General features: G+C 39.4%; 3 protein-coding genes and 1 pseudogene across 4 annotated transcripts; all 4 read right to left on the bottom strand.

Moving 5' to 3' along the window:
- Window positions 1–1,990: 1,990 nt before the first annotated feature.
- Window positions 1,991–24,216, bottom strand: LOC139748595 (uncharacterized). Of its 2 annotated transcripts, none has more exons than XM_071661706.1 (5): window positions 22,359–24,216; window positions 14,914–15,035; window positions 13,228–13,408; window positions 8,236–8,359; window positions 1,991–5,080 (listed from the first exon to the last, which is right to left on the bottom strand). In XM_071661706.1, exons 2-5 carry the CDS (start codon window positions 15,031–15,033, stop codon window positions 3,964–3,966), a joined length of 1,542 nt encoding a protein of 513 aa, XP_071517807.1. In that variant the 5' UTR covers window positions 15,034–15,035; window positions 22,359–24,216; the 3' UTR covers window positions 1,991–3,963. The 2 variants fall into 2 exon arrangements, with proteins under 2 accessions (XP_071517807.1, XP_071517806.1); XM_071661705.1 differs by having other exon boundaries at window positions 22,917–24,216.
- A 2,139-nt stretch (window positions 24,217–26,355) lies between these two features.
- On the bottom strand, window positions 26,356–27,624 carry LOC139748598 (rhodopsin-like). Its single transcript, XM_071661709.1, has one exon. The coding sequence runs from the start codon at window positions 27,607–27,609 to the stop codon at window positions 26,473–26,475; it is 1,137 nt and encodes a 378-aa protein (XP_071517810.1). The 5' UTR covers window positions 27,610–27,624; the 3' UTR covers window positions 26,356–26,472.
- Window positions 27,625–34,436: 6,812 nt separating this feature from the next.
- LOC139748593 (rhodopsin-like) lies at window positions 34,437–35,690 on the bottom strand (annotated as a pseudogene).
- A 13,279-nt stretch (window positions 35,691–48,969) lies between these two features.
- LOC139748592 (rhodopsin-like) lies at window positions 48,970–54,229 on the bottom strand. Its single transcript, XM_071661703.1, has 2 exons — window positions 54,093–54,229; window positions 48,970–50,533 (listed from the first exon to the last, which is right to left on the bottom strand). Exon 2 carries the CDS (start codon window positions 50,531–50,533, stop codon window positions 49,412–49,414), a length of 1,122 nt encoding a protein of 373 aa, XP_071517804.1. The 5' UTR covers window positions 54,093–54,229; the 3' UTR covers window positions 48,970–49,411.
- Window positions 54,230–59,737: the final 5,508 nt, after the last annotated feature.

Below are 59,737 nucleotides of genomic sequence, written 5' to 3'. Positions count from 1 at the left end.
GAATAAGAGCAAGGTTATTAGGTACAGTAGGGTTGAGGGTCAAGTCAATTGGGAGGTGAGTTTGAATGGAGAAAAACTGGAGGAAGTGAAGTGTTTTAGATATCTGGGAGTGGATCTGTCAGCGGATGGAACCATGGAAGCGGAAGTGGATCATAGGGTGGGGGAGGGGGCGAAAATTTTGGGAGCCTTGAAAAATGTGTGGAAGTCGAGAACATTATCTCGGAAAGCAAAAATGGGTATGTTTGAAGGAATAGTGGTTCCAACAATGTTGTATGGTTGCGAGGCGTGGGCTATGGATAGAGTTGTGCGCAGGAGGATGGATGTGCTGGAAATGAGATGTTTGAGGACAATGTGTGGTGTGAGGTGGTTTGATCGAGTAAGTAACGTAAGGGTAAGAGAGATGTGTGGAAATAAAAAGAGCGTGGTTGAGAGAGCAGAAGAGGGTGTTTTGAAATGGTTTGGGCACATGGAGAGAATGAGTGAGGAAAGATTGACCAAGAGGATATATGTGTCGGAGGTGGAGGGAACGAGGAGAAGAGGGAGACCAAATTGGAGGTGGAAAGATGGAGTGAAAAAGATTTTGTGTGATCGGGGCCTGAACATGCAGGAGGGTGAAAGGAGGGCAAGGAATAGAGTGAATTGGAGCGATGTGGTATACAGGGGTTGACGTGCTGTCAGTGGATTGAATCAAGGCATGTGAAGCGTCTGGGGTAAACCATGGAAAGCTGTGTAGGTATGTATATTTGCGTGTGTGGACGTGTGTATGGGGGTTGGGCCATTTCTTTCGTCTGTTTCCTCGCGCTACCTCGCAAACGCGGGAGACAGCGACAAAGTATAAAAAAAAAAAAAAAAAAAAAAAAAAAAAAATATATATATATATATATATATATATATATATATATATATATATATATATATATATATATACACACACACACACAGTGGTGCATGTGATCAAGCACGTGCCAACAACCACGATGAAAACGAAACAAATTCTCAAGTGCACCCCCTTGTAATGGTCACATCATCAGGGGAGACACAAGAATGAGATAGAAGTAGAATAATCAGCTGATATACAGGAGAAATAGCTAAGATGCCATTTGTAAACATCTCTTCCTTGTATATCAACTGATTCCCCTACATCCTCCATCTCATCCCCGTATCCTCCCCGACGACGTGACCATGACACAAAAGTGCACTTTGGAACTTATCATGTTTCACTTTCCCCAAGGTTACCAGCACATACCAGATCACATGCACCACTATATATATATATATATATATATATATATATATATATATATATATATATATATATATATATATATATATACACACACACACACACACACACACACATATATATATATATATATATATATATATATATATATATATATATATATATATATATATATATAATCGGTTTCCCGCGTCAATGAGGAAGCGCCAGGAAACAGACGAAGAATGGCTCATCCAATCACATATACATAAACGCCAATATACATATCAACATATACACAGATATATACATATATACACACATGTACATATTCATACTTGCTTGCCTTCATCCATTCCTGTCGCCACACCGCCCCACAGGAAACATCAACGCTACCCCTTGCTTCACCGAGGTAGTGCCAGGAAAAGACACTCAGTCTCAAGCTATCATGTGTAATGCACCGAAACCACAGCTCCCTAAACACATCCAGGCCCCACAGACCCCAATGGGGGAGTATCCAAAGCTGGGAGGTGACGCCATCCCCCCCCCCACCCCCTTTAAGCTAAACAGGGTTAGGTCATTCGTTTGTTCAGACTTTTAAAAACTGAAATATAACGGGAGTGTTCAGTCCTCTGTTCCTGTCCCCAATGAGTGGTCATCTATCACACATTGGGGATAAATGGGTAATATTCTTTCTCCCTTATCCTCAGGGATATGAAACAATAACTATGTAAATTAAGTGTAGAGGTTTAAAACACACAAGACTACTACTAATTTCTAAATACTGTATTGTTAACATCATTATCAAGTATTTGTAACATTACAAATATCATTATAACTAAAAGTAAAATGAAAAACGGAGATGTAAAATTACAAAATAAATTATAGTTTAGAAAGTTCTGGAGGACTACAATGACAAAAAAAAAAAGTTCAAAATATGATACAGTACAAGTTAAACAGAAAGAGCTCCACATAAACAAGAACTGAAAATATCTTTAAAATCCTAGTTTTACGAAATTCTTCCACAAATAGAGATTCTATTCAATACCAAATTGCTTCCCTAGATTTAGTGATGTAGTGGAAGGCACAAATAAACAATGGCTACAATTTCCTGAAACAATCTTCAGCACACTCCTTAAACCAATTCTTATGCCTTGGATCAGCCCACAAACACATCAAACCTATCAAACACAATGATCCAATTATGTCCATCCCATGTATGCTTCTCGCCCTCCTGAATGTTCAGGCTCTTAAAGCCTCCACTCCATCCCTCCATCTCTACCTAAGACTTCCCTTCCCCTATGTTCTCTTTACTTCTAACAAAAAACCTCATTATCAATTGTTCCTTGCTCATTCTTTCTGTCTTAAACATTTTCACACATCTTAGTCAAGCCTTTCATTCAGAATGCACTCAATACAGTACCACACCTTACTCTGTAATTCTCTAGTCAGTCGTTCCATTTCCAATATCTCCATACTTTTCCTTTCCTTTTAGTGAAAGACCCATGACTCGCATTCATAGAACGCTGTTGGGACTACTATACCTTCCAACATACCTTTCTTTGCTGATTTCTCTTTCGAAAACCTCCTTAAGCCCCTCTCCTAACCAACTAATGATTCATGTCTACTTCCAAGGACTGACACCACTCCATTTCCTTTATATGTTTCCCATTCAAAATTACACTTTAACCATCCTGTTTCATATGCTCTTCTGCATATCAATTTTTTTCCACGTTTCTAAAATGTAACCAGCATCTACTTTCTTTCTAGAGTGTGCCATCAGATTTGTCATATGTATAAGGAACTGATTCACCTCCCATGCATTCCCAACTCTGGTGTACTATAGATAAGTTACTTACTCTAAGACTTGCATTCATCTCCCTTGTCACCCATCAATAAACAGATATAATCATGGTGACATCACACATCCTTGATAGAGAACCATCAACAAGAACCACTCATCCTCATCCCTTCATATTCACACACACAACCCCTATCATACACTTTCTCCTGATTCATTTATGCCACATTTCTGAGTATTTCTTACCCAAAGTCTCCAACACACTATCTCTTCAAAAGAAACACTGAGAACCTTCCCAACTTGACGTTCTGTGCATGCTACTAAACTTTCAGTTATCACTGCCATACCCCTTACCAGATTTTCTCAACACAACGCTATATAATTTGAGCATTCACTTTTGTTTCCCTTGCCAGTATATAAAGGCATTATAAATGCTTTTACCAGTCCTAAGGCAACTCTCCTTGGGCCACACAAATATCAAACAGCTTGATAAACCAATCCACAACAATATCACCATTCTTTATAATTTCAACTACAATACATCCATTCCTGCAGCTTTGCCAAACTTGATTTTACACAAGGATTTCAGTATTTCCTCTCGTTTCACCATGACTCTCTCACTCTGCATGTTACCTCATCCTAAACAAACCACATACCTTTCCCAATAATCTATCTCATTGAAAAGTCCAAAATACTCTTTCTGTGTCTTTCTGACCTGATAAGAAATGTATATACCCATTCCTATAATAATATATAAAAATCAGATTTTAGCATTCTTGTTTGACAAGTAACTTTTTAATCATAAACATGAAAAAATTAAGAGTGCATCAGAGAAAAAAATACATATTCCAATTAGAAACCATTAAGGGTAGTCTCTGGTGCAGCATCCATATTCTAAATGACAAAGGGAAATTTTGTAAAAAAAAAAATTGCCAGAATACTACAGAGTGAAAAAGGTCATATCCTCTAGCTCTTCTGCTGCTTCATACTTGCTGTATGTTGCAGAAGGATTAAACTTCCCCTGTAAACTGCTCTTCCCATGAAACACAATATCATTCAAGCCAAAAGGCTCTCGTGATAAAAATGAGCTGGAATCATTAGTGTTTTGAGTTTTGTTTAATGATGAAAGTTTGTTAGTCTTCATTACATCAGTCAAAGCATTTCCTAATTTTGATGCTTCCCTAGCGTTTCCAGATAGTATGGATGATTTTTCTTTTACAATGGATGGTGTAGTAACAACTCTAGGAATATTTTCTGTCATCTTTTTAGTCAGTAAATAGCTCGTTTCATCCACAAGATTTTGCTCTGTAGTTAATAAATTATCTTGAAAAGTTGTCTTATTTACGGTGGCTGAGGGCTTACCCTTTTGAAATTCAAAAGAGGTTTGTTGAGTACAGTAGCCTGCTGAAGAGCTTACTTTTGAAATTCTATCTTGAGTTTTTCTATGCTTAATAGAAATGCTTGGAGATTCACATGTAAAACTAGAAACTAGATTTTCTGATAAGTTAGAGTCAAATGTACAAGGATACTTTCTTTTACTACTGTATTCAGGGTCCTTACAATTGCTCCTATTACTGTTGCAAAAAATTGCTAAGCTGCTTTGTTTATCTTTAGTCGGCCTCCTGTTACTTATATCTTTTGTGTTAATGGGTAAATCATCTGTAACCTGAAACTGCCTTTCTTTATGTAGCTGTGACTCAGAAGAACAATTGGGTGTTATTCTAGACGTAAGATTGTTTTTTTCATTCAAGCATTGCTTATCTCCATCTGACTTCTTGGACTTATTCTCTAAACATCCCAATTTACCAAATTCTCTTTCATTTAAAGATGACCTTTTAGATTTGTCAACAGTTGATTTCCCTCCTGTCACACCAATTATGCTTCTTGGATAAGGATCAGAACACCAGTTACTTTGTGTTAAAAGTTCTCTCTTTCCTGCATGACTCCTCATGGTCCCTTCAGGTAAATTTCTCTGTCGCTGATCTCTTTTCTGGATGACCTGTGGTGATTCATGGTCAAGACTATCATCTACAACTTCATTTATGACATGGTTAACTCTGAAAAAGTACAATACACAGAATATTCAACAGCTCAATCAATGTTTTTGGCATGCAATTATTACAAGATCATTAATCATCAGTAATGATTACTAGTGAGGGATGTAGAAGTAATCTTAAGGGTAATAATGTTTTATATCAAATGCACAAAAATTAATGTATCATTTATTTCATACTTAATTACTTTTCCCACCTTTGTGAAGTAGTGTAAGGGAAAAAAGAACAATGGTCTCATTTGTACACATCCACTATACCTGTTATGTACAATATACTGAAGGCAGCTCCTATGATGTACAGCCAACCCTATACATGGTTCCATGGTTTACTATGACAACTTCATGTGCCCTGGTTCAGACCACTGACAGCACATTACCCTGGATACATTGCAAAGATCCAATTCATTCTATCCCATGCATGTCTCTCACCTTCCTCAATGTTTAGAATGATACCACAAAGCCTTCACTCCATCCCTGTACTTCCTTTTTAGTTTCCTTCTTCCCTTTGCTCCCTTCATTTCTGACAAAAAGATACTCTTCGTCAGTTATTCTTCAGTCATCCTCTCCAAATGTTCAAACGATTTAAGCACACCCTTGAAAGCTAACTCAATTATGAATGCACCTACTACTACATCTCTCTTATGTAATTCCTTACATGATCAACATTCTTCAAATCACATGTGTTCTTCAAGCATTTTGTTTCCACAATGTCCACCCTCTTCCTTTCTAATGCAAGACCCTTGAAAAATACTATAAATACAGATTTGATTGAAGAACTGCAGAAACTGGTTTCTAAATTTGGGAGTGTATGTGAAAGTAGAAAGTTGAGAGCAAATGTGAATAACAGCAACGTTTGACACTGAAAAGACAGAGGTTATGTGGACTGTGGATTTGAATGGAGAGAAACTGTAGGAAGTGGAGTTTTAAATACCTGATACAGGATACAGCAGTGAATGGAACCATGGGGCCTCAAATGGGTCATAAGGAGGGTAAGGGGAAAAAGGTCTTGGGTTCATTAAGGAATGAGTAGAAAGAGTGGTCACAGTCTTGAAAGGCAAAGCTGGGTATGTTTGATGATGTAGTATTACCACTGGTGTTATATGGATGTAGACAAAAATGTAAGGGTTAGGGTAAATATATTGCAAACGAAATATCTGAGGGCAGTGAAAATGAAATACCTGAGGCCATGCTACCAGTGAGCTAAGCCAGGACATCTGAAGGAAGTGGGTGGGTGGGGTGGAACCAGAGAAAGCTCTTGGGGCTTAATTGTGGATAGGGGGCTCTGATTTTGGTGCATTACATGTGACAACTAAAGAATGGATATGAGTGAATGAGGTTATTTCTTTATTTGTTCCTGGCTCTACCTCCTTGACACGGAGAAAAAAATATGTGAATAAATTAAGGTTTCAGGAAAGGTACAAATAAGTTGCGCTGATGAAAACTAGAGGTGTTCTAAGGACTACTTGTGTAACCTGCATTGCAACATAGTTATTTGGCATGAAATAAGAATATGTGGATTTTTTTTTTGAAAATATATTAAAACATTCACATAAAGTTCCAAAGCCAAAAATGGAATTTTCTTCATGTTATGATCCCGATTAAGTTCCAGGTTAAATCTTACCATGAGGCATAATTCATGCAAAATTCAACCTAGAGCTATGGACTAATGCCATTCAATTCGGTACTAGGAAACAACTGTATAAAATATAAAGTCTGAAATGGTTTGATCATGTGGAGACAATGAGTGGGAAAGATTGACCAAGAGGATGTGTGTGTCAGAGGTGGAGGGAACGAGGAGGGGTGGGAGACCAAGTTGGAGGTGGAAAGATGGAGTGGAGGGGATTTTGAGTGGTCAGGGCCTGAAAATGCAGGAGGGTGAAAGGCGTGCAAGGAATGGAGTGAATTGGAACGATGTGGTATACCGGGGTTGACGTGCTGTCAATGGATTGAACCAGGGCATGTGAAGCGTCTGGGGCCTGGATGTGGAAAGGGAGCTGTGGTTTCGGTGCATTATTACATGACAGCTAGAGACTGAGTGTGAACGAATGGGGCCTTTGTTGTCTTTTCCTAGTGCTACCTCGCACACATGAGGGGGGAGTTATTTTATGTGTGGCAGGGTGGCGATGGGAATAAATAAAGGCAGACAGTATGAATTATGTACATGGGTATATATGTATATATCTGTGTGTATAAATATATGTATACATTGAGATGTATAGGTATGAATATTTGCGTGTGTGGACGTGTATGTGGGTGGGTCGGGCCATTCTTTCGTCTGTTTCCTCGCGCTACCTCGCTAACACGGGAGACAGCGACAAAGCAAAATAAATAAATAAATGAATAAATAAATAAAGTCTGAAGTACTTGACCTGACCCCTTCTGGATCAGGTCAAATGCATCTCCTCTAAACTAGAGTGTGATTCATTATGGCAGATAAAGGGATGATCAGCAAATGGAATGATAACAAAATCAATAGCTGAAACTATTCCTAAACGTCTGCCAGGATATGCAGACCACAAAAAAAGTGGTGCACATCATTTCATATGACATATATCAATGCATTCTAGAAAGCAGTAAATTTTTTTTTTACAATGTTAAATCCACTATAAGTAAAATGAGTAAAGAAAGAATGTAACTAAGGTCTGCAACATCTCAAGATAAATCAAATGTCTTCATATACATTAGCCTTTTATATATATATATATATATATATATATATATATATATATATATATATATATATATATATATATACCTGATCTGTTTGCTTAATTGTTCATTTCATAATGCCGTACACCTTAACAGTATCAGCATTTATACATGATCCTCTTTTCCAATACCATAATTCTGTCTGTGGAAAATATGCTAAATCAGTCATGGCAGAGAAGTGCTGATTAACTACGGGCAGAAAGGATCAAATATTCAGGAACAAAAGGGTAGCTTTAGAACCCCAAGAACAAGAATGGCTATGCAAAGCTGACCTGATTGTCAAACCAAACTCATTCAAAAACCCTAAAACTTTACTGTTTGGGTTGAAGAGATATCAAGAAAGGAAGATTTTGAAAGTTCAGTCCCATGGTGCCACAACACCACTGATTGAATGTAATGCATTAAACAAAGTGCAAACAAATACACACCAGCAAAAGAGTTACTCCATACCTGAGAGAAGTATTGGATGTTGGTCTTATAATATTTTCATCTGAGTCATCAGCTTCACTAGTCAAATATGTAGACCATTTACTTCCTGAGTTACAACCACTGTTGAAAGCCACACTTACACTGCCTGTTTAAACATTTCATTTTACATTAGAGCCAAATATAACTGAAAAAATTATGATCTACTGTCTCTGGAATTGTTATACAATGAGTACCCATTTCTATAAGATGTATGCAAAGTTACATAAGTCAATTACAAAGATAACTTCTAAATCATTCTCTCATAACGATTTGGTTAATGCAAGTGCTTTTAAAATTGCCTGGGGACAAACTACCTCTTGCTACTGAGAATCAAGACATTCAATGACGTTTCGTGTGGCATAATCAGCAAGAGGGTATGAAATAACAAGATTTTCAAAATCAATGAGGGTGGTCATTTTCATGACAATGTTTAACGATCTCATTTTCGTGGTCATCCCTGTGTACTGTATGTCGATGCCAATAACCAAATCATTACGAGAGAATTGACACAACTCGAAAACATAAAAAAAAGTTGTTTATGACACACCCAGGTACCCAGGTCAACCCCCACCACCCGACCCCCCTTTAATCACTCTCCCTTACAAGGGTTACGACCACACAAGGTATACAGTGCTTGGCCTAGAAGATTGGTGTTGGACGGCGGGAACCGAGTGTGATGCTGGGATTTATATATTTTTTTTACACTGGCACCTGATGAGGTGGACTGTCTCCACGAAACATATCGTGCCACATGCATAGAAAAATTACGTGTTAAATAAAATTGTATGAACTACTGGTGCGATTTCACCTTCATACGATCATCACCGACGAATGAGGTCCCCTCTCTCTCTCTCTTCTTACTTCCGTAATGATTTTTATATTAGATTTAGAGGTAAATTACAAGAACCATACACTGATACAGTGGCTGACCGAGGCTGAACTCGTAAAAATGCGATATCTTCGATTATGCAACATTCTTTAGCTTGGCTTAGTTTCTTGGACTCAACAACTGCTTCATATATTATTCTGTTATATTTCAAAGTAAATTACACACACCGTAAACGTAAAGTCAAAATGAATGTATTCATAAACGATTCATTAAACCGTTGAACTAGTCGTAATGAGTGATTTCTTTCATTAAAATATTAACATTCTATTTTTGTTTAGTTTCTTTGATTTTATAATCATTTTGATTAATGCTTTACTAATTTTTGCAGTAAATCATATGAACCATGCGTATCACGTTAGCATGAATATACATATACATACAAAAACGACCCTAGTGTGTGGCCATGTAGTTTGACCCATGGCCCATAGCAGCAGAGATAGGTAAGCAGCAATCTCTATTTTCATTATATAATTATATCTTCTATCTTTGCTTAGTTTCTTCATCTCAGTATTGGATTTCTTTATAGCTGTATTACGTTTTACTGTAAATAACATGAAAAACGAGATAAGTGTACGTATGTGTAAAACTGTATAGGTACCAGTAACCTTGCTCAGTAGCTGACCATGGAGTACCCAAACGACCACAGCAACAGACGGCAGTGGCAAGGTTCCGAACATGAGAAATTTTGCCAAACTTTATTTCCTTTCCGAACAATTTAAGTTTTCCGAATTACAGAGCACCGGAGCAGCTGAATGAGTGTGTTAGTGGTTTTGATGCACGAGACCAGGTTATAGTGATGGGTGATTTGAATGCAAAGGTGAGTAATGTGGCAGTTGAGGGAATAATTGGTATACATCGGGTGTTCAGTGTTGTAAATGGAAATGGTGAAGAGCTTGTAGATGTATGTGCTGAAAAAGGACTGGTGATTGGGAATACCTGGTTTAAAAAGCGAGATATACATAAGTATACGTATGTAAGTAGGAGTAATGGCCAGAGAGCGTTACTGGATTACGTGTTAATTGACAGGCGCGCGAAAGGGAGACTTTTGGATGTTAATGTGCTGAGAGGTGCAACTGGAGGGATGTCTGATCATTATCTTGTGGAGGCTAAGGTGAAGATTTGTATGGGTTTTCAGAAAAGAAGAGTGAATGTTGGGGTGAAGAGGGTGGTGAGAGTAAGTGAGCTTGGGAAGGAGACTTGTGTGAGGAAGTACCAGGAGAGACTGAGTACAGAATGGAAAAAGGTGATAATAATGGAAGTAAGGGGAGTGGGGGAGGAATGGGATGTATTTAGGGAATCAGTGATGGATTGCGCAAAAGATGCTTGTGGCATGAGAAGAGTGGGAGGTGGGTTGATTAGAAAGGGTAGTGAGTGGTGGGATGAAGAAGTAAGATTATTAGTGAAAGAGAAGAGAGGCATTTGGACGATTTTTGCAAGGAAAAAATGCAATTGAGTGGGAGATGTATAAAAGAAAGAGACAGGAGGTCAAGAGAAAGGTGCAAGAGGTGAAAAAGAGGGCAAATGAGAGTTGGGGTGAGAGAGTATCATTAAATTTTAGGGAGAATAAAAAGATGTTCTGGAAGGAGGTAAATAAAGTGCGTAAGACAAGGGAGCAAATGGGAACTTCAGTGAAGGGCGCAAATGGGGGGGTGATAACAAGTAGTGGGGATGTGAGGAGATGGAGTGAGTATTTTGAAGGTTTGTTGAATGTGTTTGATGATAGAGTGGCAGATATAGGGTGTCTTGGTCGAGGTGGTGTGCAAAGTGAGAGGGTTAGGGAAAATGATTTGGTAAACAGAGAAGAGGTAGTAAAAGCTTTGCGGAAGATGAAAGCCGGCAAGGCAGCAGGTTTGGATGGTATTGCAGTGGAATTTATTAAAAAAGGGGGTGACTGTATTATTGACTGGTTGGTAAGGTTATTTAATGTATGTATGACTCATGGTGAGGTGCCTGAGGATTGGCGGAATGCGTGCACAGTGCCATTGTACAAAGGCAAAGGGGATAAGAGTGAGTGCTCAAATTACAGAGGTATAAGTTTGTTGAGTATTCCTGGTAAATTATATGGGAGGGTATTGATTGAGAGGGTGAAGGCATGTAGAGAGCATCAGATTGGGGAAGAGCAGTGTGGTTTCAGAAGTGGTAGAGGATGTGTGGATCAGGTGTTTGCTTTGAAGAATGTATGTGAGAAATACTTAGAAAAGCAAATGGATCTGTATGTAGCATTTATGGATCTGGAGAAGGCATATGATAGAGTTGATAGAGATGCTCTGTGGAAGGTATTAAGAATATATGGTGTGGGAGGCAAGTTGTTAGAAGCAGTGAAAAGTTTTTATCGAGGATGTATGGCATGTGTACGTGTAGGAAGAGAGGAAAGTGATTGGTTCTCAGTGAATGTAGGTTTGCGGCAGGGGTGTGTGATGTCTCCATGGTTGTTTAATTTGTTTATGGATGGGGTTGTTAGGGAGGTAAATGCAAGTTTTGGAAAGAGGGGCAAGTATGAAGTCTGTTGGGGATGAGAGAGCTTGGGAAGTGAGTCAGTTGTTGTTCGCTGATGATACAGCGCTGGTGGCTGATTCATGTGAGAAACTGCAGAAGCTGGTGACTGAGTTTGGTAAAGTGTGTGAAAGAAGAAAGTTAAGAGTAAATGTGAATAAGAGCAAGGTTATTAGGTATAGTAGGGTTGAGGGTCAAGTCAATTGGGAGGTAAGTTTGAACGGAGAAAAACTGGAGGAAGTAAAGTGTTTTAGATATCTGGGAGTGGATCTGGCAGCGGATGGAACCATGGAAGCGGAAGTGGATCATAGGGTGGGGGAGGGGGCGAAAATCCTGGGAGCCTTGAAGAATGTGTGGAAGTCGAGAACATTATCTCGGAAAGCAAAAATGGGTATGTTTGAAGGAATAGTGGTCCCAACAATGTATGGTTGCGAGGCGTGGGCTATGGATAGAGTTGTGCGCAGGAGGATGGATGTGCTGGAAATAAGATGTTTGAGGACAATGTGTGGTGTGAGGTGGTTTGATCGAGTAAGTAACGTAAGGGTAAGAGAGATGTGTGGAAATAAAAAGAGCGTGGTTGAGAGAGCAGAAGAGGGTGTTTTGAAATGGTTTGGGCACATGGAGAGAATGAGTGAGGAAAGATTGACCAAGAGGATATATGTGTCGGAGGTGGAGGGAACGAGGAGAAGTGGGAGACCAAATTGGAGGTGGAAAGATGGAGTGAAAAAGATTTTGTGTGATCGGGGCCTGAACATGCAGGAGGGTGAAAGGAGGGCATGGAATAGTGTGAATTGGATCGATGTGGTATACCGGGGTTGACGTGCTGTCAGTGGATTGAATCAGGGCATGTGAAGCGTTTGGGGTAAACCATGGAAAGCTGTGTATGTATGTATATTTGCGTGTGTGGACGTATGTATATACATGTGTATGGGGGTGGGTTGGGCCATTTCTTTCGTCTGATTCCTTGCGCTACCTCGCAAACGCGGGAGACAGCGACAAAAAAAAATATACATATACATATATATATATATATATATATATATATATATATATATACACACACACACACACACACACGAACAAAGTGCGTATGAACGCACACCTTCATAGAACATACAAACCTCCTGGCTGTTGGAGGTTTGTATATATATATATATATATATATATATATATATATATATATATATATATATAAAGAAGGAACAGAGAAGGGGGCCAGGTGAGGATATTCCCTCAAAGGCCCAGTCCTTTGTTCTTAACGCTACCTCGCTGACGCGGGAAATGGCGAATAGTATAAAAGAAAAAGTATATATATATATATATATATATATATATATATATATATATATATATATATATATATATATATTATATATGTGTGTGTGTGTGTGTGTGTGTTTTAATCGATTGTGTGGGAGGATAAAGGTATTGCAGTACCACCACAACTCAGCCCAAATCTATCCTACATCGGAGACACCAAAAAATAAACAAATGGAAAGCAGTCATTCTTATTGATGGAGCAAACCTAACATAGTTTATTACTAAGTATGAGTTAATTGACTAAGTTCTAACAAAGAACTCATTTTACTCACCTGAAGCACTGTAAATGCCATTGCTGCATGACGGAACTTCTGAGAATGACTCTGCACCCGTCTCGCATCCTAGAAGCTTAGCCTCGAGTCTTTTCTCCTGATCTAACTCAAGATTTCCTCTTAAAGTGTTGAGTTTCTGCACATGCACTCGACAGTCTTTGCCTGTTCCCCTGCCATAATCCTGTGGAAGTGGACTTTATAATGTAAATATTTTCTACAATGAGGAAAGCCAACAAAAAATGTTTCTAAAACAATCATGCCCCTCACATAAACTTCTATATCGCCATTATGAATGCGCATTGTAATCTTGAGCTTTGATTTTTAAAACCCAAAACTAAACCAGAAGTAACTTTCTGTGCAGTGTCTTGAGGCAAAGGTTTGGTCTATGTTCATCTACTAAAAATTCATGTATTTCGTGACCAAGCACGGCCTGGATCTTAACATCTCTAAATATCATTCATATGCAGAAATTTGCATGTTGTATGTGCTATACGTATAAATGGTTTGGTTGACATCAACTCAGTCATGAATGTTATGTACACAAGTATTTCTTAAGTAATTTAGTAAACTTTATCAGATGTGTCATTTTAAAGTGATTTCTTTTGAATGTCTCTGTATAAACACTCAAAGTGTGTTTCTTAAATTTCCTGGTACTGCATTAAATAGCCATTCAAATTTTCTTGCTGGCATCCATATATTTTTGACATATCTTTTTTGTATGTTTTGTTACTAATTCATTATCAAAGAGAAAGAAAACGGACCTGCAACGAAATTTAGTCAGAATTGCAAGGCTAGTGTGAAGCACTCACACACTTCTTGTTTGAAGAATATTACAATTCTTCTTAGCTACCATCTGCATTACAAAATTTTCAATCATACCACTCATAACTTGATTTATATTGCCATCTTCTCAGCAAAATCTCAACTCTAGTTTCTCATTTATGATGGCATCCAAATCTTTTACATGTGACCTACATTTTTATCTATTTCCTTGTCGGACCTGTATATATGTCACTACCACTTATCTTTCCTTGACCCATAACTTATTTACTCATTCTTCCATATCTGGTTGCCTTTTCTGGCATCAGCGAGGTAGTGTCAGGGACAGACAAAGACAGACCACATCCATTCTCTGGCTAGTTTCTAATGCATCGAAACCACAGCTCCCTATCCACAACCAGGCCTCACAGACCTTTCTATATCTTCATTAAGTTCCATTAGGTTCCCTTCTGCCCATTTGCAAATTGAGTGTAAGCCTTTTGCATCCTTATGTGATCAGTTTCTGATCCAATCATTTGCTTACTCTGGTGTAAATAGCAAAGTTCCTTAATATGCCTTCCTTTACGTCACTGTTGATCTCTGATGTCAGTATTAAGAAGAGTATTTAGACTAACATTGTGCCCTGTGGTAACCCTATAGGACATAATTGTGGGTGCATAATTTTTCCTGGTAAAAGTCCACATTGGCCTTCAATACGTACTTGGTCACATGTTCTACAGAGTGTTCTTTTATCAGTCTTTAAAATGTTTCACTGAATGCAAACCAATTGGTCTGTAATGATAAACTATTAGCTTAACTCCTCCTTTAAGTATTGGTGTTACATATGTGAGAGAGAGAGAGAGAGAGAGAGAGAGAGAGAGAGAGAGAGAGAGAGAGAGAGAGAGAGAGAGAGAGGTTCATATTTACCTTCTTAACGGACTGCTTTGCTCCACACAGTTTGCAAGCAAATTTTCTGTCTTTCCGTACTTGTTGTGACTGAAAATTCAAACACGAAAAGCATCGCACAACATGAAACTCTTGACCCATTGCTGGTACATGAAAAGAAAATGTAGATTTCATTACAAAAAAGGTTGGTTTTGAGACTTGAAAAACCTTTTCTCTCCAAGGCAGTTTTCCAAGTCCTTGAGACATTCCCTGGGAATAATCTTGTCATAACTCGTCTGTGCCTCAATATTTTGGTGAAGAAACACCAATGTACACTACCCTTTGCGAACAGCTTTAAGGTATCCACAGCAACTGTTCATAATTGGGCTCACCACCAGGCAATCAGCAACCACAAAAAGGTTTATTATTAGACCTGGCTCCCACTGAGACATTGGAGCTCACATTTTTGCAGGTCATAAGCACCAACCCAAAGTGGTCACAACATTAAATTAAAGGCTTTACAGAAAGGGGAAAGCCGGGCAGAGGAAAGAGAAGCAGAAATTTCTTTACAGGACACCACCTGAGAGAGAAAGGGGTTTTCAACTTTCAAAACCCACCTTTCTCTCTAAAGTAGTCTGTTCCATGAACATAAAAACATATCCTCATGAAGAAAGAAGGTTAAGGAAAGCACTTGTGGAAGACTAACCCCAGGGCACTAAAAACTTCTAAGATGAATGGAAGAATCCTGGAGAATCAGTTCTACTGGAGGAATCTGAGGGCCTCAGGGTAACTACATAATTTCTACACTAAGGTACCATTGGTGCTATGTTAGGGTTCCTCTAACAAATGGGTCTTAAAGAAGGTTAAGATAGGCTCAGTTTGCAGTGCAGTACATTTCAGTGGTAATACTAATTGCTGTATCACATATGAGAGTAAACTACTCTCACTATTAAGTGACTTAGTCAACCCAGAATGATTATTCCTTACTGTACCAAGATTTGCCCCAAAATGGTAATTTTGTTGAAAGAGGAAGTTCATACAACAACTTCTTTCATCTTCCATGGTTAGACTTTTATGCTCTCAAGTCCCATCTAGTTTGTCAGATGACTGCTTTGAGGCAAGGACACACAGAGCAAGCTCACACAAACACTGTCAAAATAATAGCTGGAGAAAAGAGAGTGCAACAATGCTGCAGCATATGAAAGATGGTTGAAGAGAGAAAATGTAAGAAGAATTAATGAGACAGAGGGTTTTGATTCTACTCTAATGGAAGAGTGTGGGAAGAACCAAACTAAATATGCAAGGAGCAAATAAAACCCTTGTATATAAGAAACAATTTCTCACACAGAATGATTATGGCACCTGTAAAACACTCAGGCTTTTGAAAGGAAGGCAGTCTTTGTGATGATGATTAGGTGGAGTTTCCAGAATACAGTGGAGGATTTGGTTATGCTTAACATGTTGATGTTAATTAAAGGTTGTACTGTGGTAATCTGATATTGAACAAAAGGAAACAAAAGTCTCAGAGAGAGAGAGAGAGAGAGAGAGCACTTTATAGCTATTAGATTTGACTAGGTTACTGCTTCCGCATTCAAAGATGATACAAAGAATACAAAGGCATTAAAACAGCAACAGACCATTGTGTTCTTTTGAGGCTGTAAGTGATAAGTGATAATGAAAGATGTCAGAAACTCACAGAATAGTGCGGTGAAAAGTAGAAGGCATACAGATAAGTCAGAGAATAACCTGCAACTTGTTATTTTCACTGTGGAAGTGCAAGTTTTTCTAAGCTAAACAGATTCAAGTCATTTAATCTTAGCTCATAGGATTTGTTACTCAGTCTGGGAATCGTCTTAGTACACTGTACTCCTTCCATTCTGCCTGTCTTATTCTATTTTTTTTTTAGATAGGGTGAACAAAACTGAACGCAATATTCAAGATGTAGATGAACCAATAAATTGTAAAGAGTAAGGATGATTTCTCTGGACTTAAATTTGAAGGCTCTACCCATGGAACCAAGAATTTAATTCACTCTTTTCACTGCATCTGTGCATTGCTTGGTTTTAGGTCACCAGAGATTATTATGCAAGTCTTTTTCCCCATTTACCTTTTGTAGTTCAATTGGATTCATATTGTAGCTTGCCTTTTCTTTTTTTACTACCAGTAAAACTTACTACTACACTTATCTGTTAAAATTCATTTGCCACCTATGAGCCCAGTTCATCAGTGTGTCTATGTCATTTTGAAGCTGTACACATTCAAGTTCATTTGTAGATTTATTTTCCAGCTTTTTATCATCAATGAATTTTGATAATATCTTGCAATGTAGCCCATTATCAATATCATAGATATGTATGAGGAAGAGAACTGGTCCCAAGACTAATCCTTGGAAACTTGTTACAGCTAACCATTCTGAGGCTTGACATTAATCACTACTCGTTGTTTATGGCCAGTTGACCAATTTCCTGTCCACTGAAGTACAACTCCATTAATGCCATGTAACAATTTTTGCTAGAAATCTTTGATGTGGAACCTTATCATAGACTTTTTGAAAGTCTAAATAGATAACATCAACTGCTTTACTTTTGTCTCAGATGTTGGTTGTACCATAAAAGAAATCAAACAAATTTGACAGAGTGATTTCTTCAAATACCAGGCTGAGAATTGTTTAAGTGGTGGTCCTCTAAATGGTTTACAATTCTATTTTGAAAGATGGTTTACATAAGTTCACTAACTACATATGTGAATAGGACAATGATTTTCAGGTAGTGACTTATCTCTCTTGAATACTGGTGTTACAATGCAGACTTCCATTCATTTGGAACTTTTCCTGGGGTAAGTGACCCACTGAAAAGGGCAGTCAAGATCTTAACTATCTCATTCTTCACTTCTTTCATTGTTCTCAGATAAATATATCAGGGCCTCCTGTTTTACTATTTTCATTCCATTTATTACTGAAAGTATGTCTTTGGCTTTTATGTCTGTTTGAAGAACATTCCCTCTGCTATCAGTTAAACTGGATTTGAGACATGAGTTATGTCTTCAATTGTTGTCTTGAGCCAAGTCAACATTCTACCTAATCAATGGACCTATTGACTGAGTAATGGCTCTCTAACATAGCTTTTAACACAGCTGTAAAGTCCAACAGATTTATTTTGCTATTTTCAGTAGTGCACTCTTCATATTTACACATTTACTATGTTGTATTATTTTCTTACTTTCTCTTTGCATATTTACATACATTGCTCTATCATGTTGGTTATTGGAGTCTCTGAGTTTCCTATGAGCGACTTTCTTGGACAGCAGACACTTTTTTATTCCATCTTTCCATCAACTTGGTTTTGCTTTTGAGACCGACTGTCATCATTCATTGGTTTTTGTTTCCTCTGCTGCATTGAAGGTTTTACTAAAGCTTTTTCAAGCTATGTTCTTGTCATTTTCATTGACTCTGTCATCCTGGGTTTGCATGTTAGGAGCAATGTGACAATTAAAATCTGCATGTTTAAAGTTGGGTATCTTTTGTGACTGTCATAATGACCATCATTACATGCAGTGTTGAAAGTAACCTCAAAAGAAATTTGTAGGTGATCCCTTGTACCAAACTTTTCTCCAACCTCAACATTATTAGCAAGATTCTCATTTGATTCAGTCACTGTCAAGCAAATTTAGGTAGAGTCCATGCCCAGAGAGTACTGGAAAGGGATTCACCCCATTTAGATACCTGTATGTTTAAAATCTCCACCTATGATAGTATCTTGTTCATTACAAATTTCTATTGACTGATCATATAGTCTTTCATCTACCTCTGGTGTCAGTGCAGGTGGCCTGTAAACTAGTCCTACTATTATTTTCATATGTTGTTTACCTTTAATTTCTACAAAAATGAAGTCAAAATTTTTCAGTACATATAAGGCAACTAAAGAGGCTGGAAGAGGGGGATGGAACCCACCTTCTTATATTTCAATTTCTAAAAGAGGGAACAGAAGAATCCAAGCAGAGTGCACATGTTCCCAAAGGCTCAGGCAGGGGTGTCTAAATGTGTGTGGATGTAACCAACATGAAAAAATAAGGAGAAATAGGTAGTATGACTGAGAAAATAAACCTGGATGTTCTGGCTCTGAGTGAAACAAAGCTCAAGGGTAATGGGGAAGAATGCTAAGGAAGAAGTAGGACTACTGAAACAGTTGTGGGAGTGTATGATAGAGTGTGAGGAAATACATTCTAGATTGATGTGGGTAAAACTGAAAGTGAATGATGAGAAATGGGTGCTTATGCCCCTGATGATCCATGAAAAGAAAGACCATGAGATGCAAGTGTTTAGGGAGCAGCTGAGTAAGAGTGTCATCAGTTTGGGTGTAAGAGATCTGGTATTAGTGATGCAGTTGAGGGTATAATTGAGGTGCATGGGATATTCAATGTTATGAAAAGAAATAGTGAATAGCAGGAGGTCGAGAGGAAGGTGCAGGGGTTGAAAAAGAGGGCAAATGAGAGGGGGGGGGGGGTTTAGCAAGTATCAAAAAACTTTTGGGAGGATAAGATGTTTCAGAAGGAGTTAAATGATGTGCAAAAGACAAGAGAACAAATGAGAACATTGGTAAAGGCAGAAAACTGGGAAGAGTTACCAGGTAGTGATGAAGTGAGGAGGAAATGGAGTGAGTACTTTGAGGGATTGTTAAATATGTTTGATGATGTATTGGCAGATGTATGAAGTTTTGGTTGGGGTGATATGCGAAGTGAGCATAGAGAGTTTTTTGATGAGGAGACATGTGGTAAAAGCATTGCATAAGATGAACAGCAGGAAGGCAGCTTGAGTGGATGGTTTCACAGTTGAATTTAAGAATGAGGATGGCTGTGTTGTTGACTGGTTGATAAGGATTTTCAGTGTATGTATGGATCATGGTGAGATGCCTTAGAATTGGGGGAATGCATGTATAATGCTACTGTATACAAGCATGGGGTACAAATGTATGTTCAAAGTACAGATTTATTAGTTTATTGAGTATACCTGGTAAGTTGCATGGGAGGGTACTGATTGAGAGGGGTGAAGGCCTGTACAGAGCATTAGACTGGGGAGGAGCAGTGTGGTTTCAGAAGTTGTAGAGGATCCGGTTTCAGAAGTGGTAGAGGATCCATGGATAAGGTGTTTGCATTAAAGAATGTGTGTGAAATACATACAAAAATGGATGGATCAGATGAATATGATATGGGAGAAAAGCTGCTAGAAGCAGTGATAAATGTTTATCAAGGGTGTAAAGCATGTGTATGAGTAGGAAGGGAGGAGAGTGAATGGTTTCAAGTGAAGGTTGGTCTGTGGCAGGGGTGTGTGATGTCACCATGGTTGTTCAATTTGTTTATGGATGGAATGGTGAGCGAAGTAAATGCAAGAGTCTTGGAGAGAGAGAGAAAGGCTAGTATGAAGTGTGTGGGGGATGAGAGGGCCTGGTAAGTGAGTCAGCTGTTGTTTGCTGGTGATACAGCACTGGTGGCAAAATCGTGAGAAACTCCAGAAGTTGGTGACTGAGTTTGGAAGAGTGTGTGAAAGGAGAAAGTTGACAGTAAATATGAATGAAAGCAAGGTTATTAGATTTAGCAGAATTGAGGGACAGGTTAGTTGGGGTGTGAATCTGAATGGAGAAAAATTGGAGGAAGTGAAGTATTTTAGATATCTGGGAGTGGACATGGCAGTGAATGGAACCACGGAAACAGAAGTGAGTCATAGGAATGGTGAAAAAACATATATACACAAATGAAAAAAAAAAAATTCAGTCAGCTGACATCAGCAGCACAATGCATGACCTTACATGAGCATCTACCAAGAAAAATGTGAGGTCTAAGTTATCAGTAGGAGGTAGATTTAAGATGTCAACCCTGTGGTGGTTGCTGATTGGCTGACTGTTGGCCCTTAACAAACAGCTGCGGTGGATGCCCTAAGGTTATTCACAGAGGGTGTAAGTAATAGACTGGTGTCTCCTCACCACAATACTGAGAGCACACATGGATATTTCCATGAACTATCTTGTGCTTGCACAAAATAGTAACACAAGTTAGAATAAGAAGCACAGAGCTAAAAACAAAAGTAATTATCTTTTAGATACAAGATATCTTACACAATTACGATTGGCTCTTAGGGAAATGATGATATATATATCTTCTTACCAGAAAATGCACACCCCATGACAGGTGAATGTTAATATTTTATATCTCTTTATCTCTCATGCCTGCTCCCCTCAGGAAATCCCATCAAGGGGGTGGTCATTGTAAAAGAGTTTCCACTTATTCCAGTCCTTAAATGCCTCCCTTGCATACACTATTCCACATGATGTTTCACCATTTCTCTCCCCCTCTGTTTCCCCATGTCACAGGTGGTCTTCCTCTTACACCAAATCCTTTAACTGTACTATCTCACACTCTCCTTGTAAACTCCTTGTCCTGCATTCTTTCCATATGCCTAAACCACCTAAAGGTATTAAGTTTCACCCATTCTATCACTCTACAAACCATTCCCTCCCATAACAAATTTCTCATACATCCCCTCATTTCTTTCTTCATCTTGTCATACCACATGCTCCTCTTAAGCAGCTCATTATCACAGGTGCAAAAATACCTTATCTAGGATTCAAACTTATAAACTAAAGCCAGATAAATATACAAATATTGGTATACCATATTTTCCAAGTCATTTGAGTTTCCAGTTACAGGATACAAAGTAATGCAAAGAACATCTTTTTATGCTAGAATACCCAGTTCATTTCCTCAGCAGTTAAGCCCTAAATTGCAGCATACATCTGAAATGACACTAATCAACTGCAAATTTTTTCCGCACATCATATCTGTATCATATATTACTGAAGAAAATACCCCCAAAAAGTAGTACACCTCTCTATATTGGCATGAGAGGGTCCTGAGTTGGTAGGGAGAGTCTTGGCTGGTCCTTATTCATATAAGCACATGATCTTTTTGTCTGGTAAGATTTGTTTGTACAAATACCTAGACACATTATATGCTTTGTGGCTTTGCAGATTCATGCAGATGTCCTCAAGTGAGCCTTACATGTTCAGCAGATAATACTTAAAAATATTGTAATGTGTAATGAAAGGAACTAGACAACATGCCCATGAATATAGCTTTCTCATAAGAGTTTACTCATGAATATAGCTTACTTATAAGAGTTAACATCAGGGCCAGAATACAGAAAGAAAAACAAATGAAAATACTGAAATAATATGTTTATGAAAGAACAGAATGAAAAGAGAATCTTTAGACTTCCCTCTAATTTAATGTCCTGCCTACATTACGTGAACTTAAAACTTATAGAGTACGAGACACTATATCTAAAAATCCCAAAATTATATCACCTTTAGACAGTGAATAAATCCCAATATTTCATAAACATCTATGAAAGGGGGCACCTGAGAGCATGAACAATTATTACTCACATCCATAAACATTTAAATGGTGCCCCTTAACTGTTACTCATAGATACTCACAGACCCTCTTCTGACTGTAGGCCTCCTGTGGGGTCCTCTTCTGTCAGCTCCTCGTCTAAACTTAAATTTTTAATGTCACTTCAGGTTTCCTTACTTATTGATATTTTCATACTAATATTTCAATTCCTTTTGTATCAAATTTTACTTGACCATTAGATCCATTACATCACTTCACCAGGGAAGAAAATATATATCAAATCATATCCCCCCCCCTCTAATATTGTGGTCATCCATATCCATGTTACTTTTGTGGCGAGCCTTAACTGTAACTTTATCAACTTTATGAATCCCGCTGGATTCTAGGTGTTTCACTACTTCATCTTCAAATCTCTGGATCATAGCCCTTCCTTGTATCACTGTTTATTGAGACAAGATAAATGGTAACTGACCGGTTCAGCTCCCCCAAAAATAATTCTCCATACCACCCTCTCTCTGGCTTTTGCATAACTTTATATTATTTGGTGCTCAATGACCGACCAGAAGAATTATGCCTTGCTTATAGATTGCTGGAATCAAAGTTTTGTCAGTTATGCTTTTCTTTACAAAAAGTCTACATACCTGCGCCAGTCCGCTTTAGTTCAAGCAACCGCCTTTTTCAACCAAGTATGATCAAGCCAGCGAACGTTCAAACGCAACGCATGAAAGTAGTTGGACATACATTCACCAGCGAACACTTCATTGCACTCTGGTAGCTAAGGCTGATCCTATGGAACTATTGTTTCATATTTAGGGAGAAAGGAAACTTTCCGTTTATTGGCTTGCCGAGTATAAAGTGAATACCCATACTTCCAAGAGGGATGAAGAATTCTAAATCTGAACAGTACTGACATGGAAGAGACTTTCTATTTCTCTTTCCATTTCCCCTTATGATTCTGGTAGGTTGAAGGTGGTTATTGTTTTTGCATCATTTTGATTTTTCACCTATTTCTTCCATACCCCTTATATCATTTCAACAAACAGTTTTTGGCTTATACCATTTTTGAGTATGTCCTTTACTTCATGGACAATTTACCATTGTTAAGTGGTTTTGGCTCATATCTATGAATTAAAGGACATAATACAAACTACTAAACATTTTCATATAAATGCAAGTTTGTTTTATGTAGATATTATCATTTATCTTACAGCTGAAGAAAATAACATGACTGAAATAAAGGAATGCATAAGTCCAACTGCATCCGGATACATTGGTTTCCAGCGTCTCCCGCTCTAGTTTTAACCAGGAAATATGTCTGAAAGTGTCTGTTGTGTTCCGCTGCCAAAAAAGTGCATTTTGTGAATATATATTACCAGAATTTACGCAGCAAGTTTATTGCTCAGTATAGTACAAAGTGTAAAGTGAACCGTAGCTTAACGAACAAATGATGTACAGCCTTGTAGTAGGCTTATTATGGTGCACCTGGTGGATTAATGGAGAATCGTGATCATTGAGCGAGACGAGGAGCTGAAGATAAGTGTGATATGAGATTTTTTTTCATCTGTTAATAATTTGAATTTAAGTCGCGCCATAGTCTTTGATTTACATAGAGCGAATGAGGTGGAGTCATAAACATTTTGCTGCTAATGGTCTGCATAACAAGTCCCAACCACGCAAAGTGGCAGTTAGTCGGGTGATATGTGTTGATCATTGTTTTTGTAGATAAGAATTAAAATGAAGGAAGAATATATATAGCACTGCAACATAAGGTAACTAGTGCTTAGGTTACATGATGGCATGCATTTGAAATTTTGAGAAGTTATGAAATAGGTTACAACAACCCTTCAAGATCAAATGTCATTGGTGTATTCTAGTTGGTGACTTTAACGGAGACTAAGATTTTATTATGACAGTTATGCATTCATCTTTATATATATATATATATATATATATATATATATATATATATATATATATATATATATATGTAACATACAGACCTTCAACAGCTAGGATCGAACCCGGAACCCCTGTGCAACAGGCGGGAATGCTAGCCTAGCCTAGCGATAGATTCCCGCCTGTTCCACAGGGGTCCCGGGTTCGATCTTGGGTGTTGGAGGTTTGTATGTTCTATGAAGGTGCGCGTTCCTATGCACTTTGTTCGTATATATTCTTTTTTTCTTTCACACTATTCGCCATTTCCCGCGATAGCGAGGTAGCGTTAAGAACAGAGGACTGGGCCTTTGAGGGAATATCCTCACCTGGCCCCCTTCTCTGTTCCTTCTTTTGGAAAATTGAAAAAAAAAAACAAAACGAGAGGGGAGGATTTCCAGCCCCCCGCCCCCTTCCCTTTTAGTCGCCTTCTACGACACGCAGGGATACGTGGGAAGTATTCTTTCTCCCCTATCCCCTGGGATATATATATATATATATATATATATATATATATATATATATATATATATATATATATATATATGGATCGGGTGGCTGGAAATCCTCCCCTCTCGCTTTTTTTTTAATTTTCCAAAAGAGGGAACAGAGAAGGGGGCCAGGTGAGGATATTCCCTCAAAGGCCCAGTCCTCTGTTCTCAACGCTACCTCGCTAATGCGGGAAATGGCGAATAGTATGAATATATATATATATATATATATATATATATATATATATATATATATATATATATATATATATATATATATGATTTTCACGTCCATGACACCCGAAACTTAGTCTAGAATCTAGCTTAGAAGTAGTTTTATATTTCTTTTTCTTGCCAAGAGGAAAATTATGCTTTACTGTACCTCTCTATGCATGGACTTTGAAAGCTGACGTGTGCGAATCTCATAATGCTGATAATGAACCCGGTCAGCAGGTGATCATCTTTAGGGAACTCGACTTGGTTAACTCGTGCGTCTTAGATTTGGTTAATTTCATGGCACCAAGTAAAAGTTAGCCAACGGTAAATCGCCGCTTCGAGGAATTTCGGATACTTCGTAGCCTCAGGGTAACTTGTGCAGTTTGACTTGCACTTTTTTCATGGCACTAAACAGAAGTTAGCCAAAGATGTTTCGCCATGTACTTTTTTTTTTTTAGCTTTAAAAGATGGTGCATACTGTAGCATTACTTTTGCTTATGATGTTTCGGGGAGCGTTTTTTTTTTTTAGCTGGTTTACATTGAGGTACGTAAAACTGGTTGGGGTTGAATGGGGGGGGATGGATCTCCCTTGTGAGAGGTCAGATAGAATTGGTCATTGTGACAACACACTCCCCAAACTTCAAAGCTCTTAATTCTTGGTCATTTTCCCTTTTTGAAAACAAAGATAATCTTGTCAACGAGATTTTTTTCGCTTTATATATGTATATATATTCTATATTGGACAGAGTGGTAATGATCTTTATTAGATTTATGCAACATAAATATAGCATAGGATCAGGACAAGATTCAAATGTTTTGTTTAACCATCTTAAAGAGTATGATCATCGTATTGATTGAGTGGTCCTAGGTCAATTAGAACCTGTAGCTCCTAAGCCAAGAGAAATATTATTTAATCATAATACATACACAAAGAATTGTAACATGAATATTGGTAAAGGTCAAAATAAAATGGATAGCTTCGTCTTAGGCAAGATTAGTAAATAGCGTCCAGTCTTGTCCACAATAGAATTTTAAGACAGGCACGGAGCCAAACCCGAAAGCCACAAACCATAAGCACTTTTGTAATAACGGCGTCTTAACTTTGCATGTCTTTTACGTATGAACTGACTCTTCTAAGTCTTGCATCTCCCCTGATGGTGTAGTTATATACGAAAGTGCACTCTGGCTTATCGTGTTTCGTTTTCCTCGTGGTTTTCAACAAATACTAGATCAGGGGCAACATGTTGATTAGGTCTCTTTTTTATATTATGAGATCACGTGGTAGTTACTGATTATGTTCGCAACACAGTCATTTTCGTTTCATAATGAACATCTTAAATTTTTCTTTTGTCAATTTTTTATCAGAGTCTACAGATATCTTCACGTTACTCTGTAAGCGTGAGCGCTTACGGTCTAATCTGGAGTTAAGGAAGGAAAACAGTTTTATATTGCAAGGTTTAATGTGACCAAGGCTTGACAGAGGGAAGAGGGAGAGACATGAGTTACCTACAAAGACTCTACTCTTATTTGCATAGCCAACCAATATCTTCTGTTGTCTTTATGCGCCTTCGGGCTTCTCAGCAACTTGGGAAGTACCAGCAGTATTGCTGGATTCCGTGTCATCTCTGGGTTCACCTTGGCAGGCCAGGCAAGGCAGCTTCTTCTCGAGAGCGGCGCGGTACTTAGGGTGGCTGATGGCGTACACGATGGGGTTGTACACAGCGTTGGCCTTGGCAAACACGGAGCCCCAGATAGAGAAGAGGGGATTCACAGTGGACTTGTCGAGCATGCCGGCGTAGTTGATGACCAGGTATGGGGTCCAGGCAATGAACCACAGGGATACTGTCATCATGGCAACCTTGGCCAGACGACATTCAGCAGAGGTCTTTTGGGCTTCTTCATTCCTTAGGGACTTAACTCCCATCTTCTTGGCTTGGTCGCGCATAGCTTTCTCATGGGCACCAACAGCCTTTACGATGAAGGTGTATAAATAGATGCTGGAGAATAGAGGGAAAAAGTAAACAAAGACTGAGTACACGTACAGATAGCTGTGGGAGAACACGTCATCGGTAAGGTAATCTGTACCGCAAGCGGTCATGTTTCCCTCTGGCACATATCGGTTCCAACCGAAGAATGGGGGCAGACACCAGGCGAGAGAGAGTGTCCAGACTCCTCCAATTCTCATCATTGCACCGCCAGATTTTAGAGGTTGAGCGGACATACCCTTGACAATGACATTGTATCGATCAAGGGTGATGAAGACCATGGTCCAGATTGACACGCAGCCGAATAGGGAGCCGAGGAAGCCATAGATCTCGCAGAATAAAGCGCCAAGTGTCCATGTCTGCCAGTAGCATGAGACCATCATGGGTGGAAACATGGTTAGCATCATCAGGAAGTCTGAGAATGCCAAGTTAACAACCAGGAGGTTAGCTGGAGATCGAAGGGCTTTGGTGTTCATGAACACCCAGATAACGACGAAGTTGCCAATTAAGGAGAGAGAGCCCATGATGATCATGAAGAACATGAGAAGGCCATACCACAAAGGATTCATGGGTGGAAACTGGTACCAGTGAGGGTCCATCATATGGAGGATCTCCTTAGGGGCGATGTCCACGACCGTGATGTTGCCATAGGGATTGGTGGAAGGTAGTCTGTCTGAGGCAAGGTTCGCGGGATCGTTCCAGTAAGACATCTGAAAAGAAATAAGTGTCTTTCCTTAATTACATTTGATTACCGTTTTTTGAACTATAGTCTATATGAGTATCACTTCTTGAAGGTGATTTAGGAAGTACTGAAAACTTATTCTTATAAGAATAGAGCTTTTTGAGAATTATATATAAAAAGGAAGACATGTTCATTAGATAGTTGGGTTTAGTAACAGTAGATGTGAATGGAAGTAAATGATTCATTCCTATACTCACTTGATTCACTTTAACTCTTCCCAGATGTGTATGGGTGTACTGAGAGTTCTGTTATTCGAGAAGTGCATCCTACATTACCACTTTTCCAGAACAGTAGTGGTGTAACACTTCATGCTCTAATTGCAAAGTATCATTTGCAGAAGTCGGTTTTGTATGCTGTTTGCTAGTGAAGGTGTTCTCTTAACTTTTTTTGACCGTCGACCCACTTAATGTGGCGTTTTGTGTTGCCGTAGCCCACCCTAACCACGAGGGAAAAGTCACCTTTGGCGGGGCACTATCATTAGCAGTAGTCTCGTCAAAGAACTCACTCCAAAGGAGTTTACATTATCCTTTTAAGAGAAGTAGCGCAGCCTTGGGCTATAGGAGCCTTGGGAAGGTCCTGGGATATATATATATATGTATATATATATATATATATATATATATATATATATATATATATATATGTATTATTTTATTATACTTAGTCGCTGTTTCCCGCGTTAGCGAGGTAGCGCAAGGAAACACGAAAAAATGGCCCAATCCACCCATATACACCTGTATATACATAAACGCCCAAACACGCACATATACATACCTATACATTTCAACGTATACTTATACATACACAGACATACATATATACACATGTACATATTCATACTTGCTGCCTTCATCCATTCTCGTTGCCACCCCGCCACACATGAAATGGCACCCCCGAACAACAACTGACACTTCCCAAGCCCTCTCATCCACAACGGACTGCATACTTGCCCCTCTCTCCAAAACTCTTGCATTCATCTCCCTGACAACCCCATCCATAAACAAATTAAACAACCATGGAGACATCACGCAACCCAGCCACAAACCGACATTCACTGGGAACCAATCACTTTCCTCTCTTCTTACTCGTACACATGCCTTACATACTTGATAAAAACTTTTCACTGCTTCTGGCAACTTACCTCCCTCACCATATACTCTTGATTCCTTCCACAGAGTATCTCTATCAACTCTATCATATGCCTTCTCCAGATCCACAAGTGCTACATACAAATCCATCTGTTTTTCTAAGTATTTCTCACATACATTCTTCAAAGCAAACACCTGATCCAAACATTCTCTACCACTTCTGAAACCGCACTGCTCTTTCCCAATCTGATGCTCTGTACATGATTTGCCCTCTCAATCAATACCCTCCCATATAATTTCCAAGGAATACTCAGCAAACTTATATCTCTGTAATTTGAACACTCACCTTTATCCCCTTCGCCTTTGTACAATGGCACTATGCATGTATTCCGCAAATCCTCAGGCACTTTACCATGAACCATACATACATTGAATATCCTTACCACCCAGTCAACAACACAGTCACCCCCCTTTTTTTTTTTTTTTTTAGTAAATTCCACGAATATACCATCCAAACCCGCCGCCTTGCCAGCTTTCATCTTCCGCAAAGCTTTCACTACCTCTTCTCTGTTTACCAAACCATTCTCCCTGACCCCCTCACTTCGCACACCACCTCTACCAAAACACCCTATATCTGCCACTCTATGATCAAACACATTTAACAAACCTTCAAAATACGTCTCCTGCATCAAAGCTGCTAACACACTCAGCTGCTCCCAAAACACGTGCCTCTCATGATCTTTCTTCTCATGACTAGGTGCATAGGCACCGATAATCACCCATCTCTCTCCATCCACTTTCAGTTTTACCCATATCAATCTAGAGCTTACTTTCTTACACTCTATCACACACTCCACAACTCCTGCTTCAGGAGCAGTGCTACTGCTTCCTTTGCTCTTGTCCTCTCACCAACCCCTGACTTCACTCCCAAGACATTCCCAAACCATATATATATATATATATATATATATATATATATATATATATATATATATATACCTCGCAAACGCGGGAGACAGCGACAAAGCAAAAAAAAAAAAAAATGAGAGTTGGGGTGAGAGAGTATCATTAAATTTTAGGGAGAATAAAAAGATATTCTGGAATGAGGTAAATAAAGTGCGTAAGACAAGGGAGCAAATGGGAACTTCAGTGAAGGGCGCAAATGGGGAGGTGATAACAAGTAGTGGTTATGTGAGAAGGAGATGGAGTGAGTATTTTGAAGGTTTGTTGAATGTGTTTGATGATAGAGTGGCAGATATAGGGTGTTTTGGTCGAGGTGGTGTGCAAAGTGAGAGGGTTAGGGAAGATGATTTGGTAAACAGAGAAGAGGTAGTAAAAGCTTTGCGGAAGATGAAAGCCGGCAAGGCGGCAGGTTTGGATGGTATTGCAGTGGAATTTATTAAAAAAGGGGGTGACTGTATTGTTGACTGGTTGGTAAGGTTATTTAATGTATGTATGACTCATGGTGAGGTGCCTGAGGATTGGCGGAATGCGTGCACAGTGCCATTGTACAAAGGCAAAGGGGATAAGAGTGAGTGCTCAAATTACAGAGGTATAAGTTTGTTGAGTATTCCTGGTAAATTATATGGGAGGATATTGATTGAGAGGGTGAAGGCATGTACAGAGCATCAGATTGGGGAAGAGCAGTGTGGTTTCAGAAGTGGTAGAGGATGTGTGGATCAGGTGTTTGCTTTGAAGAATGTATGTGAGAAATACCTAGAAAAGCAAATGGATTTGTATGTAGCATTTATGGATCTGGAGAAGGCATATGATAGAGTTGATAGAGATGCTCTGTGGAAGGTATTAAGAATATATGGTGTGGGAGGCAAGTTGTTAGAAGCAGTGAAAAGTTTTTATCAAGGATGTAAGGCATGTGTACGTGTAGGAAGAGAGGAAAGTGATTGGTTCTCAGTGAATGTAGGTTTGCGGCAGGGGTGTGTGATGTCTCCATGGTTGTTTAATTTGTTTATTGATGGGGTTGTTAGGGAGGTGAATGCAAGAGTTTTGGAAAGAGGGGCAAGTATGAAGTCTGTTGGGGATGAGAGAGCTTGGGAAGTGAGTCAGTTGTTGTTCGCTGATGATACAGCGCTGGTGGCTGATTCATGTGAGAAACTGCAGAAGCTGGTGACTGAGTTTGGTAAAGTGTGTGAAAGAAGAAAGTTAAGAGTAAATGTGAATAAGAGCAAGGTTATTAGGTACAGTAGGGTTGAGGGTCAAGTCAATTGGGAGGTGAGTTTGAATGGAGAAAAACTGGAGGAAGTGAAGTGTTTTAGATATCTGGGAGTGGATCTGGCAGCGGATGGAACCATGGAAGCGGAAGTGGATCATAGGGTGGGGGAGGGGGCGAAAATTCTGGGAGCCTTGAAGAATGTGTGGAAGTCGAGAACATTATCTCGGAAAGCAAAAATGGGTATTTTTGAAGGAATAGTGGTTCCAACAATGTTGTATGGTTGCGAGACGTGGGCTATGGATAGAGTTGTGCGCAGGAGGATGGATGTGCTGGAAATGAGATGTTTGAGGACAATATGTGGTGTGAGGTGTTTGATCGAGTAAGTAACGTAAGGGTAAGAGAGATGTGTGGAAATAAAAAGAGCGTGGTTGAGAGAGCAGAAGAGGGTGTTTTGAAATGGTTCGGGTACATGGAGAGAATGAGTGAGGAAAGATTGACCAAGAGAATATATGTGTCGGAGGTGGAGGGACGAGGAGAAGAGGGAGACCAAATTGGAGGTGGAAAGATGGAGTGAAAAAGATTTTGTGTGATCGGGGCCTGAACATGCAGGAGGGTGAAAGGAGGGCAAGGAATAGAGTGAATTGGAGCGATGTGGTATACCGGGGTTGACGTGCTGTCAGTGGATTGAATCAAGGCATGTGAGGCGTCTGGGGTAAACCAGGAAAGCTGTGTAGGTATGTATATTTGCGTGTGTGGACGGTATGTATATACATGTGTATGGGGGTGGGTTGGGCCATTTCTTTCGTCTGTTTCCTTGCGGCTACCTCGCAAACGCGGAGACAGCGGAAAAAAAAAAAAAAAAAAAATATATATATATATATATATATATATATATATATAATATATATAGTTTATGTATATATTATATATATATATATATATATATATATATATATATATATGTGTGTGTGTGTGTGTGTGTGTGTGTGTGTGTGTGTGTGTGTGTGTGTTCATAGATTCATCGTTTTTGCTTCTTCAAATACAAGGACGAGATCCTGTTGTTTGTAGGTTCATCTGCAGTATACAAGCATACACAGAGCACCTGTGCGGTGGCTTGTGTTAGAGTAACCCTACGTGGTCCCTAATCATTACGCATCATTGGACATATGAGTGGATCTTGTAGAACAAGGTTGGAATGGAACATACCCAAGAACCCCCATTTAACACTCTGAGACATATTACCACAATGTACAAGGTGATGATTTCAAAATTCTAGAGTCCGCAAATGCTGAATCTTACCTATTTCAGAAAATTTGTTTATTGTGGAGGCGAAACCTAAACTAAATGAACAATTTATCTTCCACTGACATTTTCAGGCTTGCTTCTACCCAGTTTCATGCACCTCCTTAACTTAATGTCCCTCCCCATTCATTTTCTACTGTCGCTGATTTTTGAATTAGTGATAGCCAAAACTCAAGCATCGGTTTCTCTCACTTTCTTCTCCGTCAGCTATGTTTAAGTGTGGATGAAAGTTTCTCAAAATAACCGCATGATTTGAATATGGTTTATTTTTGTGTAATTTTACTTCTTTATGATAACGATTTTACTCCAGATTTATGTTTTGTATTGCCATAGTACATTTTATTATTAAAGTTGCAAGTATATTTCCCCTCAGTTAGATAACTTATAATTTTACGTTAATGACATCTGATTAACTGAAGTATTTAATGATTATATGTCTACCATAGTTTCATGTCATATATAGTCCTATTACATTATTGTCAAAAACACAAGTATATTTCCCCTGATTTGTAGCTCATTAGATATATCTTGTCTGTCCAAGTTAGTTCACTCCTGTAATCCTTAGTTTGTTACATTCGTACACCACTTTTCAGCAGGTTCGTAATAATTTTTGGAGTCACTTAAGCTCATACTAATGTATAAATTCCGAAACATCTGATCGGTACCTCAAAAGTTCACATATAAATGTGTGATTGCATGGATGAAGGCAAGTATGAATATGTACATGTGTATATATGTATATGTCTGTGTATGTATATGTATGTATAAATTATGTATATGTATGTATATGTGCGTATGTGGGCGTTTATGTATATATATATATATATATATATATATATAAATATATATATATATATATATATATATGATTTTCACGTCCATGACACCCGAAACTTAGTCTAGAATCTAGCTTAGAAGTATTTTTTATATTTCTTTTTCTTGCCAGAGGAAAATTATGCTTTACTGTACCTCTCTATGCATGGACTTTGAAAGCTGACGTGTGCGAATCTCATAAAGCTGATAATGAACCCGGTCAGCAGGTAATCATCTTTAGGGAACTCCACTTGGTTAACTCGTGCGTCTTAGATTTGGTTAATTTCATGGCACCAAGTAAAAGTTAGCCAACGGTAAATCGCCGCTTCGAGGAATTTCGGATACTTCGTAGCCTCAGGGTAACTTGTGCAGTTTGACTTGCACTTTTTTCATGGCACTAAACAGAAGTTAGCCAAAGATGTTTCGCCATGTATTTTTTTTTTTTTTAGCTTTAAAAGATGGTGCATACTGTAGCATTACTTTTGCTTATGATGTTTCGGGAGCGTTTTTTTTTTTTTAGCTGGTTTACATTGAGGTACGTAAAACTGGTTGGGTTGAATGGGGGGGGATGGATCTCCCTTGTGAGAGGTCAGATAGAATTGGTCATTGTGACAACACACTCCCCAAACTTCAAAGCTCTAATTCTTGGTCATTTTCCCTTTTGAAACAAAGATAATCTTGTCAACGAGATTTTTTTCGCTTTATATATGTATAATATTCTATATTGGACAGAGTGGTAATGATCTTTATTAGATTTATGCAACATAAATATAGCATAGGATCAGGACAAGATTCAAATGTTTTGTTTAACCATCTTAAAGAGTATGATCATCGTATTGATTGAGTGGTCCTAGGTCATTTAGAACCTGTAGCTCCTAAGCCAAGAGAAATATTATTAATCATAATACATACACAAAGAATTGTAACATGAATATTGTAAAGGTCAAAATAAAATGGATAAGCTTCGTCTTAGGCAAGATTAGTAAATAGCGTCCAGTCTTGTCCACAATAGAATTTTAAGACAGGCACGGAGCCAAACCCGAAAGCCACAAACCATAAGCACTTTTGTAATAACGGCGTCTTAACTTTGCATGTCTTTTACGTATGAACTGACTCTTCTAAGTCTTGCATCTCCCTGATGGTGTAGTTATATACGAAAGTGCACTCTGGCTTATCGTGTTTCGTTTTCCTCGTGGTTTTCAACAAATACTAGATCAGGGCAACATGTTTGATTAGGTCTCTTTTTTATATTATGAGATCACGTGGTAGTTACTGATTATGTTCGCAACACAGTCATTTCGTTTCATAATGAACATCTTAAATTTTTCTTTTGTCAATTTTTTATCAGAGCTACAGATATCTTCACGTTACTCTGTAAGCGTGAGCGCTTCGGTCTAATCTGGAGTTAAGGAAGGAAAACAGTTTTATATTGCAAGGTTTAATGTGACCAAGGCTTGACAGAGGGAAGAGGGAGAGACATGAGTTACCTACAAAGACTCTACTCTTATTTGCATAGCCAACCAATATCTTCTGTTGTCTTTATGCGCCTTCGGGCTTCTCAGCAACTTGGGAAGTACCAGCAGTATTGCTGGATTCCGTGTCATCTCTGGGTTCACCTTGGCAGGCCAGGCAGGCAGCTTCTTCTCGAGAGCGGCCGGTACTTAGGGTGGCTGATGGCGTACACGATGGGGTTGTACACAGCGTTGGCCTTGGCAAAACACGGAGCCCCAGATAGAGAAGAGGGGATTCACAGTGGACTTGTCGAGCATGCCGGCGTAGTTGATGACCAGGTATGGGGTCCAGGCAATGAACCACAGGGATACTGTCATCATGGCACCTTGGCCAGACGACATTCAGCAGAGGTCTTTTGGGCTTCTTCATTCCTTAGGGACTTAACTCCCATCTTCTTGGCTTGGTCGCGCATAGCTTTCTCATGGGCACCAACAGCCTTTACGATGAAGGTGTATAAATAGATGCTGGAGAATAGAGGGAAAAAGTAAACAAAGACTGAGTACACGTACAGATAGCTGTGGGAGAACACGTCATCGGTAAGGTAATCTGTACCGCAAGCGGTCATGTTTCCCTCTGGCACATATCGGTTCCAACCGAAGAATGGGGGCAGACACCAGGCGAGAGAGAGTGTCCAGACTCCTCCAATTCTCATCATTGCACCGCCAGATTTTAGAGTTGAGCGGACATACCCTTGACAATGACATTGTATCGATCAAGGGTGATGAAGACCATGGTCCAGATTGACACGCAGCCGAATAGGGAGCCGAGGAAGCCATAGATCTCGCAGAATAAAGCGCCAAGTGTCCATGTCTGCCAGTAGCATGAGACCATCATGGGTGGAAACATGGTTAGCATCATCAGGAAGTCTGAGAATGCCAAGTTAACAACCAGGAGGTTAGCTGGAGATCGAAGGGCTTTGGTGTTCATGAACACCCAGATAAACGACGAAGTTGCCAATTAAGGAGAGAGAGCCCATGATGATCATGAAGAACATGAGAAGGCCATACCACAAAGGATTCATGGGTGGGAAACTGGTTACCAGTGAGGGTCCATCATATGGAGGATCTCCTTAGGGGCGATGTCCACGACCGTGATGTTGCCATAGGGATTGGTGGAAGGTAGTCTGTCTGAGGCAAGGTTCGCGGGATCGTTCCAGTAAGACATCTGAAAAGAAATAGTGTCTTTCCTTAATTACATTTGATTACCGTTTTTTGAACTATAGTCTATATGAGTATCACTTCTTGAAGGTGATTTAGGAAGTACTGAAAACTTATTCTTATAAGAATAGAGCTTTTTGAGAATTATATATAAAAAGGAAGACATGTTCATTAGATAGCTGGGTTTAGTAACAGTAGATGTGAATGGAAGTAAATGATTCATTCCTATACTCACTTGATTCACTTTAACTCTTCCCAGATGTGTATGGGTGTACTGAGAGTTCTGTTATTCGAGAAGTGCATCCTACATTACCACTTTTCCAGAACAGTAGTGGTGTAACACTTCATGCTCTAATTGCAACGTATCATTTGCAGAAGTCGGTTTTGTATGCTGTTTGCTAGTGAAGGTGTTCTCTTAACTTTTTTGACCGTCGACCCACTTAATGTGGCGTTTTGTGTTGCCGTAGCCCACCCCTAACCACGAGGGAAAAGTCACCTTTGGCGGGGCACTATCATTAGCAGTACAGTCTCGTCAAACAACTCACTCCAAAGGAGTCTACATTATCCTTTTAAGAGAAGTAGCGCAGCCTTGGGCTATAGGAGCCTTGGGAAGGTCCTGGGATATATATATATATATATATATATATATATATATATATATATATATATATATATATATATATGTATTATTTTATTATACTTAGTCGCTGTTTCCCGCGTTAGCGAGGTAGCGCAAGGAAACAGACGAAAAAATGGCCCAATCCACCCATATACACATGTATATACATAAACGCCCAAACACGCACATATACATACCTATACATTTCAACGTTATACTTATACATACACAGACATACATATATACACATGTACATATTCATACTTGCTGCCTTCATCCATTCTCGTTGCCACCCCGCCACACATGAAATGGCACCCCCGAACAACAACTGACACTTCCCAAGCCCTCTCATCCACAACGGACTGCATACTTGCCCCTCTCTCCAAAACTCTTGCATTCATCTCCCTGACAACCCCATCCATAAACAAATTAAACAACCATGGAGACATCACGCAAACCCAGCCACAAACCGACATTCACTGGGAACCAATCACTTTCCTCTCTTCTTACTCGTACACATGCCTTACATACTTGATAAAAACTTTTCACTGCTTCTGGCAACTTACCTCCCTCACCATATACTCTTATTCCTTCCACAGAGTATCTCTATCAACTCTATCATATGCCTTCTCCAGATCCACAAGTGCTACATACAATCCATCTGTTTTTCTAAGTATTTCTCACATACATTCTTCAAAGCAAACACCTGATCCAAACATTCTCTACCACTTCTGAAACCGCACTGCTCTTTCCAATCTGATGCTCTGTACATGATTTGCCCTCTCAATCAATACCCTCCCATATAATTTCCAAGGAATACTCAGCAAACTTATATCTCTGTAATTTGAACACTCACCTTTATCCCCTTCGCCTTTGTACAATGGCACTATGCATGTATTCCGCAAATCCTCAGGCACTTTACCATGAACCATACATACATTGAATATCCTTACCACCCAGTCAACAACACAGTCACCCCCTTTTTTTTTTTTTTTTTTAGTAAATTCCACGAATATACCATCCAAACCCGCCGCCTTGCAGCTTTCATCTTCCGCAAAGCTTTCACTACCTCTTCTCTGTTTACCAAACCATTCTCCCTGACCCCCTCACTTCGCACACCACCTCTACCAAAACACCCTATATCTGCCACTCTATGATCAAACACATTTAACAAACCTTCAAAATACGTCTCCTGCATCAAAGCTGCTAACACACTCAGCTGCTCCCAAAACACGTGCCTCTCATGATCTTTCTTCTCATGACTAGTGCATAGGCACCGATAATCACCCATCTCTCTCCATCCACTTTCAGTTTTACCCATATCAATCTAGAGCTTACTTTCTTACACTCTATCACACACTCCACAACTCCTGCTTCAGGAGCAGTGCTACTGCTTCCTTTGCTCTTGTCCTCTCACCAACCCTGACTTCACTCCCAGACATTCCCAAACCATATATATATATATATATATATATATATATATATATATATATATATATATATATACCTCGCAAACGCGGGAGACAGCGACAAAGCAAAAAAAAAAAAAAAATGAGAGTTGGGTGAGAGAGTATCATTAAATTTTAGGGAGAATAAAAAGATGTTCTGGAATGAGGTAAATAAAGTGCGTAAGACAAGGGAGCAAATGGGAACTTCAGTGAAGGGCGCAAATGGGGAGGTGATAACAAGTAGTGGTTATGTGAGAAGGAGATGGAGTAAGTATTTTGAAGGTTTGTTGAATGTGTTTGATGATTAGAGTGGCAGATATAGGGTGTTTTGGTCGAGGTGGTGTGCAAAGTGAGAGGGTTAGGGAAGATGATTTGGTAAACAGAGAAGAGGTAGTAAAGCTTTGCGGAAGATGAAAGCCGGCAAGGCAGCAGGTTTGGATGGTATTGCAGTGGAATTTATTAAAAAAGGGGGTGACTGTATTGTTGACTGGTTGGTAAGGTTATTTAATGTATGTATGACTCATGGTGAGGTGCCTGAGGATTGGCGGAATGCGTGCACAGTGCCATTGTACAAAGGCAAGGGGATAAGAGTGAGTGCTCAAATTACAGAGGTATAAGTTTGTTGAGTATTCTGGTAAATTATATGGGAGGATATTGATTGAGAGGGTGAAGGCATGTACAGAGCATCAAGATTGGGGAAAGCAGTGTGGTTTCAGAAGTGGTAGAGGATGTGTGGATCAGGTGTTTGCTTTGAAGAATGTATGTGAGAAATACCTAGAAAAGCAAATGGATTTGTATGTAGCATTTATGGATCTGGAGAAGGCATATGATAGAGTTGATAGAGATGCTCTGTGGAAGGTATTAAGAATATATGGTGTGGGAGGCAAGTTGTTAGAAGCAGTGAAAAGTTTTTATCAAGGATGTAAGGCATGTGGTACGTGTAGGAAGAGAGGAAAGTGATTGCTTCTCAGTGAATGTAGGTTTGCGGCAGGGGTGTGTGATGTCTCCATGGTTGTTTAATTTGTTTATTGATGGGGTTGTTTAGGGAGGTGAATGCAAGAGTTTTGGAAAGAGGGGCAAGTATGAAGTCTGTTGGGGATGAGAGAGCTTGGGAAGTGAGTCAGTTGTTGTTCGCTGATGATACAGCGCTGGTGGCTGATTCATGTGAGAAACTGCAGAAGCTGGTGACTGAGTTTGGTAAAGTGTGTGAAAAGAAGAAAGTTAAGAGTAAATGTGAATAAGAGCAAGGTTATTAGGTACAGTAGGGTTGAGGGTCAAGTCAATTGGGAGGTGAGTTTGAATGGAGAAAAACTGGAGAAGTGAAGTGTTTTAGATATCTGGGAGTGGATCTGGCAGCGGATGGAACCATGGAAGCGGAAGTGGATCATAGGGTGGGGGAGGGGGCGAAAATTCTGGGAGCCTTGAAGAATGTGTGGAAGTCGAGAACATTATCTCGGAAAGCAAAAATGGGTATGTTTGAAGGAATAGTGGTTCCAACAATGTTGTATGGTTGCGAGACGTGGGCTATGGATAGAGTTGTGCGCAGGAGGATGGATGTCCTGGAAATGAGATGTTTGAGGACAATATGTGGTGTGAGGTTTGATCGAGTAAGTAACGTAAGGGTAAGAGAGATGTGTGGAAATAAAAAGAGCGTGGTTGAGAGAGCAGAAGAGGGTGTTTTGAAATGGTTCGGGTATATGGAGAGAATGAGTGAGGAAAGATTGACCAAGAGAATATATGTGTCGGAGGTGGAGGGAACGAGGAGAAGAGGGAGACCAAATTGGAGGTGGAAAGATGGAGTGAAAAAGATTTTGTGTGATCGGGGCCTGAACATGCAGGAGGGTGAAAGGAGGGCAAGGAATAGAGTGAATTGGAGCGATGTGGTATACCGGGGTTGACGTGCTGTCAGTGGATTGAATCAAGGCATGTGAGGCGTCTGGGGTAAACCATGGAAAGCTGTGTAGGTATGTATATTTGCGTGTGTGGACGTATGTATATACATGTGTATGGGGGTGGGTTGGGCCATTTCTTTCGTCTGTTTCCTTGCGCTACCTCGCAAACGCGGGAGACAGCGCAAAAAAAAAAAAAAAAAAAAATATATATAATATAATATATATAATATATATTATATATATATTTATTTTTTTTTTTTTTTTTTTTTTTTTTCATACATTCGCTATTTCGCATTAGCGAGGTAGCATTAAGAACAAGGACGAGCTGAGGACACCTACTTGGCCCCCCTCTCTTCGTTCTTTTGGAAGATGAAAAACGGAGGGGAGGATTCAGCCCCCCCGCCCCTTCCCTTTTAGTCGCCTTCACGACCGCAGGGAATACTGGAATCTTTCCCCTACCCCAGGGTAAATTATTATATAATATATATTATATATATATATATATAATATTATATATATATAATAATAATATGTGTGTGTGTGTGTGTGTGTGTGTGTGTGTTCATAGATTCATCGTTTTTGCTTCTTCAAATACAAGGACGAGATCCTGTTGTTTGTAGGTTCATCTGCAGTATACAAGCATACACAGAGCACCTGTGCGGTGGCTTGTGTTAGAGTAACCCTACGTGGTCCCTAATCATTACGCATCATTGGACATATGAGTGGATCTTGTAGAACAAGGTTGGAATGGAACATACCCAAGAACCCCCATTTAACACTCTGAGACATATTACCACAATGTACAAGGTGATGATTTCAAAATTCTAGAGTCCGCAAATGCTGAATCTTACCTATTTCAGAAAATTTGTTTATTGTGGAGGCGAAACCTAAACTAAATGAACAATTTATCTTCCACTGACATTTTCAGGCTTCTTTCTACCCAGTTTCATGCACCTCCTTAACTTAATGTCCCTCCCCATTCATTTTCTACTGTCGCTGATTTTTGAATTAGTGATAGCCAAAACTCAAGCATCGGTTTCTCTCACTTCCTTCTCCGTCAGCTATGTTTAAGTGTGGATGAAAGTTTCTCAAAATAACCGCATGATTTGAATATCGTTTATTTTTGTGTAATTTTACTTCTTTATGATAACGATTTTACTCCAGATTTATGTTTTGTATTGCCATAGTACATTTTATTATTAAAGTTGCAAGTATATTTCCCCTCAGTTAGATAACTTATAATTTTACGTTAATGACATCTGATTAACTGAAGTATTTAATGATTATATGTCTACCATAGTTTCATGTCATATATAGTCCTATTACATTATTGTCAAAAACACAAGTATATTTCCCCTGATTTGTAGCTCATTAGATATATCTTGTCTGTCCAAGTTAGTTCACTCCTGTAATCCTTAGTTTGTTACATTCGTACACCACTTTTCAGCAGGTTCGTAATAATTTTTGGAGTCACTTAAGCTCATACTAATGTATAAATTCCGAAACATCTGATCGGTACCTCAAAAGTTCACATATAGATGTGTGATTGCATGGATGAAGGCAAGTATGAATATGTACATGTGTATATATGTATATGTCTGTGTATGTATATGTATGTATAAATTATGTATATGTATGTATATGTGCGTATGTGGGCGTTTATGTATATATATATATATATATATATATATATATATATATATATATATATATATATATATATATATGTGTGTGTGTGTACATAAGTGGATGGGCCAGTCTTCGTCTGTTTCCTGGCGCTACATCGTTGACGCAAGAAGCAGCGATTAAGTATAATAATATTATTATTAATGATAATATATATATATATATATATATATATATATATATATATATATATATATATATTGTTACGGAACACATGTGTTTGTGCTCACATGTTCGTGTATATAACGTGTGTGTGTCCTTGAGCACTCCGACCCTTCTCCGAGGCGGGGGGATTAAGTTGTCATCAGCTGCGGAATACTTCACCACCCGTACTGGACATGTCATCCCTGTAGGCTTACAAGAGGGAGGGTGATCTACGCAGTTTTGTGTGACTGTCCCTCCAACCAATCAGAATATTTCCGAGTCCCATAGCCAATCAAAATGTAAGGTTGTATAGCTAGCAGGGAACGCTTGTCTTTACTGTAATATATATCCATGACACCCGCTGAGTCTCTCTCTCTCTAGCCCAGCGAGGTAAGTGGTCCACCCCTGCTGTAAGTCCTGCTGTGTTGTAAGCCTGTAAGCCCTGCTGTGCTATAAGCCCATTACCCAAGTGTTGTGCTGTAAGCCCGTTATAATTATCAGTGTAATGTTATTGAAGAACTGCCATAGAGGAAAGAGAACTCCTGGCTTGAAATCTTATCTGGAATGTTAAGTCATGTACGAATGTTATGTTCAATGTTAAACTCATTTTCAATGTTAACGTAATGTTTCATGCTTGATTTATGTGCCTATCTTTGTACACTTGAATTCTTTCATTATAAGTAGATTTAATGTAATGCTGGTCTTTAATTCAATCCCATAACTTTATCATTGTGTTATCCTGAGTTGTGCAACTTGACAAATCTATAACGTCCTTGCAAGACAAGGAACAGTAGTATTTGTAACATATGTTACTGGCGACCTTGCCTGAATAAGTGTTGAGTTCGTAACAATATATATATATATATATATTATATATATATATATATATATATATATATTATCCCTGGGGATACGGGGATTAAGATACTTCCCACGTTATTCCCTGCGTGTCGTCGAAGGCGACTAAAAGGGGAGGGAGCGGGGGGCTGGAAATCCTCCCCTTCGTTTTTTTTTTTTTTTTTTTTCTTCAAAGAAGGAACAGAGAATTGGGCCAGGTGAGGGTATTCCCTCAAAGGCCCAGTCCTCTGTTCTTAACGCTACCTCGCTAATGCGGGTAATGGCGAATAGTTTGAAAGAAAGAAAGAAGATATATATATATATATATATATATATATATATATATATATATATATATATATATATATATATATATGTAACCCAAATTAGAGTATGCATCGTCAGTTTATTTAACGTGAGGGTTTAGATTTGTAAGAGGTCTGGCAATGAGCGACCGATTGTACGAAGGGACCAGAGAGTAAGGGAGACAAGACTATAAGCGTTCAGGTTTCTGATTCGATTTAACATTATTGGTAATCAAACTTTTTTTAAGTTGAAGGAACAGATCAGCTAGATGAAATATATATCCAGAAAGGACTGTGTTACAAGATAATGATATATATTTATACTTTAGTTGTAATGGATTCAAACGAATAGAGTAAGCTTAGTGTGTTTTAAGGAAGAGTTTCACACTCGTGTGGCCCCGTCTCTTACCCTCATACATAAGTACCATGTCTTTACTCCTATGGATGCACACACACACACACACACACACACACACACACACACACACACTGTATCCACACAGTATAACCTCCTACTTTTGTACTCACGGTTTAGGGTAAGAAGCTGCAAACGAGCCGAAGAATTTCTTCTAAGAACTACTTCGAGCTTTGATGCCTCTTACTGAGGTGTGTCTCTGCAAGGTAACTGAAGTTGGCCTCGCCCTCCTCACTTTAAATACTAAAGAGCAAATCTGCAGATCCGCTCAGTGTTATTAGATTATTGGCTTTTTTCCACGAGAGGATGCGGAAGCCACAGAACTGCATGACGACTGCATCGGCGGGCCGAACTCTATAAGGGAGACGTGAATCTATGATGTGCAGTAGTAATCTTGATCGCACCGTATGTTCTCTATACTGTGTCTCAGAAAGTGAATAAGGATGTATGTCTGATCCAATATTGATAAATAGATTTTGAAATCTTGAAAGATGAATGATGGAGAGTGAGTGGACAGGCTTGTACCTTGTGTCGTCCCGGGGAAGCGCACCCCCGGTTAAAAGGTCAATTCACACAAATCATTGGCGTGTCAGTGCTGCATCCGCTCAATCGTTACTTTGAATTCGTCTGACGCAGTCACACATGACCGGAGGCGCAGTACCGTGCTGTAGCACTCGGTGTCAGTGGCGTATCCGAACTAACCGTGAAGTTCTATATCATCGTCAGCGTTAATTTTTGGTATTTCACGGACGGCAGACGAGTTTTGTAGTGTCTTGCCTATAGTTTGTGTTGCGAACAAAAATGAATGAACAACTAATTGAATTGGTTCGGAATCTTTATGTTCTTCATATGATTTATCACATCCAAAATGTCCACGACTTTTCATGAAAGTTATTAAGCTTATTTAGTAGAAATGCTTTTCTCAAGTATTCAGAATGTCTTGTTTGGATATGAACAGATAAATGATTAATACAAATGCTTTCAATATTTGACTTGCCTGAAACAAACTGATAACCATTTCCTCGGTGTTATAGCCTTTCTCCAGCGGGTGTCTTGCTTTTTTTAATGACATATTTCATTGAACAATGTCAAAAAAAAAAAAAAAATCGGACATTCTAAAATATTGAAAAAAATTTACTTCCATATAATCAATTCCTTGTATAGGGTATAGCAAACTCTCCTTCACTTTTCTTCCAAGCCTCGTGTCTTCCTCTTCATTCAAAAGTATGGCAAACTGCCAATTCCATGTCTGTAGACTTTGCCATCTCGAAAATCACCGCCTTCAAGCAGTACGTATTGTGTGATAGGCACCAGTAATGCGTCACGGATATCACCGACACTGAACCGACACGGCATTGACATGTCACTGATATGTGTGAATTGGCCTTTAAAAAGTTAAGCTCCCGGAAATTAGCTTTTTCCATGTAGCTTCTTGCTTGTAGTAACAGTTGAGTTTATACTTAGCTAGTTCTGTACAGCTCCGAGAACGCTTTTGTGATTCGATCTCAGGGCGTATCATTTTTAGTTTATACTGATTTCACTTTTTCACTGTTCTGATGCTCAGTATCTCAATTTCATGATAGTTAGAGTGTTGTTTAGTTTGTCTCTGTAAAGAGCAGAGGCAACTGTTTCGCTAATACCGTACTTGTTTAGCGTATTAAAGTTTTCCGTGTGTTGTTTTCACATTTGTTGGGTGTAAAACATGCACATTAGTGTTTTGTAGACTTTCAGAAAACAAAGCAGAATGATTGGTTATTTGGGCTTGAAGCCTTTAGCGTAAAGTTGTAGCCATCACCCGAAAAATTTTCGAAATGTCCTAAAGGTGTTAATTTTTAGGACCATGTACATTTTCTCTATGTATATGGTCCCTAAGTTGCAAGATACCTTTTTTAAGGTGATTAAAGAGATTCTTTGATAATTTTATATACGGTTATATAATCCTTATAACTTTAAGTGTTAACGAAGACCTAATATATATATATATATATATATATATATATATATATATATATATATATATATATATATATATATATATATATATATTCTTTCTTTCTTTCATACTATTTGCCATTTCCCGCGATAGCGAGGTAGCGTTGAGAACAGAGGACTGGGTCTTTGAGGGAATATCCTCACCTGGCCCTCTTCTCTGTTACTTCTTTTGGGAAAAAAAAAAAAAAAAAAAAACGAGAGGGGAGGATTTCCAGCCTCCCGCTCCCTTCCCTTTTAGTCGCCTTCTACGACACGCTGGGAATACGTGGGAAGTATTCTTAATCCCCTATCCCCAGGGAAATATATATATATATATATATATATATATATATATATATATATATATATATATTTATATAATGTATATACATATATTCTCTATACATATATCCCTAACGTGATGGCGTCAGGAATAGACAATCTGAGCTTTCTCGGAACGGTTTTCGCTTTTCTGCCTCCTGTTTAGTGGCGGAATACTGACTGGTCTGAAAAACGTGGGGCTGATTGATGCAAATGGGTTTATGGTTACATTTGTCCACGTTCGTTACGTTTCGTATATGATTCTGATCCTGATTCTGATTGGCCTGTATATTGAACAAAGTATATATTCTGTTACAAGCTACAAGTAAGCATACATTGTGGGTTAGGTAACATTATGGTACTAGATTCCTGCTCATATATACAAATTTCCTTTAGAATAACGTGATAGAAAGCAGACTAGTACATATCTTAGTATACCCAAGTATAACAAAACATATATACTGTTGATGACACTGCAGTACTTTATGTAAATAAATTTCTTAGTGATGTCTCGTTTCTCTGAGTCATTTAAGTCATATTCAGTGCCCATAAGTGAAAGGGAACTCAGTCGAGTTTGACCCATCGTTACCCTAAGTTGATTTTTCAGTCTCGTGAGTAAAGAAAATGATTTGACGCTACAGTTGGTTAGCATCATGGATAGCTACATCTGAAGAGCAACTAAAGTATTAAGATCTATTTCACGTAGTTACTCGACGAAGGAATGAAGCTGGAGCAGTACAATAGCTTTCACTAAATTTTCAACCAAATTTTCAACCCTCTCTCTCTCTCTCTCTCTCTCTCTCTCTCTCTCTCTCTCTCTCTCTCTCTCTCTCTCTCTATGTGTGTGTGTATATATATATATATATATATATATATATATATATATATATATATATATATATATATATATATATATATATATATATATATATAACGGGTATATATCGGGTATTATCAAGGTAGTCCCAGAAACCTGGCAAGAAATGTCCTCATTTTTTCACTTCCATTCTCTGGCTGCCATGTGTACTGCCCCGGAATCAGCCTCTATCCACATCCCGGCCCCAACGTTGTGGTACTCCGGCGTTCACCTCGATCTGTTTTGAGAAAGTTCCTCCAATATGCGACCTCCCTTCCCTCCCACAGAGATAATCTTTTATCCATCGAAGGAATTTTCCCCATGTTCAAACCTGGTGATCCAGCTTCTTAATCAGCCTCCCATGCGGTACATTGTCAAATGCTTTCTGGTTGTCGAGAGACAAATGAATAGTCAACCCAGCCTTCTCTTTAGTCCAAGACTGAGTTCACTCTTCAGAAGAACCCTCAGGGGTTTGTTGCACGCGACCCCTTTCCCTCGTTCTCTCTCCAACTGTAGAAATTCATATACTTGCCTTCTAATAATCTCTTAAACATCACCTTTTTTAGTGAGACCAGTGTGTAGCATGGCGCCTGTTCCTTGTTTCCTTTTCCATTTCCTTGGCACTTTTGCTTCTCTACAGTGACATCTTGAACAATATTTCAAGTAGATTTTCTATCGTATCGGCGCACCTATTTTATCGCATACGGAGAAATTTCAGCAGGATCATGAACCTTGTATGGGTCAAGAAATTTTTATTATTGTTTGTACCTCGATGTATAAATTGCTTTCAGAACCTCCTCCTTATTCCATCTCCCTGGTGTTTAGGCCTTTGTGTCTCCCAATGTGAAAACACGTTTGAGCTCGCTGTGCATTTAAATCCTCCCGTATCCTCACATTATCCATGACAATTCTCACCACCGAATCCCATAGGTTGATTTGGTGCCCTTTAGCTGACAATTTGTTTCTAATGAATTTATGAAAAAGTTTTGGATTCTCTCTTGCCGCCTTAAGGGTCCACCGAATTCTTAGTTTCTTTGTTTTTCATTTCATGTCTTTCCGTTTATTTTTTATACCTTGCAAGTGCTGGCTGGCCCGAGTGTTGTCTTTATACCCTCCGCTGCACACCTCGAAGCTCTTGCTTTTTGACGTCTACGAAACCATACCCTCCTCTTTCTTACCGTTCCCACGGTATATTGGAGGCTTAAGGTACCCATGTTTCCACTACTTAGTTGTAGATTTCACAGAGCCTCTCATTATAAAGCCCTGGTTTCAGGCTACTGATTTCGATTCATCAATCTTCCTAGAAACTTTTGTTTTGTGATGTTACCACGTGTATGATCTCTTTATGTCTTGTCTCGCCTCTGCTCTTTTACTGTCGTCATGTACCACATAGTCAAACTTGAGCATTACTCAAGTAATTTCTTCCAGTTGGTTTATCATTTGTAGCTCTTTAAATACCCGTGTCAAGATAGCATCGAGCAATGATGACGCATCGTTCATTTTGATATCCTAGTCCTCACGAGCACCGAACAATGATGGTGCATCCATCACTTTTGATATCCAAGTTAGCTCACTGACGTGACGGTAATTTTATATATTTATATATATATATATATATATATATATATATATATATATATATATATATATATGTATGTATATTCCATAAACTTGTGAAGTCAATATTCCTTATCACCATGAAAATGCAAATCCCAGCGTGTGTCTCTAGGAAGCGAGTAGGTATGTTTGTGTGCAATAGACGTTGTCATATACGTGTTTGTAAAGTATAGTGAGGTTGTATTGAAAACCTTAAAACCATTGTTCAATATATGAATATCATTAGCGTTAGTAAGAAATATATTAACCGATAATTCATAAAAGTAGACCAGAGAATATCATAATTACGTGGTGTTTTGCACGACATTTGAAGCTACGATGAGTACTATTATGACTGACAGTTGCTGCTGTGACAAACAATTACAGCGGTCTTTTTGTTGTGACTATGTAAATGTTGAGGTCATTTCAAATTTATCCCCTCCCCCGTATTTTTGCAGTTCAATCAGATGGAGCTGTAAGTTGGAAGTTAGTTTAGACAGCCTAGTTTCCCATGTATTGGTTTGTGATGTGTAGATCAAATCATCCGTGTATCCATTCACATTGATGCCATGCAGAATTTACTTTTTCTTGTCATATTTTGTTAATGAAATTTGTTGTGTGTATCATGCCTAAGATTTTTTTAATAGATAAATACTGCAGTGATTAGTATTCTTGTGTACACAAAGTGAAATATGTGGACGTGACGTTTGACTGCAGCCAGTACAATATTTATGGTTTATTTTGTTTTTATGCTCAAAATGAGAGCGTCCAGTGCTTTTAAAAGAATGTGTATATTTTCTATTGGGTGGACATTGATTACACAGTTTGTAAGTCCTTCCTTTTTAATTACAATAATTGATGAGCAAATGGAAATATGCAACGAAAATAAAACTTTTCTCGCATTAACCATCCCAAGTAGGTAGTCCTGGTTGTATTTATCATCTCTTGTCGAGATTTACTCTTGTGTTGTTTCTTGTGTAGAATATATTCTGTGGTGCCATAACCCTCAGTACTGATGGACTTTCAACCTAGGGAAGGATCAGCTCTGGCAGAGAATTACTCTCGTGTTGTTTCTTGTGAAGACTATAGTCTGTTGTACCCTAACCTTCAATACTGGTGGACTTTTGACCTAAGGAAGGAATCATTAGTGTGTCTCAGGTAATTAGGATTGTATTAAGGATGAGAAAGTCGAGAGGTCTTGTGACTAGTTTGTTTATTTCACTATATGAATACAAGGATAAATTGTTGTTCTACCATTATTATTTCCTCTTCAGCCGTTGATACAAGCTTACAGGAAAAAGATGTTGAACTTGTGAAAGAGGAAAGGAAAATGAAAGGTCATACATTTTATTTAGAAATACCCAATTTGATTCAGGGTTGGAAGTGCTGGATTAGGTTCATCGTCGTTTCTTTCATGTGCTATGAGTTAGAGGCCACAAAATCTAGTTTTGATGTAAAAAACAACAACAAACAAACATAAAACAAAAAAATAAGTTGAAAGTTGAGACGCCGTGTTTTTTGGAATTTTGAAAACAATAAGGTATGAAAGAAGTGCTTTCAGAAGCTTTTAGGGTTGACCATACCCATAGTATATGACAAAATCAAAGTTCATTCAAAGTTCGGCATCATTAGCAAAACTTAAGCGTTCTCTGCTTTCTCAGTTGTGGCAGCAGAGGCACTTTCTGTGACGTTGTCATTATCAGAAGAGCAAGCAAGGCACGGCAGCTTCTTCTCGAGAGCGGCGCGGTACTTAGGGTGGCTGATGGCGTACACGATGGGGTTGTACACAGCGTTGGCCTTGGCAAACACGGAGCCCCAGATAGAGAAGAGGGGATTCACAGTGGACTTGTCGAGCATGCCGGCGTAGTTGATGACCAGGTATGGGGTCCAGGCAATGAACCACAGGGATACTGTCATCATGGCAACCTTGGCCAGACGACATTCAGCAGAGGTCTTTTGGGCTTCTTCATTCCTTAGGGACTTAACTCCCATCTTCTTGGCTTGGTCGCGCATAGCTTTCTCATGGGCACCAACAGCCTTTACGATGAAGGTGTATAAATAGATGCTGGAGAGTAGAGGGAAAAAGTAAACAAAGACTGAGTACACGTATAGATAGCTGTGGGAGAACACGTCATCGGTAAGGTAATCTGTACCGCAAGCGGTCATGTTTCCCTCTGGCACATATCGGTTCCAACCGAAGAATGGGGGCAGACACCAGGCGAGAGAGAGTGTCCAGACTCCTCCAATTCTCATCATTGCACCGCCAGATTTTAGAGGTTGAGCGGACATACCCTTGACAATGACATTGTATCGATCAAGGGTGATGAAGACCATGGTCCAGATTGACACGCAGCCGAATAGGGAGCCGAGGAAGCCATAGATCTCGCAGAATAAAGCGCCAAGTGTCCATGTCTGCCAGTAGCATGAGACCATCATGGGTGGAAACATGGTTAGCATCATCAGGAAGTCTGAGAATGCCAAGTTAACAACCAGGAGGTTAGCTGGAGATCGAAGGGCTTTGGTAGTCATGAACACCCAGATGACGACGAAGTTGCCAACTAAGGACAGAGAGCCCATGATGATCATGAAGAACATGAGAAGGCCATACCACATAGGATTCATGGGTGGAAACTGGTACCAGTGAGGGTCCATCATATGGAGGATCTCCTTAGGGGCGATGTCCACGACCGTGATGTTGCCATAGGGATTGGTGGAAGGCAGGACGAACTCTTCCACCGGTGGGCTGTTCCAGGAAGGCATCTGCAGGAGGAAAATGTATTAATACTTGATATCTTGAAAGCGCGGCGCAAGAATATACAGATGTAAAGTTATTTTAGTAGCCAGTGATGTATACTGCATATATGCAATCACACACACACACACACACACACACACACACACATACACAGCTCTTTTTGATATCAGTAAAGAGCTGGAATCCAACTGAATATGTTTGTGGACGAAGCCAAAGTCACGAGGGAGGTAAAAACCGAGGAGGACTGCATCAGTTTACGAGGGGACCAAGACAGACCTCAAAGTTAGTGTGGTAAATGGTTAATGTAATCCAACCCAAATGAATGTAAAATGATGAGGATGAGTCGCATCAAAAGAAGGCCCTCGTTATGCATATTATGCATCAATAATCAAGCTGCAGGAATCTGTGTGAGAAGGACTTGAGAGTGAATATCGTCCCCACCCCGCCACCATAATCCCACGTCATGAGAATAGCAAAGGAGACAAGCTTTTTGCTGGCGAATATTAGATGGTCATATGGGCCAGGCGTAGAATCTGCTTCTCTGATTTGGTCAGCACACCCGAAGAAGTAGGGCAGCTAAGGTGATACCAGAATTAAGATAGCTGAATTACTGGAAAAGGCTGCCCAAGAGGCCTTCGATTTACCCATCGTATAAAAATAAAAGATTGTTGAATGACCTCGGAAGACAACATCAACGTTTTAAACTAGATTTATGATAGTGGCGGACAGTAAGCAGTTCTTCGATAGATGTACGGATAGAACAACCAGAGGACATAACGTGAAATTAAGCAAGAATCTTGTTAGACAAGATGTGGATAAATGAAGTGAAAGAGGATATAGTAAATGCAGGTGGCGTACAGAAGTTTGACGAAGTATATGATCATAGAGAAGGTCAAGGAGGTGGGGGCTTAAGAGTGTAAACCTCCCTCCCCGCATAGCACAATACTTAGGGATGAAAATGAAGGCGCAGTTGAAATGGAAGATGGTTAAGTTCTAACGATGGGGAAGTTCAGTTATAGATCATAGAAATACACGTGGAGAATGTAGAGTCTCATGGATAGACGATTTTTAAAGACCGTACATGGGAAACTCATGTATCAGCATGCCAGTGATCACATTAGAATCTGAGGGACCAATGCGACATCAAAAATTAGATCTTATTGTCACCATTGTTGCATGAAAGTTTCACACATCAGATGCAATGCACCAGTTGGAGAAGGTGATCATGTGATACCTGAATCTGACTGCGTACTGACTGAAGAATTAGGAGAAAAATAAAGAAAGAAATAGAGCGAGTGCACATGACTCAACAAAGATATGAGAATAGCATGGCTAGATATCTTGTGTGAGAACGTAAGTTGGATAATGGTGTTCCAAAATCATAATATGGATGATTATTGTTGAAGGTTCTGTGGAAGCTAGAGGAGGGGTACCTTTAGATGCAAATGGAGTGGTAAGATAAATATATATATATATATATATATATATATATATATATATATATATATATATATATATATATATATATATATATATATATATATATACATATATATATATATATATATATATAATATATATATATATATATATATATATATATATATATATATATATATATATATATATATATATATATATATATATACTTCAGTACAAGGTGTTTGATAGCAAAAAAAAACTTGTTCAGTGTTTCGTATATCTACCCTCCTAATTCCTCTAGCTGCGTACTGTTCCCCGATCATTTGACTTTTTGCCACAAAGCATCGCTGTCTTCACATCCACGCACTGCACTCGCCTGTTTATGAGGGTTCTATGAACACCTCGGTTGGTGAGGCTGTACCTTGGACGACCGCGGTGGAGCTGTGGACCTTTTTTTTTCCTCTTACCTTCCTCAATCTGGAACATCAGATGAAGCACCCGAGACGAGTTCCAAACCGTCATGACCCTTCTTTCAGGACAGTTGACCTCTGTCTTACACCGTAGACTCTCTTGCTATCTCAACAGTGTTTCTGACCATTTTGAGGCTTCACACCTTAATTTTTGCCACTTTTGAATTTAAGAGGGAAAGCCTACCTTCTAGTCCGGTGTTTAAACGCCAACTTTGATCATTCGGGAGAGCACAGCAGTTATCCCTTCTCGCCTTCTTTTATTGACTTTGCGTAGGACGGGCGCTACTGAATGTGCCTGTAGCTGTCCTGACCATAAAGCAGAAGTTGTCTTGGCCGGGATGGTGTCTTAACATCTGTGACGTCTTTCTCCCTCCCCTTGTCTCCCTCCCCTTTGTGTGCTCCTGCTCTGATGCGTGTCACATCAGGGACAGAACATACTGGGTCATGACACTATTCCCTTCCTGTGAAACCCATTTTCTCACTCCTACTCAGGACTCACTGCATTGCTGATCTCCAGCAGATTCATTCGCGTAACTTCACCTCTTGGTCCTCCTCCCCTCAGACCTGAGTCACTAACTCCATGGCAGACCCTTCGTACGAAAAGGCTGCTCTTTCTAGTACACTTCTCTTCCTTTGGTACGATTCCATGTCTGGTCCTCCTCCCCATGCTGCCTCTGCTGCACCTGTGCCGCCTATATTTCCCTTCACCCAGGGTCTTCCTGGAGACTTTGCAAGAAACAGGTCCCTGGGGCTATCGTAGTAGGATCCCTATTCCCAGGGTCCCTCTTGCAGCTCCAGGGCTGCGCTACTTCCAGTAGCAGGGAGGTGATGAACTCACTTAAAGGGGAGAGGTTCTTTGACGCGAATGTTCTCCCTATGATGCATCATCGTCAAAGGCGACGATTTTTCACTTCAGGTGTAATCTCGACATGCCTGAGTTCGAACACTGGGCGCGGCAGTTGGCCCACACCCAACCTAGGTTATTATCCTGCCTCGGGCTGGTCGACAAATGAGTACCTGGTGAAGGCGTCTGTGTGTGTGTGTGTGTGTGTGTGTGTGTGTGTGTGTGTGTGTGTTATATACACACATAAAAGTAAAGACATGCTACATATATATAAGATTAAGAGATGGTTCAACACGAGTGTAAAATTCTCCCCCCTTTATAAAGATATCACACACACACACACACACACACACACACACACACACACACACACACACCTTTGAAGGTAAGGTCAGAGGTCATCTTGTCATGCCCAGGAGTCGAACCGTCGTCCTCAAGGGATGATTATTATAGATTGGTCAATTTAGACAGTTACGAATTTATGAATAAGAACTTTGGATGATTTGGTTTAGAATGACGTGATGAACATAGCAAAGCTCTATCACCCTTCCTTCGAGTGGGGGTGTCGTGCATTGACATCAGAAAAAAAGAAAGAAAATTCACAAAGAAAATTCACAAGTTTCCATTTTCATTCACCGTCTTACGTTGCGAGTCTGAGTACCGGAGACACACCTGCTCCTCCACTCCCGTCTCACCCCTCGTAACGCGTAAGAGCGTAACGCGTGACAGCGTAATACAGATAACGATAAGCTACCACTCGTATTGTGTTAGAGCGTAACGCGTGACAGCGTAGTACAGGTAACGATAAGCCTGGTCTTGTTAACTCACGGTTGACAGATGAGTTGAAGAACTTTCCGAAGAACTACTTCAACCTCTGAAGTTCGCTTGTGGTTTGACACTCTCCGTCAGTAGGCTTCTGTGGCCACCGGACAGTGCACCCAGCATATATATAAGCGCGAGGCTCCGCCTAATCCAGGAAGCCAAAGCATATGCATTTACATGGACTGTTTTGTGGGTGCAGATCTCTCACTCATCCAACAATATATATATATATATATATATATATATATATATATATATATATATATATATATATATATATATATATATATATAATATAATATAATATATATATATATATATATATATATATATATATTATCCCTGGGGATAGGGGAGAAAGAATACTTCCCACGTATTCCCTGCGTGTCGTAGAAGGCGACTAAAAGGGAAGGGAGCGGGGGGCTGGAAATCCTTCCCTCTCATTTTTTTTTTTTCCAAAAGAAGGAACAGAGAAGGGGGTCAGGTGAGGATATTCCCTCAAAGGCCCAGTCCTCTGTCCTTAACGCTACCTCGCTAACGCGGGAAATGGTGAATAGTTTGAAAAAAAAAAAAAAAAAAAAAAAATATATATATATATATATATATATATATATATATATATATATATATATATAATATATATATATATATATATATATATATATATATATATATATATATATATATATATATATATATATATATATATATATATATATATATAGCGAGGCAGCGCAAGGAAACAGACGAAATGGCCCAACCCGCCCACATACACTTGTATATACTTAAACGCCCACACATGCACATATACATGCCTGTACATTTCAACGTATACATACATATACACACACAGCCATATACATATATACACATGTACATAATCATACTTGCTGCCTTCAACCATTCTCGTCGCCACCCCGCCACACATGAAATAGCATCTCCCTCCCCCCCGCGCACGTGCGAGGTAGCGCTAGGAAAAGACAACAGAGGCCACATTCGTTCACACTCATTCTCTAGCTGTCATGTGTAATGGAGGTCAAGAGAAAGGTGCAAGAGGTGAAAAAGAGGGCAAATGAGAACTGGGGTGAGAGAGTAACGTAAAATTTTAGGGAGGATAAAAAGATGTTATGGAAACCACAGCTCCTTTTCCACATCCAGGCCCCACAAAACTTTCCATGGTTTACCTCAGACGCTTCGCATGCACTGGTTCAATCCATTGACAGCACGTCGACCCCGGTATACCACATGGTTCCAGTTCACTCTATTCCTTGCACGCCTTTCACTCTCCTGTATGTTCAGGCCCCGATCGCTCAAAATCTTTTTCACTCCATCCTTCCACCTCCAATTTGGTCTCCCTCTTATCCTCGTTCCCTCCACCTTTGACACATATATCCTCTTTGCCAATCTTTCCTCACTCATTCTCTCCGTGTGACCAAACCATTTCAGTACACCCTCTTCTGCTTTCTCAACCACACTTTTTATTACCACACATCTCTCTTACCCTTTCATTACTTACTCGATCAAACCACCTTACACCACATATTGTCCTCAGACATCGCATTTCCAACACGTCCACCCTTCTCCGCACAACCCGATCTATAGCACATTCCTCGCAACCATATAAAATTGTTAGAACCACCATTCCTTCAAACATACCCATTTTTGCTCCCCAAGATACCGTTCTGGCCTTCCACACATTCTTCAACCCTCCCAGGACCTTTGCCCCTTACCCCACCCTGTGACTCGCTTCCGTTTCCATGGTTCCATCCGCTGCTAAATCCGCTCCCAAATATCTAAAACTTCCTCCAATTTTTTTCCATTCGAACTTACCTCCCAGTTGACTTGTCCCTCGACCCTACTGATCCTGATAACCTTGCTCTTATTCACATTTACTCTCAGCTTTCTTCTTTCACACACTTTACCAAACTCAAGTTACCAGTTTTTGCAGTTTCTCACCCGAATCAGCCACCAGCACTGTATCATCAGCAAACAACAACTGACTCACTTCCCAAGCCCTCTCTTCCACAACTGACTGCATACTTGCCCCTCTCTCCAAAACTCTTGCATTCACCTCCCTAACAACCCCATCCATAAACAAACTAAACAACCATGGAGACATTACGCACCCCAGCCGCAAACCGACATTCACTGGGAACCAATCACTTTCCTCTCTTCCTACTCGTACACATGCCTAACATCCTCGATAAAAACTTTTCACTGCTTCTAACAACGTACCTCCCACACCATATGCTCGTAATATCTTCCACAGAGCATCTCTCTCAACTCTATCATATGCCCTTCTCCAGATCCGTAAATGCTACATACACATCCATTTGTTTTTCTAAATATTTCTCACATACATTCTTCACAGCAAACACCTGATCCACACATCCTCTGCCACCTCTGAAACCACACTGCTCTTCCCCAATCTGATGCTCTGTACATGCCTTCACCCTCTCCATCAGTTCCCTCACATATAATTTTCCAGGTATACTCAACAAACGTATACCTCTGTAATTTGAACACTCACCTTTATCCCCTTTGCCTCTGTACAATGGCACTGCATGCATTCCTCCAATCCTCAGACACTTCACCATTAGCCATACATACATTGAATATCCTTATCAACCAGTCAACAACACAGGCACCCCCTTTTTTAATAAATTCCATTGCAATACCATTCAAACCCGCCGCCTTGCCGGCTTTCATCTTCCGCAAAGCTTTCACTACCTCTTCTTTGTTTACCAAACCGTTCTCCCTGACCCTCTCACTTCGCACACCACCTCGACCAGAACACACTATATCTGCCACTCTGTCATCAAATACATTCATCAAACCTTCAAAATACTCACTCCATCTCCTTCTCACATCTACACTTCTTGTTTTTACTTCCCCATTAGCACCCTTCACCGATGTTCCCATTTGTTCTCTCGTCTTACGCACTTTATTTACCTCCTTCCATAACATCTTTTTATCCTCCCTAAAATTTTACGTTACTCTCTCACCCCAGTTCTCATTTGCCCTCTTTTTCACCTCTTGCACCTTTCTCTTGACCTCCTGCCTCTTTCTTTTATACATCTTCCAATCATTTGCACTATTTCCTTGCAAATATCGTCCAAGTGCCTCTCACTTCTCTTTCACGAACAATCTTACTTCATCCCACCACTCACTACCCTTTCTAATCTGCCCACCTCTCACCTTTCTGATGCCCCAAAGCATCTTTTGCGCAAGCCATCACTGCTCCCCTAAATACATCCCATTCCTCCCCCACTGCCCTTACGTCATTTGCTCTCACCTTTTTCCATTCTGCTCTCAATCTCTCCTGGTCCTTCCTCACACAAGTCTCCTTTCCAAGCTCACTTACTCTCACCACTGTCTTCGCCCCAACTTCTCTCTTCTCTTCTGAAAACCTCTACAAATCTTCACTTTCGCCTCTACAGGATAATTATCAGACATCCCTCCAGTTGCCCCTCTCAGCACATTAACATCCAAAAGTCTCTTTCACGCGCCTATCAATTAACACGAAATCAAATAACGCTTTCTAACCATCTCTCCTACTTACATACGTATACTTAAGTATATCTCTATTTTCAAACCAGGTATACCCAATCACCAGCCCTTTTTCAGCACACCAATCTATAAGTTCACCATTTCCATTTACAACACTGAACACACCATGTACACCTATTATACCCTCAACTGCCACATTACTCACCTTTACATTCCGATCACCCATCACTATAACCCTGTCTCGTTCATCAAAGCTGCTAACACACTCACTCAGCTGCTCCCAAAACACTTGCCTCTCATGATTTTTCTTCTCATGACCAGGTGCATAGGCACCAGTAATCACCCATCTCTCTCCATCCACTTTCAGTTTTATCCATATCAATCTAGAGTTTACTTTCTTACACTGTATCACATACTCCCACCACTCCTGTTTCAGGAGTAGTCTACTCATTCATTTGCTCTTTTCCTCTCACCAACTCCTGACTTTACTCCCAAGACATTCCCAAACCACTCTTCCCCTTTACCCTTGAGCTTCGTTTTACTCAGAGCCAAAACATCCAGGTTCCTTTCCTCAAAATTACTACCTATCTCTCCCTTTTTCTCATCTTGGCTACATCCGTACACATTTAGACACCCCAATCTGAGCCTTCGGGGAGGATGAGCACTCCCCGCATGACTCCTTTTTCTGTTTCCCCTTTTAGAAAGTTAAAATACAAGGAGGAGAGGGTTTCTAGTCCCCCGCTCCCGTCCCCTTTAGTCGCCTTCTACGACACGCGAGGAATGCGTGGGAAGTTTTCATTCTCCCCTATCCCAAGGGATCGGGTTAGAAATTCGCAAGACATACTCGCTAATATATATTTTGTTTATATAACAACTTACCCAGGACCTTTCTAGAGACGCCTGCAATCAAGGGCTACATTTCCTTGCTACTAGAAGTAGCAAGGAAATGTAGGGGTGGTAGGCGGAGCGGTACTGCTAGGCTATGATTGTCCCAAAGGTCATGAGTTCGAACCCTGGCTGTTGGAGGGTTGTGTTTTATGAAAGTGCGCGTTCATATGCATTATATATATATATATATATATATATATATATATATATATATATATATATATATATATTACACATTCGAAGCCAGTCTTGAAGTTTTCAAATCAGTTTGATGACGTTGGAGTGAACAGCCACATCATGACGGGCTGCTGTATATCTCAGTGTTCATGCCAGGTGAAGTAAGGTCAAAGTCTGCCTCTTGTTTGCAATACAAGATCTCATGAACAACACAGAACCCCACTTGCCGTATGTAATGGCTAGACTGCCCCATTCATATTGTATGTAATGGCCAGACTGTCCCATGCTTACTGTATGTAATTGCTTGACTAAACAGATGAATGACACTGGCTTTTCTTCAGCAGTGAGTTCGCTCAGCACTGTGCTCTTGAATTCAACCCCCAGCTCGGGGAAGCCCTGGGATGGCTGCACTCAGTTTGCGCTAGAGTCGATCCTGCGTTGGATGTTACATGATGATACACAGTAACCATAGAAACAGAATTGCTAGCCACATAAATGAATCATCGCTGCTTAACTTCTTATACACATTAAAAGGCCAATATATATATATATATATATATATATATATATATATATATATATATATATATATATATATATATACATATATATATACGAATATAGTGCATATGAACGCGCACTAACATGTAACATGCAAACCTCCAACAGCCAGGATCGAACCAGGGACCCCTGCGATCATCATAGCTTACCGCTAGTGCTCCCGCCTGCCACGCAGGCTTTATATGTTATATATATATATATATATATATATATATATATATATATATATATATATATATATATATATATATATATATGTGAATAAGAGCAAGGTTATTAGGTACAGTAGGGTTGAGGGTCAAGTCAATTGGGAGGTAAGTTTGAATGGAGAAAAACTGGAGGAAGTAAAGTGTTTTAGATATCTGGGAGTGGATCTGGCAGCGGATTGAACCATGGAAGCGGAAGTGAATCATAGGGTGGGGGAGGGGGCGAAAATCCTGGAAGCCTTGAAGAATGTGTGGAAGTCGAGAACATTATCTCGGAAAGCAAAAATGGGTATGTTTGAAGGAATAGTG

This window comes from Panulirus ornatus, chromosome 5 (assembly GCF_036320965.1).
Source record: "Panulirus ornatus isolate Po-2019 chromosome 5, ASM3632096v1, whole genome shotgun sequence".
Classification (NCBI taxonomy): Eukaryota; Metazoa; Arthropoda; class Malacostraca; order Decapoda; family Palinuridae; genus Panulirus; species Panulirus ornatus.
This window is presented reverse-complemented; position numbering and strand designations above follow the sequence as displayed.

Excerpts from the sequence above, each read along its gene's own strand:
- LOC139748595 (XM_071661706.1), bottom strand. The coding sequence starts at position 15,033 with ATGGGTCAAGAGTTTCATGTTGTGCGATGCTTTTCGTGTTTGAATTTT. Across the intron at positions 13,409-14,913 it reads CAAAGCAGTCCGTTAAGAAG|GATTATGGCAGGGGAACAGG; the intron begins GTAAATATGAAC and ends CCACTTCCACAG. Across the intron at positions 8,360-13,227 it reads TGGCATTTACAGTGCTTCAG|GCAGTGTAAGTGTGGCTTTC; the intron begins GTGAGTAAAATG and ends ATGTTTAAACAG.
- LOC139748598 (XM_071661709.1), bottom strand. The coding sequence starts at position 27,609 with ATGTCTTACTGGAACGATCCCGCGAACCTTGCCTCAGACAGACTACCT.
- LOC139748592 (XM_071661703.1), bottom strand. The coding sequence starts at position 50,533 with ATGCCTTCCTGGAACAGCCCACCGGTGGAAGAGTTCGTCCTGCCTTCC.